Genomic DNA, 72,089 nt, shown 5'->3' with positions numbered 1-72,089 from the left:
TCAGCCAGCTGCTTCAGTTTGAAGATACTGCAGAAAATACTGAAGAAAATGCCTAAAAAGCAGAAAATAGATCCAGAACAAATTTAAGTTTTGTGCCCTAAAACTGCTGCTTGTATCTTACTGGTCAGGTATGTAATTGTGACAAGATTTGTCATAATGAAAAGCTTTCATGGCAATGACATGGAGGTTCAGCAGCACAGCAGCAATCCGGACCATAACTATTTTTATAGCACAAAGTATTGATGTTTTAGGCAGCTGGTGGTGCAGATGAACAACTTTAAATAACTAATCTGTGATGACAGCGAGAAATACAATAATCCCTGTACTGTTCAGTGGCAACATGAATAGACTAAAACTGCGAGAAGTTCTTTGGAAATCCGATATTCTCTTTTCAGGTTGTACTGCATATGAAATGACAAACTAGTCAGCAGTAAGAAATCAGCAACAAATATGCTGAATAGATAAATGGTGCTTGGTCTCCAGGTATTCCTATAAAAGCTCAAAAGATGCTCAAAGCAATTCTACTGCCAAGCACAGGGTCAAGAATTATCAAAACTGTATAACGTCCACTTGTCATTTTAATCATTGCTGCAGTTCTATAACTTATCCTGGCTTCATCATCATCATTGTTGTTGTTGCTCAAAGCCTGCTGCCCACAGTCAATTGGTAAATTGAGCTGTTTTCTAGCCAAGACTCCATGAAGTGAGCTGCAGTGAAGTACAGTGAAGTTTCAAAATGTTGTATATTTATATGCAAATTATGAGTCATAGTGAGTATGATGGACTCTTTCAAACTGTTGAAAGAGGTGAGTAGTGAAATATTTGCTCAGATAAAGTATTGCCATAGCATGCAAAACCTTTCTGTACAGGTTTTAGGTCTCCAGCAAAACCATATGTACACTAAAACTATTGATTTTTGTTCTTGCTTTCATTCAGTCTCATTCTGTGAGAACTGGTCCAACACCAACAAGTGATTTCCTTTATTTGGGTTACTAAATCTGTAGATCAGTGTTCATTAGTCAACAAATACAGTGTAATCACCAGAGTCACATCCGTTCAGTTCTTTCTTTCTGCAAGTGTCATCAACAGCCATCAACATCAGCACAAGGAAGGAACTCTGTAGCTAAGAAGCCAGGTAAGAGGGAAAGACTCCTTGTGCTCCCTCATCAGATGTATCAGACTGTTCACTGAAACAAAATGTTTAATGATGTAAAGTCTTTTAAAATTTTAAACTGTCATTAAACTTTTTTCTTTCCTTTTGCCCATTAAAATATTACATTCCCAGGTAATCTTTCTAAACCATTCACTTTATTCTTTTTGTTCTGTTGGATAGTAGGCACCATTTGCCTTGATATGGTCTTATCTCCAAACAGTTCAATTCAGGTATGAACGGGGACATGGACTTAAGGTTTATATGAAGTCTAGAGATAGCTGAAGCTAACTAGTAGAAATGAGTTTTACAGGCATGTCTGTACCTTGTAAAATAATGTATTCTTATGCATTAATTTCAGGTATGTTATCTTCTGGAATATCCCCTTTTTCTTGAGTTGTCAGAGGAAATAAGTAAGAAAAAGCTTATTTTCAAAGCATTTATCACAGTACTACTTATTTCATCTGTGATATGAAGAATTATGGGTTTTATGATTAAATCACAGCTGTCAGAAAACTAGAAGGAATTCTTAATTAGAAACAAATAATTTTTAAAAAGGAAAAATATTTTTCATGTTGATTTTTGTTATATAATGTGAATGAAGACCTCTGTTTTGAAGAAGAGAATAAGAAAATCATAATTTCACCCTTACAAAACATTTCTACACTTCACTAGGATGTTTGGAACCCCCAAAGTCTGGCAGTTTGGTACCTTAACAGCTGTGAAAGCTGGGGATGGAGGTTCTTAGGCTTCTTCATCATGGGGAGTACCCCCCTTCCTGCTGCCCACTCTGGAGGGCTTGTATTGGCAAAGACCCATGAAGCCACGCATGAGATGAGCAAGCAACGTTCAAGCCATCGACCAGATATAAAGAGCGCTACACCCACATCACTTGGCTGTTGACCTCTGAACCACCCTTCATGTGGGAAAGCAGAATTTAGAAGACAACAATTTGCCTGCCCTTTCTTCCTAGAGCTACATTTCTATTTGTGCTCTGGTGCCTTTCATTTTGCATCTTTCAACTAATTAAGGATCATGGCATGGTTTTATGAGGATCCTTCATTGGAACCTTTATAAATTACAGTCTTTTTCCAGTGTCTCACCTGTGATGCTTTGAAGGTGGGGAATTTGCTCTGTGTTATCTTTGTTATGCAGTGTTATGCATGCAGGGTCCATGCTGTGCCCCTGTGGTAGTTGCTCAGTGCTTCTGTATGGATTTAATTCTTGAAACATGTTTTAGATTTGACAAAAGGAAATTGCTCAGAAAATTTCATCTAACAATAGCATATTTGACATAACAGCATAGAAAGATTAGACTGCATGGTTTCTTACCATAACTCGTGACTAAAATGTAAGGCAGCATTTGTCTTTCATGGCACATCTCAGAACTGTTACAGAAGTTGTTTGCTAATAGTCTGCATCATCCTGCAAAGGTTTACCAACTTTAACAGGATGGTTTTACGTGCAGCAGTTCTGACCATCTGTGAACTATTGTTGTCTCATTATATTTTAGATATAATGTGATATGGTAATTCTTGATGCTACTTCCACACATGCAAGAAAGTTACAGCTTAGACAAGATTTCTCAAAGATGTAAAAAACCCCACTTTTTCTATTTACTCACAGCTATCTTTGGATACTATCAGGCCAAATGAAACTCGTTTACAATTCAACTGAAATGTGTGATTGGCAGACCAAGATCCTAGATGTAAAAATGCAACAATAACTTCAAAACTAGCTCAGCATATATTTGGTTTTATTGCTCAACCATTTAAAATTAATCTGGGGAAGAGTTTAGATGCTAAATGCCATTCTTACTGGTTTTGGTCAGTCACTGCAGAAGCATGCACATTTGTGTTTATAGAATATATAAAAAAATCTAAGGGATGGTACCTAGAACATTTTGTAACATTTGTGCTCTTCTATATTCCTAGTATTATTCTTTATTCTCCCAATATTGCTGACTTAGAAGTAGTTGTGAAGATATATACTACCCTGGAGAGTTAGGAAGAGCAAATATTAAAATGTGTAAAAACCAGCTTATTTTGTCATGTGCCTACTTCCCTTCTTCCAGTACTGACAATAAAAGCGTCACCCTAATTCACACAGGAAGTTGCAGAAGGGCCTGCATGGCACCGATCAATAAAATTAATTTTGTGCACATAAATCCCAGTGAAAGATTTTGAATGTCAAACGGTCCTCCTAATTGAAATGTGTTTGGTTGTGACATGGGGTGACAGTGACCCAAGTGATTTCTGTTGGTTTAAGTTTCATCATATGGGTTTCATAGTTGCAATGCATGAGGAAATTAAATTATAACAATATAAATACCATAGGAAGCACTTGATAATCCAGTGGGTTTGGGCTCGCTCTTAAGCCTTTTTTCCTTCTTGGTAGGTTCCTGGATGTAGGGGAGGACAGATGGACAACCTTTCCTACCCCGGGAACCCTCTGAAGCAGTACGCACGGTTTTGGGGCTTTAGTAAGGTTGCCTCCCACAGGCCCTAAATAAGTTGTGGTAACTTCCTGAGCTCTGGAAAGCACACCAATGCTGAGCAATATGAAATTCACCCTGATGTGCTGGAGACTCTTTCTGCAGAACTGCCAGTGGAGACATGGGGACACTTTGCCTCATGAGCCTGTTTGGACTCTAAATTAGCTAAGTGAGCTTAAACTTCAATTTGATTGAAGTATTTATTAATCCTATGAGAGATACTGTAACTCTGTTTTTTGAGTTAAAGGAGCTAGTGAATAGGGGCAGAAGCCATAGTGAGAAGTAGAAATAATATTCAAGTCTTGCACTTCTGTGGCATGGCTGATTTCTTGGTGTGTTTTCTCTTGAATACTTTATTTTGGGCCACACAGAAATTGAGCAATGCTGTTCCCACTTGTGTGAGCTTTATGATTTGTTACACTCTTTTAATAACAAGATTATTGGTTTTTTTCCTTCAACCATACCAACATAAGCCCATGTAAACTTAACTCCAAACCACATTGAGGGCTGTGAACACAAAGAACATTGTTTTATTTTTGCATTTTAATTGCTTCTCTGCCTTGAATTAGTTTGTTCAGATGATAAATTGGAAAGAGAAAGGCCTATTTGTTTTCGACAACTATGCATAGAACCAACTAATATTTTTATATTTTTTAAAAAATATGTATATCTTGAAATCTTCACAGATTTTACTTCAATTTAGAAACCTCTTGCACTGTTCTGATCACTTTCTACTGCTGGACATTGCGATATGCTGTCTGACATGTCTAGTTGGTTAGCTAGGTTGTGTCTGGTACATTCCTCTTCCTGTGCTAACGCACAGAGAAAACGGGTTATGTTTCAATTGATGTATTCTGTGAAAGAGAGGGCAAAGAGCTTATGTTTTCCTTGGAGTTTTAGGGAGCTGTAGAGATTTTTTTTTTTTTTTTAATCTCTAGTTCTTTAGTCTTGTGACATAGTTTCCTCTGTGATGTTTGTGTCTCCCCTGACATCCCATTTCAGGGCTCGATCTGCAAGAGACCACAAAATAAGAGGTCACTGCAGGAAGATCTCTCAGCTGAATATCTCTAGAGAAGGAGGAAAATTCATGAATGTGTATGAATGTAGAGAAGCAATGCCTGCCTCTCCCGTTTAAGGCCTTCCAGAAGAGGTTGGACCCTTGCTGCAGTCTAAGACATCTGTACCTACCTGCTGCCAAAATGCACTGAATACTTGTGGCAACTAGATATGCGAGAGTACAGGACACACAACTGTGCTCAACTGCATTTCAACCACAATTGCCTCAGAGTGAAAGGTGGCTTTTTGTTCCTATGTGTGTCATTGGACTATGGATTTGGAGGCTGTGCTTTCCAAATGCAGTGGCCAAGCACTTGCACGTCCTGTCTCGCTTTGCTACACCCTGAGCTCTTCCCATCCAAGCAGACACTCTTGAGTACTTTGTTGTTTTTATTGGGCTTCTGCTTGAGAAAGGAAACTGAATTATTGGGCTGTGGCTTGGCTGTACATAACCACTGCTTAGCTTTTGTTCCATTATTACAACTGTTTATATTAATTGAATTTTTAATAAAAGCCCAAGCAATTCACACAGCAGGTGTTCTCTAAGGCTAGTCATAGTCTGAGGTCATCACAGCTTTCACTGATAATTTTGCATCTTTTTTATTTGTTCCCTGCTGTTTTGTTTTGTTTTCTATAGGTGCCCAAGAGAGAAATAATTGTGTGTTTTCTTCCTCATTTACTTTGTTTGTGGATGGATCATACACCCTTCTGATCATGCCAATACTTCATCAGTGAGTCCCTCCTCAGATCATTGTGGTGGAAGTAGTATAATGTACTTGTCTAACTGCTGGCTCACTGTTTGCTTGTTGTAGTCTATTTTCTATTTTCTGCTATTCATTCCACCCATAATTCCACTGATTTTTCTAGCTCCCCTTTCCAAATTAGACTTTGGCTAATGCAGACTTCTCAAGCCTCTTCTACCCTGTGAGACTCTGAGCGTTAATCAGTGTAAGAGACTTGACAGGTTCTTATTTCTTTTAAGTACTCCTTCCTCCCAGAGAATCACACAAAAGCTATTGGACAAAATGCTACATTCCTTTTTCCCCCCTGTTTTTAGGGGGAGAAATAAGAGTGAGGCATGGGCAAGTATTTGAAATTCCCAGAATGCAAAGTGGTCCCTAGGGCACAGGACCCTTGCCAACGTTTTGCTTTGTGGGTTTGTGCTCTACTGAGCAGTGAGCATTGTGCACATCTCAGGGCTGTGGCATGTGCACTCCCATGTTTGTTCCTCTGCACAGAAACTCCCAGAGGATCTCTGGAAGTTCACCTTGATTCTTCTGAGGCCTTCAGCTGGTCTGGATCTGTCTGTGAGATTCTTGGCCCTGTATATTGCAGCAAGCTATAGGGTGTCCCTGAGTTTGCTTTCCCATTATTTATTAGATGGTTAGTTTTTAGTTATCCCTACGTCAGTTTCAGAAAGCTCAGTGTTACTACTTCAGTCTCCCTAAATATTTATATATTTAGCTGTGCCATGCTGTCTCTCGAGATACCAGCAGACTCCAAATCATGTGCTTCAGCATTTAAGCTGCCAAATACTGATAGATGATAGGGAGGAAAATATTAAAGCACGATCTTGAAACAGTGCTTCTGATACTGACGGTATATAACTGCTTACTGTAAATCATTGTCTTCCTGTAATAGTAGCCTTACATACCAGTGAGACCTGAAGATGGCTTTCTCAAAGATGAGGGTGACTTCTAGGACCAAGATCTTCATGTAGATGCATTTAATTCAATTTATTTTTTTCTAAAAAGAAGTTAAATAACCACTGATGAGACTTCATAGGTATTGTTTACTGGATGTTTGGTCTACACACAGTTTTTCTCCTGGCACAAACATTTTTCCCAGGCATGACTTTTTTGATATTCTCTTCCAAACGATTCTACAAAAGTGCTGTGATTGCATCAATACTAACAGATGTGAATAAAGCAATTTTTCTATGCACAGACAAGTCCTAAAATATATTTCTCCTAACATTTAACATCATTGAAGAACCATATAGAGTTTCGATAACATTAAAGGAAGCTAAATTAATAATTTTATCTTTAAAAATGTCCTACTGTCTTTCCTTGTGTGCCATGAAAAAGGCCAGCTGTTGTTAATAAAATATTTCTATCTAAGCTTTTGAAATTACTTTTGTTTTCACTTTTTAAGTCCTGAATATGTGAAAAACTTTTAGCCCTCCAAAACCAAATTCCAATTATTTCCACTCTAAAGGAGCTGAACTTCTTCAGTACTATAAAATAAAAAAGAATATTATAGGGTAGATGTGAGTGAAATAATCTGGATTTTAGAAATATCCTCCAAACTCTCTATTTTCTGATAAAAATATACTGGGTTTAGTCATGTCTTTACTTAGTGGGCTGTACGCAGACAGAAGGGCTCATTAGAAATATATTTTCTGCACATCAAGGTTATGCCTGAACTACCTTTTGCACATTCAAGGAGAATGTAAAAGCTGAATTATGACCTCGGTGTAATCCTTTGACAACAGCATTTTTTAAACAACTGACCATGGACTTCATTTATTCTTTTTTAAAGAATAATTGAGGCCTTTGGCTCTTGTCTCTTTTTGAACAAACTAATTTGCATTCCTAGCTCTTCTTCCAGGATTTATGCTTCACAGAGCTCTTGCTTAATAGATACTCAATATTGTCTTCACAGTGTAAGTGTGAGAGTGGTACTCTTTAGCAGCTGACAAGACTGGGTAATATTTAGCTCATCACAAGATGTCTGTACTGAAGATAGGAAAGGAAGTGGGCACTTCTGATCTCTCTGAGCATCATATTCTTACTCAAAAGAACCTTCTTTCCAAGGGACACTGGCATCTGTGATATGGTTTAACATGTCTGAATATCCAATACAATACTAGACATTTGAATGTTAGTATTAAGTATAACCATCCTGATAACAAATCTGTGCAGAATTCTGAAAAAATATATTCTAATATACCACAGAGTAGGCAACTAGATAAGTCCGTGGAAGGTCCTCATAGTTTGATGAAGATTCTTCCAAATGTTTCCTTATTATCATTTATAATTATATGGGCCTGAATTTTCTTTGCTTCTAATGTATGACTGATAGTGGTATGGTTTCAGCTGCTGTTTGAGGCAGCATGTAGATTTGTAGGTCTTACAATGCTTGCTGCAGCTTTGCTTTCCATTTCTGGTGAATCAAGCACTTTAAGGGGCCTGTGGTTCACAAAAACACTGCGCAGCCAAAAAAGAACTATAGCGTAGGCTGGTCTTTTTTTGTTTAATTACTTTGTTTTTCTTTTTCAAATGCGGCTTTCAGCCATGTGCCTAATCTGTGTCCTCATGTTGCACCTCGTGAGCTGGTAACTCACCCCTGCACCCTTTCCCCTCCTACATACCTTTGCACTCCAGTTCCTTCATTGCCCCATCTGGCAATATTCCCTGTAACAAAACCTGATTAACTACCTAATACAACTGAGAAGGGGAAAATATACTTCAGTGGAGATAGGCTATTGAATGTATAATGGTGTCATGAACTTTCGGTCTCTGATGTTGGATATTTTTGCCATATGGGAAAAGCAGCATAGCAACTTAACCGCTACTCCTAATTATATAATATAAATGTCAGGCTTGTTCAAAATTCAAGGATTACACACTGCCAGAAGAAACTCTCTCTTCTGTAGTCTGAAGCTATTTATCAACAGGGTCTGAAGGAAGAAACACTTACTGTCTGTGATCTCATCAGCCTATTTCTTAAACAGTGGGGAGATGGACAGAAAAAGGGATTTTTACAATGTCTCTGCCAAGGGACGAGATAATTTCTTGCTTTCAGCTCTGAAAAACTCCCAAAATACACAAAATTTCAAGTATACGCAAATATAAATATTAAGTTTAGAAAGGTTAACAAATATTGACTGGATATTTAAGCATTAACAATGTTATAAAGCACATTCATGGAAAATTCACAGATGGGTATAACCAGCTGACTTTTAGGTTGCAGAAATGTAAAAAAAGACTTAGAAAATATTTGCTGAGCATTTAGCAAATGGTTATAAATTATTGCTGAGAAGATCTAATAGGTATTATTTTTATATTTTTACTATCATTCCTACTGGAAGAGATAAGAAATACTATACAATGCCTATAGTAGAAAGCTATCACAGTCTAAGGATCTTACAAGCTTAAAAGCACACAGAACAGTTAGAAAGGAAGTAGTTTTGTCTTTATTGCATGGCAAGAACTGAAAATGAGGTTTATGGCAATGCTATAATGAAAAGCTTTGGCAAAGCTGATCATCTGTTAAGTGAGGACTTGGAGAACTTCAGAATGGCTTCTTGTAGAATAGACCATACATGGAAAGCCAGTTAGGTGTTTGTCTTGATTCATATTGACTCTGAACAGCTTTTAATCAACTCAATAACTTCCAAAGTGATTGTTTCATAAATACTGACAAATCATCTGGCTGTGTTAAGAAACCTGTTTTTTTAATGAGACTGCAGATCAAAGCATTATATTTTAAAAGGCTATTTCATGCAATTATGCCTAGTAAAATTACCTGCAAAAACACTTTACAGAAAAAACAGAATTTAAAGTGACTTAAATTATAGTTATTCTTTATAAATGAATGGTTAAGGAAATTCCTACAGGACCTTTTTATTTATTATCTAATATGGCTTGATTTAAAGCTAGTGAAGCATATAAGTCAAATTTCTAATTTGACCAAGTGGTAGAGAACACATATATGATGTATTTAGAACTGGCAAAGGCTCATCCTGAAGAGTGCTGTAAATTACTTTTGATTAAAAAATCAGCAGAGGAAGTGAAAAATCATTACTACCAGAACAAGAACAATAAAACATTAATGCTCTGTGTAAAGATTGATGGGTGGTTGAGAAGTTGATTTGTAAAAGTCACCTGTACCACAGGGCATGAGTTTATTAAGAGTATGACAGAGGCAGAGTGAAAAATTACCTCATACTTTAATCAACAGGAATGGAAAATAAACAGCTCAATATTTGTAGGCTTCTTTCAGTGGAATTTTAGTTTGAGGGTAATTGACTTCACAGAACCCCCCACTGTCCACTCCTGTGTTATATAAACTCTTAATAGCTTTATCTGATCAGGAAAGAAGTAGAAGGCCCAACAACTTCAGTGAAAATGATTGGCTAAAAGTTAGCGATCAGTTGACCAGACCTTCATGGTCTCAGAAACAGCCGTCACACATTTGACACTAATTGTATTTGGCAACCTAGCGAAAAATCAGAGTAGAAAGTCCGAGGATCTCACAGGCATAAAATATCTTCTATTTTGAGAGATGACTCACACAGATAAGAAAGTACAGAGATGCTGGTGACTACATGTGTTTCTGTGTACTGTTTGCACTGTTGATGTAGAATAGGAAACTTTCTTGCTAAAAGTCCATGTACAAAATTATAGTCTTGGAAGCTGCCAAACCGACAGTCTTCGTACCACTGGCAGAGGTAACATACGTTTCTTATTCTATCTAGCCACTCTGCCTATATTTAACTCTGATCTAAAAGCACTGAAATACAGCGTAAAGAAGATATTTTATCCTCTTGCTCATTTATGGTTTACTGCAAGATGCTGAGCTTTTCTAGGAGCTGGTGGGAGTCTTTAACTCCCACTAGTTTTGCTGAAAATTTGATGTAAATATTTCACAAGAATGCCTGCCATTTTATGGAGACAATCTCTGAGTGAGTCCTTCACCTCTCCTCTGAGGTTTTATGAAACACTTCAAGATGATATAACTATCAAGCAAAGGTTTCCAGGTATCTAATTGTTTAGATAACTTCCCTCACAGTAAGCTTATTTCTGTGCCTGTGTGTTTGTGTGATTGGATTTCATCTAGAAGTAGGGCTAAATCTAAAAAAGACTTTCAGTGCCTGATAGGGAAAAAAAAAAAATCACTTAGCCTTGGAAAAGCCTCAAACTCAGATACCAGTTCCCTCTTTGGCCTGAGAACAAGTAGAAATTATCACTCTTCTCATGCATGACATAACGGTCTCTGCCTGTCATATATACGGTAATTATGTATGACTACTTCAGTTCATACTTCAAGACCATTTACACTTCTTAGTAGTGGAGTTTTTTGTGTTTATATTATTGTAATTTCTCTCCCAAGAGTCTTTATATTCACTATGAATCAAGCTTTTACAGCTCATGGATTATATGCTTCTCTTTCTAAAAAAACGAAGTATTTTAAAAATGTAAATGTGTAGTAAATGGCTCCACTTGAAGAATAATGTAATAATCATGTTTATTAGGCAGTAAACTAAATAAAATGAGACTTGGGAAGAAGGGGTACAGTGTTTTCCTAGATTAGGGGTGCTCTTATGGGCTCTAAACAGTAGAAGTATAAGGAACAAATCAGCGGTAACAAGAACAAATCAATGGTGTTAGCTCTCCAGAAATCAGCTTTCTCTGTGTGTAGTAAATGAAACTTTGGTACCATGGAGAACACAACTACCATGAGTATAAAGTTTTCAAACCCTTTAAATAGTAGGAAAAATGTATAAGGAGTTAACTTGGCTCAATACAGTGTTTTTGCATAATAAAAATATTAACACACACCACTTTGTTGCTTACAACAGTAGCTGTTAGATAGAGATAGTTGCATTGCTGTTGTAAACACGCTTGTCTGAAGATCCAGGACATACAGAGCTTGTAAGGAAGATGATATCTCTTCTTGGAACTGTACACCAGGTGAGCGGGCAATAAAATAGATAAGGACCCAGACTGTTCTGGTTATACACTGGTATAGTGCCAGATTAAATAAAACAATGTGAATTGCATAGGAGATTAATAATTTCATGTAACTTGCTTGATGGTTCCTCATTCTTCAGCTCCCACCATGTTTGGGTCCAGCCACAATTTTTACTGTGATTTTGCTTGCAATTGACAATATTAATAACATACAACTAACAGATTTTAAACGCTCTTCTCATGGAAGGAGGTAAGGCAAACTGGTTTTTGTCTACTTTTAACTTTTTTTTCCTAAGCAGTCCCACATCTGTAATGCCTCACTCCTCCTTTCCTCCAGTATCACTTGTGCCCTTGTATCCTATCCATAGGAATCAGAGGTCTGACTAAATTTTTATGTCTCTTTTATTGATGGAGGAGGAGTACATAAGAAAGAAAAAGAAAGAATGTGGTACATTGCCTCTTCTTTTAAACCAATGGTGTTACCAACAGCTGTAAGTTGCTGTTTCCTTACAGGACCAGTGGGTATCATTGCAAAAAGAGATGATGAAGGGTGCATCTATGCTGTTGTGTAACACAGCTTCTTGATGTGGTTCCTGGTTCCCTGATTATACACACTTGTGGATATGTTGGTTCACTCCCCAGCTCTCTTCTGGAGGGAACTAATTAGTTCCCTGGGGCTCTGTCTACATTTGTAATTCAGCACACAGGAGTGGAACAGTAGATCAAAACAGATGGAGCTGAGGATCCTCATCTCTCTCATAGTTGTGTGCCGCCAGTGTTGTGAGGGATGTCATGGGCTGCTGCCCTCCTGTGATCTGCTAGCTTGGATTCCCGCTGACATGAAAGTCTGCCTGTCTCGCATCTTGCATGAGGTTATGTTATGTGTGCTCTGCCTCTGATGTGCCATTAGAAGCAATGGCATACCGGCACGGCCTCCACTGTTGCCCCCAGTAAAATGATGTTCTAGGGTCACAGGCATATGACATGGGCCCCATGTGATGTCAGGTTCAGAGGGAGAGGAATGTGGGCAGGATTAGTCCTGGCAAATTAGGCACTACATTTAGTTTGAGGACAGGAAGTAACTACCTTGAGTGTGAGACTTTGAAGAGTAAGCAGAATTTATCTGTGTTGCTCTAATAAAAGGTATGCTCTCTTCCTATAAACCACTTCTCACTGAAAGGAAGGACATCTTTTATGTGACACTGTAAAACTTGCATTGTAGGTAAGTCTGAAGATTTATTTTTAAAGTCCTATTCTCGAGGTCCCTGGATTTTTTTGAAATCTGGCTGTTTAAGAAGTCAGTCTTTTGCAAGTTTGGCAGTCTTATCTGTGGTGTACCACAGCTCCTCTCAGCTGGTTTTTCTCACTTAGGAGAGAACTCTTCCCACTCAGGAAGTATAGAGTGTCTTTACAGGACAGTGTAGGAAATCCACTGCATGGCAATCCACTTGTATGGCAAGTTAAAGTCCACATGTAGTAATTCTTGCTGAAGGAACAGCTACTGTGTGCTTGGAATCCAGAACAGTAACTTCAAACACCTACAAAATATGCCCCACAGGCTGAGACCATTTATTGTCTGTGATGAGGGGAAGGAGTGCAGTGGTAAAATTGTTAATATTTCAGATAGAGAGGTTAAGATAGTTGTTAAGAATCAAATTTTACTTAAAGAACATTCATTTCAACAAAAAGCTAACGGTCTGTGATTGTTTTCAACTCCTCACTTCTGAGCTAGGATAATACTGAGTGTGCCACTCCTGTAGGCTCCACCAAGAGACATCTCTCCATATTGTCATGTTATTTACTGTTTGATTCCTTAGAAACATAGCAATTAGCAAGCAGCTCAAGGAGTTCATCCCTCCCAGGGATGGATACCTTGCTTTGTTAACATTGAAATGATTGGTTTTCCTCATCTCTTTCATTTTTTTTCTGAAACAGTATATAGGTTGGGTCTCTGCAAACATTTGACAGAGAACCAGGGAACAGAGAGAGAGATGCTGTCCCAGTGTTCATAGTTAATAAAGCTTCCCTCTGACCTGTCCTAAATTGTACCTGCGTTATTATGCACTTGGAGTCCCCAGATTCTCTAACAGGAGTTAACTGTCACATTCCTGGGTGGCAAATTTTGAGTCAGGTAGGTTGACTAAGATATAAGGTAGGGACTCTACACACACACATTTATGCAGGCACACTCTAGTGAGTGCTGCAGACATACAGTGCTTTCATGCAGAAGCATTTTCAGAAATGATGTGGCCAGATATCTAGAACGTTGATTTAATTTATTTTCAGACATCAGCAGGAAGAAAAAGGCTGGAAGGATTCAGGAAAGGAACTTGTAGAGCAGACAGGGATTCTTTCAGGAGCATGCTATTCTTCAAGGAGACACTACAGAAGTCCTGGCATACCTGCTCTTCCTTGGACATCAGCAATAATGAATGTCTTGCTATGAAAGCCAAAGAAAGCTGTGTCAGGTAGGACAATAGTACAAAATGTGAGCCCATCCATCTGTGTGATTAATGAAATGAGCCCCTTCCAGAAAACAAATGGAGTTGAGAGCTTTCCAGAGCTCATGGAATGTGCCTGGTTTAGCATTACACAGAGATGCAGATAGTCTAAGAATTCATGTAGCTGTTGATGTTACCTGGGAAATATCAATAGAAAGTTCTGGCTGACTGAACAGGAGATCTGATCCATGCACCTTTTTCATGAACAGAACTAAAAGACAAAGGATCCTCTAAGTCCACCCTTGTCAAATTCTTTGTAGAGGAATGGGGAGGGAAAAAAATTAGTGGTAAACTATATGATAAAATTTTCTCTATAAATATGAATCACTCAGTTTCAAGTTAGCTGATTTAATTACACAGAATAAAAAAAACCCAACTTGCCTGGTCATCCATGAGGAGGCAGATGAGTAATTTTGCAAATGGTCCGTGTCTCAAATGATACTTATATACAAATTGTACTCTGAAGCCAGAAACCCTGGCCCACAAACCCAATTATCTGCCATGACTGTTCAACAACAGTTTACCCTAAAAACTGTTCCCACTTAAAATATGGGAAAATTCTTAATCTGTTTTAATCTGATCTTTCTTCAATGATACTGAGATCCTTTCCACAAAAACCTCCATGGGAATTAAGTACCTAGCTTGTTTTGGCCTTTTCAGAAACTGTTTTGTTTTGTTATGGTGACAGAGACCACCACCAAAATGAAATCAGTGAGTCGTGTCTAATGACAGTATTGATAGCACTTGTATCTGGAGCTCTCTTTCAGTGTGTAGCACACATACTCTGGGGGCAAGCGCAGCCATCCCAGTCTCCTCCAGGCTGAACCACAAGTTCTCTTGCTTTACCATTCCTTGCTAAACACAAAACATATTATCAAAACCAAAATCCTTCCTCACTCAAATATGTGATCCTGAGCCACAGGTGAAATGCTGGATTTATTAGCATCTTTCTCTGGCACATGGTGTTGAACAACTGTTTCTATGACTTTAAGGAGACTCTTTAGTCAGACTATTTTAAAATAGCGGATATATTTGGCTGCATTTTGGTATCATATTGTCATCTCAGTTTCTGAAACTTCCCTAGAACACTGTAGAGGAAATGTGTTCTCTATGATGCTGTTAATTTGGGTACATGCTGAAAGTGGCTTCCAAAACAGCACTGTCACTTACCTGCTAGGATGCCACTAGGGCATCCCACGCTAGTGTCTGAGACTTGGAAACTTACATCTCTCTTAAACATTTAGTTGCACTTTTCAAGTTACTGGAAAGGGAACATCTATTCATAGTTATAGCAGTATGATATTCTTCCATATTTACCAGTAATAATTGCTCTCTTCAGTGTTAACGCCTTTCAGCCCTGTAGGAACCTGTAGAAAAGCCTCTTCTGAGAGCTACTGTTATGGGGATGTAATTATTTTCAGTGGTAGTTTTTTGTCCCTCATTCTTCATCACTGTTACCTTTCTTTACTCCGTTCTTCACACATTATCTTCAGTCTGTGCTTGTTCTTTTTCTTCTGTTCAGCCTTGAGTATCATGAACTCACTGAAAATGTTTCACAGGACTGCTGGGTGTACTTCAGTGTCTTCAGTAGTCCCAGGAAAGGCAAGACTTGTCTCACACTGACCTCAGTGATCTCTTCTACTCTTCTGCCTGAGACTGAAGAGCATTTGCATGACTTGAAGAAGCAGGTATGTTGAGAGAAGGCAGAGTTATTTTATGTAATCAGGGGGTGGGGGGTGGCAGAGAAGAGTTTTGCCTTTAACCTAAACTTAGACTTGTTTTTAATTTCTTGGCTGGTTACAAATTTCTTATTTTGTTCCTTCCAGAGACTGAAGTATTTTCCTGCTGAAAATAAAAGCTAATTTGTGAAAGACAGGAGTAAAGTTGGAAAGCCTAACTCACCAGTGACAGCAAAAATGCTTTAAGATTTGGACAGCAGTGCTGGAAATCTGTTGTGTCTGTGATAGTTCATCATGACCGTACAAGAATTTTGGTCCAGCCTTGAAGGATGCCTAGTCACAATTACGTTGTCTTTTATCAATAGAGACTATGGTATACAGTTATTAATTTTTTTTTGAATGAGAGAGGAAAAAATTGTCCCTTTAGAAATCCTGAAGAAGGCCTATGTCATTTTGATGTCTTTTAAGCTTTAGTTTGAAAACTTCTGGCCCTCTACACAGTAATTGCCTCCAGTGAGGAAGTGCACACATTCTGCTATTTGTGCTAATTACTGATAAGGAAAGGGCAGGAGAGCTCAGTGATGAAACATGTTTCATTCTTTTACTAAGCCAAGTTCTGCAAAGCTGGCAGCAGTTACAAAGAGTGCCTTCTGTAATCATCTCCCCTCACTACAATTTGAAAATTCCTTCTCTTCTTTTCGTGAAAAATAACAAGGTAGTGGCTCATGTCTTGTCAAAATGGGCTTCACATGTTACATGTACTGGGTGGCAGGCAGGTAGGTAGGCAAGAGGCCATGCAGATGAGTAAAAAAAAAAAGGAAGAATTGCCTTATTTCTTCAACTTTGCTACTCACTATGAAGATTGAGGGAACAGATGCTGTTATAAATATGAGGAAAGGGGAAGGAGCAACAGCTTGGCTGGATTATGGTCTTGAACCCTAAACACCCAGTTTGAAATTTTAATGATGATAACCAGGATTGCCAGCTCTTTTTCAGTCATATAATACTTGGCAGTGAGACAGGGAGTGAGAGAGAGAGGGAGGGAGGGAGGGATAAATTCCAGCGTATTTCCTGCTTTCTAGATGTCTCTAGCTCTTGAGATGATGCTGGAAAGTTTATAAATGAGATGGGTTAAACCTGAAAGTAGATGGGTAAAAATGGAAATCTTAAATACTTTTTTTATCTTTACAAAATATGATTTTTAAATCAGTTTTGTGATTAGGATTTTTAATATCTAAAAGTAGCAATTTTGACTGTTGAGGGGTAAACTCATAAATTTCTGCAGAAGGCAACAAAACATTTGTAAATGTGTCCTTTGTTTAGGAAATGTATTCTGATACAACTTTCTGCTATTGAAATCAGTACCAATTCCCCTAAATTTACCTGATATTAGTTTAGATTTACTTTAATAAAAAGTTGGGCCAAATAGTGAGGCCAAAATTAGATAATTTACATCTTGCTGTATGTCAAATCGACATGCCTAAAAATATTTAAAAATCTAGGCACCCTTAATATCTGCAGAGCAGTGGCCAAATGTGAGGGTACTTTTCAGGAATTTACAATGTTTAGAATGTCTTTAAAAAGAAGGCTGATTTTCCCTCTGAGGAACGAAACAGTAATTTATGTCCTCTTGAGCTGCAATACCAAAAATAGAAAACTTTTATTGAGATTTTATTATAATTTATCATTAACACTGGCTGTCCCTTGGCCACTTTGAGGTAATTTTCATTTAAGATGCTTGTTTTTCTCTTGGTAGTGTTGGGTAGAAACAGCAATCTAATTGGCTGCTCTGACTTCCTTGGTAGCTCTATCAGGGGATGAACAGGTCAAGTCTGACAAGAACAGGTCAAGAATGACAAGAAGAATAAGCATCTAATAGAGAGACACTGCTTTACTAACCTCAGCCTTTCAGGTTTTATCAGCTATACTTAATATCAACATTCATGTGGAAAATTAGCCTGTGTTTAATTAATTTTTTTCCCCAAAAAACCTGATAAAGACAAGTTTTTAGAATCTACAAATAATTAAAAAAAAAAATAAAACAAAAACCACCAAACCCCTAAAATATTGTGGGAAACTTTGGAAGGTGTTTTGCTTTGAGAAGTCTACCACAAACTTTATATGAAGACTCATGACCAAGTATCTTTTCCATCTTGATGGAGAAATGTTCAGATTTTGCATATTAATCAAAAAACTTAGACTGACATTTTTGCAGCGTGGTTGCTTGAGGTGGGTGGGCGTAACTATGAATTGCCTACCTCCCTCCTGAAATGTGGTACTCACAACTGGAAGCAAGACTTTACCTGCAGCCTTATAAGTTCCCCATAGACTGAAAGCAATTCCTTTAGGAATTTGTACATCTCAGTACAGTTTGTTCTTTCCTTCCTAATGCCCTGCTGATGATCTGTTTTCATCTTGTGATTCACAATAACCTCCAAAGGTTTTCCAGTAGAACATTTGCATAACAAGTTGTTGCTCATGTTTTATGCAGTTGATTTTTTTGTGCTTATGTGTGTTCATTGTTGTTCAGTTGTCCTCCATGAACGCCACTCTGGGTTTTTTTTGAACTTTCCACAAATGTATCAAGAAAGTTTTGAATTCTAATTCTGACCTCTAGGATACTGGAATTCTACCTGGTTTGGGATTATATGTGTTTTAAATTCATATGCTGTCTATTGCATCATCCAGATTACTGTGATTTATACAGCATTGAATGCAAGACCATTTTGCCAGTCAAGGGCTAACAATTCTCTCCAGTATTTTATTCAGCTAGTTTTAAGTATTGCTTGAAGTTCAGCTGTGAGTATTTTTACCTAGACAATACTTCTGTGATTTGCTTTTCTCCTATGTGAACCAGTGTCTAGGGTCTTAGTGCGGTCAGAATATGACCGTTACTATTTCTCCGTTATCTCCCTTGTTTCTAGAGGGAAATTAGATTGTCTTGACCCGATGTTAGTTGTTGTTAACCCATACAAGCTATTGTAGGCTTATACAGTATAAGTATTTTTGTAGAAAAATTACTGGTTTGGTACACTGTTCTATGCTGGGTAATGAGACTAATAAGATATAAAAAGATTCTTTAAGAAAAACAGAGATTTCCATATGCCATATATAGTATCAGTAAGACCCAAAGATCAAAAAAGGTAGACTGTTTCTGGTCAAACTAGAGGGAAGTCAAAGATATTTATTAAAAATATAAAACACCTGGATAATTTTCATTGCTTCTACTGAAATATTCTTTTAAATAGTTCATGAGATATAACAGGAATTGGAAAGATGATACCTTCAGGAAGCTCAGCAGAGGTCTTTCAAAATCACATAACATCTGGAAGTGGCAAATTTATATTGCGGTGAAACAGTCCCATATTTATTTAAGTGGATTCAGTAGCCAAGACTGGACTACAGAAGTGTTTTGATATAGTGTGATGTGAGTGGGAGACTTATAGACACTTATTTTCTGATTCTTATGTTTATATGGTTTATTAATTCTAGGAAAAAATAATATACAGTACAGCTGAAAAAATGCACAGAAAAAAAGTGGGACAGCTAGTCATCCCTGGAGAAGACAGTAAGGTAAAATGATGTCACTGTGCAACTGCAGTTCTTCACTGTAGAAAAACTGAAGTATCAACAGGTTTTCAGGAAGACTTTATAGTATAGCCATTTCTGTCAGATCTTAAAACAGGTAGCGTTTTTCTGAATTCTGTCAGAAATTAACTGCTTAAAGAAATCAAAGCTTTTATTAAAAGGGTGGGGGGAAGAATTACTCTAGTTCTTGTCATTGTTGAGAAAATTGAAATTTAACCTTACTTCACAGTAAGGCCTGAGAACTCAGAATAATAAAATGGAACTCTAAAAAATTGGCCTAAAAATCAAGATGGTGCTTGACCTACTAGTCTTTGAATGTGTAGGGGATTATGATACTGAAATTTATTGCTAAACCTAAACATATCATGTTAGGTTAGCAGTGCAAAGAAAGACCAGACCACAGAGAGCCATACAGCGAACAAATGGTATGTATAGAATGATTGAAGAGAAGGTAATGTGGTATTGATCATTAAAATGCTGTCCAATAAATCTAACTCAATCTCTCTTAAGGTAAAGGCATAAATATTAAGGGGAATAAAAGTCTAATGTATAAGGGTGACAGACCAAGAAGCAATAAGCAGCATGAGCTGATGATGGAGGAAAAATCATGTCAGATAAACTTGATTAATATTATGGAGATTGAATTACAGATGGCTGCAATGGAACAGATGTGATTTGTATGGCTGTCAGATCCTGCTCCTATTTATACAGATCAAAATCCCGACTGACTTCGTTGACATCCATTGCCTTTTTGCTGATTGAACTCAGAGAACATGGAACACATCCCTAGCATTCACGGAAACAACATTTTCATTGTAAATATTCATTAAATGTGGCCATGTGTATTAGCATAGCCAGGTAAATTGATACGGCATAGAAAAATGACAAATGTATAGATCTGTGGTCTGGGGAAAGGAGGAAATGAGCGGTAGATGATAATAATACAAGCTTGTTTTGACTTGAAAACAAGATGGTCTAAATGAGAAGTTCCTAAAACATAGTGTGTTCATTGAGAGGACATGGTGCACTTGAGGAGCTTACGCCACATGTTTTATGGTCTGGGATGTGGTATTGAGGGTATGTGGGGAGTGATAGAGAATTCAAACCATGGTGACGTAATGCCAGAGGATTGCAAAGGCTGGAGGGAGACAAACCTGTAACCTCATTCATCCTGCAGTGAGTGGTCCTTAGGAGTGCTCTTCCCTCAAAGCACTCCCCAATTTTGAAGGGCACTAGGTGGAACACCCCAGAACAGAGCTGCTGGCTGAGACTGGGAACAGGTCTTAGTCTCGCTTCCAGCACTTGCCTGTTCAGGAACAAAGATGCTGAATCACAGGGTAATCAAAGACTGAATGAACTTGTGCCATGTGACAGTAGTTTCCTTTTTGCAACGGGAATTAAGATCACTTAGACAATGTCTAAACTGTTGATAGATTATGTACTCAGATTACAAAGGATATTAGGGTGTGAGGTAGTGATAGGACAGTAAAATTTCAGAAACTGATCTGATTAAAGTAGAACTGTGGTTAAAAAAAGAAAATAACATAAAAGTTATTTTTTATGCTAAGAAATATTAGGATTATTTTGAAATGGGTTTCGACACTGCTGGATTTCAAATTACCTGTACCATATTCCAGTGGAATATGTGGGAGAGTCATCAGTATATAACCACAGGTCTTGAAGTAACATTTTGGCTCACTGATTCCCATGTTACTGCTGCCAACCACAGCATACAGTTCTCTGTAAAATGGAAACACAAGGGCTGATAAGCTTCAAAGTTGTGAAGTTAGTACAAAGGGCTGAAATATTTGGAATTTAATACTGTCTACAGAGCAGGGATGTTTTTAAGTATACTCAATGCGCAGTGTGCCTAACACGGAGGGAAAAACAGTGGGACAGAAGAGCACATAGTTGTTGCTATATAGCTAGAAGGAATTATTTGATTGCTGTACTACTGCTCACCCTGAGAATATTGCTAATTTGATGTTAACACATCAAGAGGTAATACCTCAGTACAAAAGCAATTAAAGTGGCAGGAATCTTTTTCTCAGTCATCTCTGTTCTACTCTAGATGTCTTCTCAGTCGGGCACTTGAATTTTCACATCGAGTGATTAGAGAAGCAAAATTTTAACACAATAACTCTTTAACTCAGAAGACTAGGCAGTCTTTGTTTCTCACTGCTGGATAATTAGGATAAGTACTGAGCATACAGACCTTCAGAAACACCAGCTCTGAGAAGAAACAAACATATGTTGTGGGTGAAGGAAATGGAGGGCTAATGAAGCTTTTGTCAGATGCCTTTCTCTGCTTGTTTAGCTCCCTTTCTCTAGCTTGCTATTTAGCCTACAAGCCTCAGGGAAACAGATTGTCTCAATCTAAGTTTTTACAGTGCCTTGCTGAGCATGGGAGCCTTCCATCATAGAGTATTTGCTTTACTGATCACTCAAATATACTGGGATTTGCCTTTTGTACAGCTTTTATTTTCCTTCCTAGTCTACAGCAATAGACAAGCCTAAGCAGAGAGAGGGTTAGCTTTCTCCAAGAGGATAAGGAATCATAAAGAAAAACTCCCCTGAGCATTCTGCAATAGCAAGGTCTATCCAAGCCACATGGGACCACACTATGTCTTAGCCACAGGCTTTGTGGCTGTATGTGGTAGTGAATGCAATAAAAAACCTACACATAGCATGTTCAGGAACTCAATATTTTAATCCCTAGTGAAGAAAAGCATTTAATGAACTCCTTGGGAACAAATAAAGACAAGGAGGATATGCCATTCTCCAGTGCCAGATTGACAGGCAGTGACATTAGCTGTTGAGGGCCAGTGAGAATAAATATCCCCTCCCCACTCACCTCTGGCAGTAGAGTTGATTCTGTGCCCAGTCCTTGCTTTCAGGACACACTGATGAGCAGGTATAGGAACTTGTTCATTAACTCTGCCTTTGTTCTTCTGTAGCTCAGCTCATCCTTTCCTTCATCCCATTTGAAGGGCACCCATAGCAATGTCTCTGCTGCCTATCACTGCAGTCCCAGGACAAGTCCCTTTAAACCTTGCCATATTCCTTTTTCCCCAGAATATTTTTCAGTGCTAAAAATAGGCAGAGTAGAATTGTTCAGGGAGTTCATGTGCAGCCTGGATGTATGTGGCTTCCTCCAGCTAACGTGGCTGCCGACTGTCTGACTCATTGCTCTTTCTGGATACGTTTCTCCACCACTATTATGTCTTTCATGAAGGAGTCCTTAAATGTCCTTTAAAATGAACAATAGGGTTTTGCCATTGTTTGACCAGTCAGAGGATAAGATGAAATGGTATATCACAGAGAACATTTATTTCCAGGCACTTTTATTATAAGAAACTATCTCTGCAAGCATAGTTCTGAATAAAAACCCTTATAGGAAAAAAAGGACATCTGTTCAGGCCTTCCATGAAGCGACAGTAATACCAACTTAATGGAGAAAACTTCCAACAGGAGACTCTTAAGCTTTCCTTAATAAATTAATGTTATGCAGTTTTAATGGGGGTCTGAAATAGATGTGAAAATTAAAGAGAATAAAAAACCTAGGTATTCTGTGGAATTTTACTTGAGTTGATATAAAATTCTCTCAGACAACTGTATAAAAGTAAACTGTATTTTTCAAGCTGGCTTTAATGATCTATATCAACTGCACTATATTGCAGAAGGAGAGCTTTTAAAGCATGACTGGCTGATGTGTAAAGTTATCTGTGAGATACTATTCTCTGTGAGATTAATACATCCAGCTGGATCAAGCAATCACCATGAAGACCAGGGCTGAGAACATTTAGTTGGGACCAAGTGGTTTTAGGACTTGTTCCCTATCAGACCGATCCCATTATAAATTAATCTTGGATTGCATCTATGCTGGCTGGTTGTGACCTGTAAAGAGCCTGCAGGTTAGGATTGGCTGAGTGTGTTTAATTGCTGCCCCTAACTCGTGCCTGGTAAAATCAAGGCCACACCTGGAGGGAAGGGAAATGGGTGTTAAGGATCTAGCTGCTCCATTTTGTTTGCTAAGGCAGGCATCAGATTATTATTTTCTTCTTCACTCTGGAGCAATGTTTATTAATTTAGGTCTCCCTTTTTACTTCTGTACTATACCAGAACTTCAATTTGTTACAGCAGTTTCAATACTCTGGTGAGTACCTGTTTTATAAATATTATAATGACTATTGAGCACTTGTCATCTCTTTGGAATCTCTCTGCAGGTGAATTTCAATAGACTTGGAAATGTTCTATAAAATCTGGTTTTGTGCCTCTTTGGACTGACCCTGATATAATCTCCTTCATGTAGACTTTCTACAGGCTACCTAATGTACTGTATACTAGGTAATTTAAGGAACTTGTGTTTTCAGCGATATGTGTATATGTAAATTCATTACTGCTTCTTGTAAAAAAAAATTGATAGAAAACATATGGGTTTTTTAATGTAGTGAATGATTCTGAAGTTGATTCCCATAGAGAAAAAGGAAAACAAGTTTACTTGGCCCTGAACAAAAGATCTCTGTTTAGGTAGTTTATGTGGTATTATTACTGGAGCTAATCATGTCCCTGGGCTCTCAATTTCAAAAACGAACACTTATGTCACTTTAAGTAGTTGCCATGGAAATCCTCACAGCATGAACCTCTTCAGTGAAGACCTTATGGCAGATAACTTAAATTATGTCTATTATTTCCTTAAACACATCAGTCACTAGAGTGAAAGGGTTTTGCGTGCCTTTAAAACACATGCACAAGAACTACTATTTGCTTGTTCTAGTATACATTTCCTAACCTGCTTCAAAACTGATACGTGAATGTCAGATTCCAGTAGTGTGCATTTATTTGGGAAAGCAATACTATGAATTAAAGAAATCTTTTTTAGCTTCTAGTCCCCTAAAATATTTTCAGATGAACCTTATGTATGCTGAGCTTTTAGGAATACAGATATGGGAGATGTTATTGGCATCTGAATGCTTTCCATTGCTGTACTGTAGAGTCTACTCTGAGCAGGTATAATCTTTGCTAGGGCAGGGTCAAATCTGAAAAATGGAATATGCAAGTGGTCTTTCAGTTTCAATGTATAACTCTTTTGTTTGGATGATTAACAAGCTTATTTTAGAGATTGCTTTGGACTACACTTAATGTTTAGTTGTTTTTTTTTTTTTTTTTTTTTTTTGAAGTTGCTTTCATTGCTCTCCAGTGCTGTCTTCTCTATGTATCTGTTATCAATGGCATCTGGAAGCTGTTCCTTTTTAACAGAATGCAACTAATAATTTCTGGTTTTCTAGCATTTCTGTGAAGACTAACTCAGCTGTAGTAAGGGTGTTAGAGCACCAAAAGTTTTGTTCTATTACCTTGAATAAGGCACATTACAGCAAAAAGTTATAACCTGCAGATTAGAAGTGTCATGTTGGAGCGTGTCATGTGTTAAGCTTCATGTGTTGATGCAGTTCCATCTTTGTGTCAGCCTTTAGCTATAACACCAGTTGTCCTGTGTTGCAGTGCTTTGAGATCAGGGTAATTCCATTAGCTACAATTTTACACATACAGCTGAGAATAGCATTTGTCCCAATATAGGCATATGAAAAAATTAATAAAATGGGTTCAATGAAAAATGTTAAGAAATAAATATAGAAAATAGCAGTTTAATGAGAAAACACACAGACTGTATAAAATAGTCAGTAACACAGGTTTTCAAAATATTTTCTACTGTTCCTACGTGGCTTGTTTTTAAGCAAGATGAATATTAGTGCCTTTCACAAACAATATTTTTATTAGTCCTGCAGGGCAAAGAACTTGAAGATGACTGTTCATGTAATCATACAAATTATATTTATCTGTGGCCAGCTCCTACTGCACTGATGTTGATGTCCTGGAAATAGCATCTGTGACGAACTTGGTGCCAGCTGCAGCAAAAGCCAGTCTCAAATGCGAGTGGAAATGGCACTCATGGTGGGTTAAAGCACACAGATGAGCAAGAACAGAAAAGAAGCTTGCTTTGCCACCTAACAGCTCCCCCCATAGTAGATAAAAGGAGTACTTCATTCTCCTGAGCTTTCAGTCTGTCTCTCCATTCACTATGTTCCCTTTTAAAACTGAGTCTGTTTAGCTTCCCCTGCCAGACACTCTGGCACAGTTCCTCAGGCACTTAAATATCATTGCAGATTTGGGCTTCCGAGCCTACATCTTATTTCCCTCTGAGGGGGAGGAAGCTTTGCAAGTAGAGTTAATTTTGCTATAGAGGAAATAAATGCCATGAAACCTTTCTATTAGATTAAACCTGATAATAAAAAACAACTTTTGGCCCTCCATGAGGAACATCTGTGAGCTGCACAGCTGCCTGGGATGTTGTGAAAAGGCTGGGTTAGGTAGAGCATTTAGTGTAGTCAGCTTCCAGTGAAGCCCAGGATAGTGCTTCCCTCTTGTACGATCTGCTTTTTCTGTCCTCCAGCAGTATGTATGGAGTGGATCCAACCAACAGAGAGCACAGATGTAGCTGCTCCATAAAAGCTTCTGAAACATCCTGTGTCTGACATAAATAAAAATGACCTTTAGTATCAATCTCTGTCTCTCTGACTGCCAGTAATGGGCTAGTCATGTTACAAAATGCCAAGCACACATGGTATGCTTGGCATGAATTTCACCAGTATGGGCAAGATTCAACTAATTGCTGCATGAAAATACTCAGAAGGTGCATATAGGTATGTATGTGTATATATACAATAAAAATCTATTACAACTATGCAGTGGTTTTGGGGGGATGCAGGACACTGCAAAGCAAAATTTGCATCATTGTAGTTTCGTAAAATTCTCACCAACCTGATTCTGTTAACATACTGGCATAAATCGGGGCAGCTGCATATAAATGGCAAAGAGGTAGGTAGTGGCAAATTGCTTTCAGTGAAGAACTGGGTGTAAATTGCCTAGCTTATATACGAAAGATGAAAGAAATAGCTTTAGACAACTGAACATTGTCATCTGTATTGGAAATAGAAGCCAGAGTTGGTTAATTTTAATTTTACACTCTAAGTCTGATGGGATAAAGGAATCTGATTCCTGATTCCAGTGCTGGCATACAGTTTCCTATCTTGGTTTAAAAGTAAAGCTAATCCAGTAGGTTTTGGTTGATAAAAAAAAAAATGAAATAAATTCTTGTCACTCTGAAGCTTTTTTACTGAGTTTCATTCATTGTTTACCATTCTCTTCCTGAAGAGAATATTGTCTGATGAGGGGACCTGTGCATTGAATGTTTATTTGACATTCAGTAATAAAGCATATAGGGTTTGAACCACGTGGGTTGCTAGTCACCAATATCAGGAAGCAATCAGTAACTGTTCACATTTTTCTCAGGCTGTCATAAACAAAGCTGGTCTATTTGTCGTTTGACAATCTGCTGATGATTTTTTCCCAAGTCAAAATGTGGTGTTCACCTTCTTTTTGTAATGTATGCAAAGATGTTCTAGACAGCCCAGCTCACAAATGTGTTCAGGAAAATAATTGCCACTGGAACAATGGCTTCATAGTGGTATGTGAATTCTGTCAATACTTGCTTCTGTTTTATCGAGTAATATATTCTGTAACTGTATTTGGGGAATATGAATTATCCTCTAGCTCGCTGGCAACACTGTGGTACTTCCTGCATGGCTCAGCTGATCTTGCTGCAATACTGTGGAGCTGTACCAAGAGGGGGCAGAAATGACTCTAGGAACAGTCCCTGTGACTGGGATGTTCCTGAAGGACAGTAAAGATTTGAGTTTGACATCCTTCTCCTGTGCAGAGATGGGAGCTGTTCTAGGGGTGGCTTCTTGGGAAACTGCTCTTTTCTTGGGACTGTCGGGTGAAATGAGGTCTTAGATCTTGCTGTGATTTGCAAGAAGAGAATGAGCTTTGCTTGGCTCTTGAAAAGTAAAGTACAGGGCCCGGTGGCTCTGCAGCCCCTGAGAGCAGAGGTGCAGGGTGGCATTTAAATGACCCTCCCGGCATTTCCTTGTGGTTCAGCCGTGGACAGCTGTGTGTTGTGTCTGCAGTTCTCTGCTCAGCACAGCAGTTACTGCTGAGCCCATCTGGAGGTGCCCAAATCTGCCTTCTGCACAGAGTCCAGAGGCTGCCCTGGGGTTTTTGGAGGAAGGGAGAGGTACCAAAAAGCTACGTTGAGGTGCGATGACTGTATTTCAGGATCAAACCCCAGTAGTGTTTGGAAACTGTATGCTGAAGCTTTCAAGCTTCAGTTCTGCACGTGTGGTTCTGATGCAACTTATAATAAATTACCAGGCCAGAGATTTTGGAGATGTATTTAACCTACAGCAACACCAATTTAGAAAGAATTGTTCTATGATTTGTAGACCCCAAATAGGAGAGCTGTCTGCAGAAGGGAATCTGATGTGTGCATTGCATTGATTCGCCAAATGACTTTGTCATTTCAGGGTTTGTTTCTGAAAAGGTGCTAAATACAAACTGTCTGACTTCAGGTGTGTGTGTATCTATTACTGTAGCTCTCAAGCTTCAATCAAAATTTCAGTAATGTTAAAAGAGAGAGTTTTTATGCACATCCCCACTTTCTGGACAATCACTGAAAATACTGCTGACTGGATCCAGCATAAGATACGTCTGTACCAGATAGTGCTATGACCTCTAGGTCAGGTATTGACCCTGAGCTGCAGGGTGGGTATTGTCTTCTTCATTATTATTTTAAAATCAACAATTTTACTTTGGGTTCAACCAGCTATTATTCTGCATACTTTGATGCTGAAGAGTAGCTCTCCAAGTACTTGTGCCTTCAATCAGAAACAGACCAGGAGGTGATGACCTTCATTAGCCTGAAGTGTTCATTCAAGTGCACTCCTGGATTATTAACTGAAAATAAAATAAATAAAAAGAAAGCCCAAAGCCCTGAACTGTCTGCATTATGAACACAAGCTGGTTTTGTAGGAATTTGTTAAATAGCTTAAGTAATTTTTCTTCCTTTACTTATATGCAGTGATGGTGGGAGGGTTGCTTTCTGTGCATCTGTTCTATAAAATAAATGTGGCTGGAGAGCTGAAATCAGAGTACAATGAATGTTTTTAACAACAGAATGAAAGCATTATTATCTTCCTGCAACATTTACAGGTGTGAGTAAATGCTGTGTGGATTTCAGGAAAGAGTTTACCATAACACACCTGATTTTACCAGTTTAGTGATCTACCTAGTCTAGTTTCTGCCTCTGGTAGGTTTTGTTACTTCAAAGGAACAAGCAAGATCTAAAAATAAAGCAGTCACGGAGGAAGAAGAGTTCCTCTCTTGACTTTTACAAGCTGTCAATTTATGCACTGCAAGATGAAATGTAGTTAGCATTAGATCATTATTTTGCCTTAACCGTTCTGTGTTGGTTTGGGGTTTTTGTTGTTGTTGGTTTTTGGTTGGTTGTTTTGTTGGTTTTGGTTTGTTTGGTTTTTTTTTTAACTGAACAATCTTGAGCTCTGCTGTTGATCTCTGATATGTTTACTACATGATCTGTGAAGGTCATTATTTTCTCTTGTAGTTCTCTCAGAACCACAAACATAACATGTTTTGCATAAAGTTGCTTTTTGTAGATCTTATTTCAATATTATAGAAACAGCTGGTGAAGACTTAAGCTTTATTTACTGTACTGGGATTATTTCTTTTTGTAAGTATTATGATTACTTCAAGCAATATTAGTTGTGGTGTTGATGTATTATGTAATCTTGCCAATCAACATATTCATGGTCTCATATTTCAACACTTACTATATTCCTCCTTATTGAGAGACTATCAATTTATTTTCATAATTCATGTAAATCAGCATAACTCAAGAACATGAGTACCCTATCAGATCAGACCTGCCTAGCCTAGTGGCAATAGGAGACACTAATTACTTGAAATTTTTTTTAATCTATATTGTGAATTTACATGAACCAAAAAGACTGACTGTAAGATGGAAGTTACTTGCTCAATTTGAAGTACTGTAATAGTGCTTATATCACTCATTATACCATTTAAATGCTATAGTAATAGAAATCAAAATATATCAATAGCTAGAAAGGAGTGTTTTATCTTTCTTTACCAAATGTACCAGTTTTCTCATTGGGATTAAACATTTTAAAGGCACTGAACAACCACAACCTCTCTTGATATTTTACTTAGCTGACAGGATTCGGCTGCATCAGTTTTTCCCATTTGAAGTGAAGGGAAAAGCTCCTGCTGACTTCCACGATAGGAGAGACTCAGGCTTGGAATAACTCTCTGTGAATGCTTGTATGTAGAATCAAACTCCTTTGTGTGTGTTTCTAAGCTTACAAGTCAGCTCCAGTGTGTGATTCCAGACAATCCTGCATGTGTTTTAAGGTAATAATTAATTGATGAAGCATGGTGCAGGTATGGCTTCTGGTCTGCTTAGGCTTTATTGTAATACTGCTTAGAATATGTGTTTGTATAAAGGTTTTGCTTTTGAGTCCCGGAGAAACTGAGCAACAGATGGACTGTCTATGCAATACTGTACTAATGAGGTTAGCACAATCCTGCTAAAATGTAATAAGTTTATTAAATATGAAGTGACACAATATCTGTATGATTCAGACAGAAAATGGGTGCCCAAATCAGGGTGCAGGTGCATCTTGTATAAAAAGATGTAAAGAAAAACAGTTGTGTCTATGCATAGGTTTTGTGCTGGTGTGTTGTCATGGATGTACATGAGCAAGCACTTTGTAAGCAGGTGTGCATTAGGGTGCTTTGTGAACAATATGCCTAACTAAGCCTTTGCCACTGACCTAAGCCTGAAATCCTTCTTTATGAGGCAAGATTAGCATTGGAGTCCCCAGACTGTAATCCCAACAACTCTGATGCCAAAGTATCGCTGAGCTGACAGAAACAGCACCTAGGAGCTAAAAGGACTCCAGGAACCAAACTTGCATCTGGCTAACTTCATCCTAAGCAAAAGGAGCATGGGTGCATCTAATTATAAATGTACCACTGTTGGGGCAGTTTACAATATATCTATATAATATGGAGGAAGAATAAAGCACCTGAAAAAGATTCACTCACTGATAAGGAGCCCCCTGGAATTATTTGAAGACTTGGAAAGAGAGAAGTTTCAGGTTTCTAAACCACAGGGGTTAAACAGGAGGAGTAAATGACAAGTTCTCTTTGTGCTCTCACTTGTGCTCTGGCTACCAACTAATTATTGAATTGTGGGGGGACTGGGGCTGTGGGTACAGGGGGTGATGGCAGCAGTGAGGAGAAACAGAGAAACTGAAGTAATTCTCAAGAGAGACTAGAACACAAAATTATCTTCTCCCAGTACTTGGTAGTTAAGCCTTTTTATAAATCTTCTCATGCTGGTTTGAACCTGATTCTTAGCACTTACAGGACTAGACACCTTACCTAGTTTTTAATTTACAGAAGCTCGTCAAAAGTTAATTGATGACCTGCTCAGTCCTGATTTCTGAGCACAGGCAGTGTCAGAACTGTGGGTGATGGAGCTCTGGATTAATGCACCTGATTGCGTTCTTGCTCTGATGCGAGGCACCTAGCATGGGACTTGGGTAGAATTCAGGTGTTCAAGCACACATCATAAAATTACTTCATCACAAATATAGTTGGAGTGGAGCCTTAATTTTCAGATCCTGGGAGATATCTAATCCAGAGGACCTTAACTTTTATTCTTAAATTTCCATGGCGCTCAGTGCCTCTGGATAGGTGAAGAGCTCTTGATTATTCTGGACATTGTTGTATGTGTTGCTGTGTTTCATTCACTTATCATTCAGTGTGAAATATAGAAATATTTCTGTGGTTACCAGTAGACTAAAAAAAATATAACACTTTGGTTGAGGGATCTAGGGCACCATAGATGTTCACTCAAGGAGTAGGCAATTCTACAGACACACCAATAATCAGACAAATGACTCCCTTGTTCAAAGGGAGTGTTATATCTCCTTTTCATGTATAATAGCTCACACCCATAATAACCTTAAGGACTAGGCTCAATTTCCCAAATTAGGTTCCTTGTTATTAGGAGGATGCAGTGAAATTCTGCTGTATGCTTTACTAGAAAACCTAGTGAACTAAACCTTAACATGTTTAAGATACAGTTTAAAGCCAAGCTATTTGAGTCTTTCTCATCATAAGAATGAACACTTGAATATAACACACATGACAGTTAAACTCAGTTTAATGAGCTTTGTAGGTGATAGATATATTAAAGAAATGTTTCTGAACTTAATTAGATGACAACAAGATCAAGAAATGGTAACTTTTTGCTTTTTCAAACATGTAATTGATAATGCCTGCAGACATTTAAGCAACCTGTTTTCTGATGTTAATAATGCAAAGGGGAATTTAAAAAAACCAACTGAAACAACAACAAAAACCCAATCAAACAAACAAAAAAAAACCCTCAACCAACCAACCAAACAAAACAAAACCCCCTCCAGAGACTTCCTGGAATAAACACAGGAAAAGATGATTTGACACCTGTTATTTCTGCAAGAAACCTTACTGTTCAAAAAGAAGCAGCACTTAGTAGAAACTGATTATAATATTTTTCTGCTCCCTTCTCCCCCAACACACTTCTTGGGCTACTTTGTCTTGAGATTTGTGCTGCACAGGAAAACCCATGATTGGGCTGCTGCTCTGTTAGTCATACTGCAGGGCTGTGTTCTTGATAGTGTAGAGTATAGACAGCACCCAGCACGGAGTGTGGGGCGAGCTACTGATAGCTGTGATTGATACTGCATTGCTGGATTTGGTAAACTGATAATAAGTTGCCTAAAGCAAGTACAGTGGTCATCTAAGTAATGCTCAATGTTGTCGCAAGTACTGCTTCCCCTTTTAGTTAATGGACTTTCCTCTCTTTCACAAAGCACTGAGATCCTCCAGCAGTGCAGCAGATTGTTTTGCTTTTTAAAAGGCCTTTTAGCCAAAGATCTCAGACAATCTGTGAGCTACTGCCAATTAAAGCTCCCCTGCTGTGGGCTGGGCAACTACTGTTATAGCCAATTCATTACAATCGACAAAACTGAGACAAAAAAATCAAGACTGTTACTGAAGTAGACATAACAGTATCTGTCCTATCTCCTTTTCTACCTTTTGTGGCAGAGACCTGCATTTGAAAAGCCTTTAATTTATTCTAGATAGTATCATATATATTATTATACAAGTAATCCTGTTACTTGGATCTGTTTTCATTTCCTTTCAGATAAGAACTCTTGTTTGGTTTGGTTGGTTGATTTTTGTTTGGTTGTTTTTTTAAATACCAGTTGTAGATTTAGCTGAAACTTTAACTACATAGGGAAAAATTTTTAACTGGGCACAGCACTTAACTGCATTTAATTCAGTGCAATCATTGTGTTAGACTATTCAAATTTCCAAGCATTCTGACTAAAAGATCGTTAAGGTAGGACAAGTAAGTTAAAACTTAGTTATCATCAAAGTCAACTGACACAGGAGCTAGGTATAAGGCTGCTTGCGTTTTGGATCCTGAGCAATGTAGAGCGCAACACATTCTTCTGTTCTCTTCCAGCAGTACCTGGAAAAATAGAGAGATGATCCAATGTAGCGGAGGGGGTAGAACCACATACTCAAAGCAAGAACTTAAAAACACTGAAACCAAGAACTAAACCACTGTTGCTACTCAAAAGTAGGGGAAAGCAAACAGCTTCTGTTTTGATTACACTTGTTCTCTTTCCATACTGCTATGTCTTGTGATATTCCAGGGAATGATTCTTTGCCATCACTAATATATGCCAAACATCATTACATGGGGGAGATGAATTATGTCTACTTATGGATGAACCAAGGGGAAGGCATCTATTCTGATCTCAGTGACATGAGCACTGGAACAGAATCACCTCAGTACAGATATTATTTTAATCAAATACGAATCTACGAAATCAATAGATTTTTTTCTTGTAGTCATCACTTTTGAATTAGCTGTTTTTGTGCCATTCACAGAGGTGGCCAGAGATCAATCAGTGTGCAATAGTGATGTATACAATAAAAGGTACCGGCTGTACAGATCTGATAAACATCTTAATGCAATATAAACTGTGCTGGCACATCTCTGCACGTGCATCATACCATGATGTTCAAAACACATGCTCACTGATTGGCCTGCAGGACTGGGAATTAGTTTAAGATAAGTGATTTCAGAAGTGATGGAAGTAATGGTGAAGGGAGGAGGTGGCTACATGCTGGAATCACAGGTGCAGAGAACAGTTCTGTGCACAGCTGGATGGTTTCAGCTCTATCAGCAAATGTTTTCAGTGTAAATGTCAGCACTACTACTTATTAGATGTTTCCTGTAGGAAAGAAGGCCGGTTTTATCATTTGGCTATAATCTGCTGCATTGCATTACCAGTGAGTATACATCATGCTTCATTTCTTCATGGTGAGCACTTTATCTACTTATGCCACTCTTCATAATTGGGAAGTACTCCCCCTTTCCATTCTCTCTGGAAACTGTTTCCACTGGGCTTTTTCCCTTTACATGTATCACCTGTCATGATTATGAAACAGACATATGCATCCTACTCTGGGAAGAGAGCTGTGTTCTTAGTCTGAACCCCGAATCTTGCTGCACCGATGTTGATTAAACCTGGTCTGGAGCTTAGAGGATCTGCTGTGATTGCCAACTGGTGCATTCATGCTGTCTAGATTTATTCATGGTCTTTTGCATGCTGCCTTTTCTTGGTAGTGCTTATCTTTTTTATTTTCCCCAGCTTTAATCATAAGAGCTGAAGTAGAATGAATGTCTGGCTTGTTTCCCCCTGAAGACACTTCTGCCTTGAGGAATAATGGAGGCTATTGCAAATCCTGCATTCACAGACGCTGTGTTTCTACACCAGCTGATGCCCAGGCTGGTGAGGACCAAATACACAGAATTTATGTTCCTGGAAACTGGGAAATCATGCACTGAACCGCTGTTCATTTCTACTCACGGAGACTGGGCACAGACAAGCAGGCTGTCACCAGCAGATAGAGGCAGGGTTTTACCATCCATGGTAACAGTCGATGTGCCCTCCTGAAGGGAAAGAATAGATAACTGGCTTTTAATTCTGTGTCCTGTCTCTAGCAGAAAGAAAATCCTGCAGGTAAGTATGGAAATCTTTCCCCCTGAAAGAGCACTTCAAGCCTGCTCTGCTTCATGAGGCCTAGCTAAATAATCAGCTGATTTTCCCTGTCCAACATTATTAGCATCAATAAAAATATGCTTCATGGTTCATTGTTCCTCATCATAAAGCAGCAGCCCATTGCCTGACTCTTGGGGGTACACTGCTACCAATCTAACCTAGCAGCCTGCAAGCTGGTACAGCTCCGGAAATTACAGAGATAACCTCCTGGAGTACTTCAAGCTCCTCTTCTATTTTTCTGATTCCCAGTATCTTTTCAAGTCTTGAAAAGCAGTTCACAAGTCAGCAGGGAGCTGACAGAAATCACTAATAGGAGTCCATCCACACTGGAATGGACTCATCATTATCTTGTCAAGCAGAGAAGCCGAGTTCTTGCCAGCTACAAGGTCTTGATTGCACAGGCTGCTGTAAGCTGCAGTGTAAACAAATGTCTTTCAAGATTATTATTTCTTTAATTAGTGTTTGATAGTCCCTGTGAATTTCAACAGAACAGGAACTGACAGAAATATCTGCCTCCCAAGCTAGTCTGACTTGTGTAAACGAAACTAGCTTTTCTCTGTTTTTTCCTTGGGCTGCAAATGTTTCCCAGAAGCCAGCTGAATGAAGGGCATCTGGATCACCTCCCACTGTACTTTTGTACAAGTTTTCAGTTACCTTATTAGCTTATTGTAACTGATTCCAGTTTGACTTCAGTATAAGGACAAATACTTCAAGGCAGAAGTAGTAACAGGTGATTTTTTTTTTTTTTAAATCACTTGGAGGCATTTGGATATATTTACAGGGCATATTCTTGGTCGGGTGTATTAAAAACCCTACCAAGACCTGATGGAGGATGCCAGTATCTCTGTCCTCAACATACAAGATGAGAAAGAGGGACTATTTTTATGGTGGCAGTAGTTTACAGTTATTTTTCATGATAGTTTAAAGCTGAAGGGTGGGGCCTGTTGATGATCTTTTCTGTGAGAAGGAAGGTAATCATTTTAATTTCTGTTGCTGGTGCTAGAAGGCTTTGCTGTCTGAACTGAAAGATGAACTCATCAGTTAACAAGTGTGAATTGCCACGTACCAGCTGCCATATCCAGATATCTGAATTCTTTCTACTTTTCTCAGTTGTTCCTGGTCCAAAAGCTATAACCTTAAAAGAAAAAAAAAAAAAAAAAAGGAAACAGGGAAGAAAAGTAACAGTGACCAAAAGTGTACATATTCATCTTCCAACAGCATTTAAAACATTCTATTTTTACAGAAAATATTCATAGAAGATGACGTTATTTTTACAGACATTAAAATTCACATTACGTTTGGTATTCTCATATTGATTCCTACTGTTAAAAAGGGAACTGATCACACCTGCCACTCCTTATGCTCCTCTGCATCCTCACTTATCTATTCCTTCTGCCTCCTCCCACTCTCAGCTTTGCATCTATATATCCTTCCTGCTTCTGTTCTTGGAACAGGCACTTCCTCCTCATGAACTCTGAGCCCTGTCAAGAGCCTGTTGAAGTAGAAAAGATTCTTCCATTACTATTAAAAAAGATGCAGACTGGACCTTATTTTTCTCATCTGCCCTTTCTGTGTTCTTCCTGACAGTCCCACACTCTCTGTCACTTTGCTGTCAGATGTATTGGATTCTGCGGAGTGTGACTTCAAGCAACCCAGAGAAAGAATATGTTTTGTAAACGATTGTGCATACAGCAGATATCAAATGGTGACAGCTTCATTTACACCCAAACTAGACTGTGTTTGACTAAACTGAAAAGGGCAGTGCTTCATCACAGCCCAAACTCCCTGGTGCTGTCCAGTTTTCCTTGTTTCCACTTTATGTATATTGAGGGGAAGGGAAAAAAAGTGTGTTTACACACCCTGATTAGACTTGGCACCAAGAATGCTGTTCAAACATACAGGGAAGCTGAACACACTTATGAGTAGTATTTGCATTACGCTGGTGTTTCTGGTTTGGGAAATGGTTGGGGGGGCAGGGACTGGGAGAGAGAGAGCGCAAGCTGTTTTAATCCCAAAGTAAATGGATGGAAATAAGGTTCAGGTTGATTCCATGAACCGAAGTACTTGAGCTAGGCAGCCGCTGCCCAAAGCTAGTCAAATCAATGGATGAAGACAATCACTTGCAAAGGACAGGGCAGGCTAAGACTGAGTTTTTCTGTTGGGGTGCATGACTTTCTCTGCTGCCTACATACTATTCTCAGGCCTGGATTCATTCAGTCTGAACAGTAGGCACCTATTATCTGTACTTTTAAAAATAGCCCTCTCTTTCAGAGAAATTAAACCTCCTTACCTCTGTTTCAAAGTTATCTCCAAACATACTCAGGGAGTTCTTCTGTTTCATTTCACCACGATGATCATTTAACCAGCCTTGGAAGGAAAATGGCTCCATAACAGAAGTGGAATTTAGTGGGAAAGGTGTTTCTTTCAGGAGTTCATCTGTAAGCAAGTTAGAGGGCTATCAGTGATGCTTGCTTCCCTTGATCTTGGCAAACATTTTACTGTTGTTTACAGCTTGAAGGGTTCCATTTATAGATATTAGCTAGGCAAAAGTCAGTTGTAACAGCAAACAGTGCTATGGTCATTATCAGGACTTCTTACCTGAGGTTGTAAGATGCATGTATTTCTATATCTTTATGGAGATGCTTCTTTGAAGCTGTTGTCAGAACTGTTGTCCATCCACACTTGTTAGAAATACATTCAAACAGTATGCAATAGACTACCTAGTTTTTGCTGGCATATTCTTCATTGCCTTTCAGACCAGTTTTGGACTGGTATAATCTGATATATTGTCTCTGAGTCTTTGCTGAGTCACCCTTACATACCCCCATATAAGTGGAAGTAGGGCCACAGAACCAGCTTACTCCACATCTTTCATGTAGTTAATACTGGCTTTTTGTTTCTTCTCCCCCATGTACTTTTAAATACACCAACCACAGTGGAGCAAACTAGTTACCACAACCCTAAATCTAATAAAATGCCTCTTTTGTAGTGTTCCTGGAGTTGTAACTGGGTTTAATTTCCAGTAATTCTTCATAACTGATTTGATTTAAAATAGCTGGAGGACTGAATGCAGTTTCAGCGTAGCTGGTGAAAATCAAGATTTGTGCTGTTACTGGTATATGAAATTAGCTTTAGTTATTTACCAGCTCACAGTGAAGTGCAGAGACAGTGCAATTGCCTTGGTGTTCTTAAGTAGTTTCTTCTGAGATGCCATTGCAAACTCCCGTAGAATAATTTCAAGTAATAATGCCAACTGGATGCAGGGAAAACTCACTAGATGGCTGTCTCGGAAATGCATTGAGGTAATAAACTCACAGCCATGTCTTACTATTGGTACTAGTAATACAGTAGGTCTTTTTAAATTATTAGTGAATTCATTATGCAATGTTCTTCTGGTTCTTTTCTAAAGCTGTATTCCACTGCTCTGTAGTGTTTTGAATGTACCGTTTCAGTTTGTCATGGAAGGCCATTTCATATGCAGTCTTTGAACAGCATGTGAGAAGGTCAGTGCATCCAAGGGATAGCAGTGTACTGAAAAAGCTACTGCTGTTTAATGGATCATAATGAGCACTGAGTACCTACATTCATCTCCAGACAACCTGGACGGGATTCTAATCCTTTTATTGTAGAAACGGGTTTTTTGCCATTCATATTTCTTCTCCATTATATTAAATTAAATGGAAGAAGTCTCCATGTTTCTGCAAATGATTTGTCGTGGCCAATGCCTGTTTCAGGAAATATTGAAAGCAATCTGAAGAAATTTGCAGCAAAAGAAGGAATTTTTTGTTTGAAAGCTTTTTGCCTTCAAGTTTTTTTTTTTTTTTTTTTTTTTTTTTTAAAAAAAGCATCCTACTTTTGCATTACTTAAGTCAAATATTTAACACCCTTTTATTGGAAAGCAAACTTCTCCAGAGAAATTAAGAAGCACCAGAAGAAAAAATCTTTACATTAGATTTATTCTGACCTGGGCCTGGAAATATTAACAGAATCTAGTCTGAACATTTTTTATTTTATTTCCTGACAACACTAAAAAGTAGTGTTAAGGTCACTAGTGATTTATTTTCACAGTGCAATATGTCTGACTTTTTTTTCCTTAATTTTCACAGGTTCAACAAACTTGCTTTAGAGATAATTAGGAACACTTATACACTTTGTCCTTAAATTATGGATATATTCAGCTATAGCTGTATTGGAAAGTTGTTTTTTGGATAGATAGAAAATAAAGGTCTAAAATATTATTATATATATTTGCACACAGCAGAGGAGAAGAAAGACATTTTATCCAAAGGCACTCAGTGCAATTAGTATCGCAACAGATTTTTAAATATTTTCTTTTATTAATAGTAGAAATCTTTACCTTCTAAAGTAATGCAAAGACGATAAAGCTTTTTTTTTTTTTGCTTTTTTTTTTTTTTTCTGTTACCAGAACAAAACACGTCACTCCTGAATTTAAAAAAGCCTTTTGGAATACAAGAATGTTACCTGTTGGTAGGGCTTTCTACTAAAATACAGGTTCTAGACGAGATAGTTTAAAAAGACAACCTCCCAAAAAACCCCCAACAAAACACCAAACAACAAAATAAACAAACCACCACCGCTCCCCCCAAATGGTATATAGTACCCAGTAGGGTAAGAGACTCATACCGAGAAGCCGTGGTTATCCTGCTCAGCTCAAGGGGATATATCATCCAGAATTCCAGAATCAAGCTAACAGGTGAGTTCAGACTTCAGATGCTGGAGAATGGATAGCAAAAAGCTGAGTCTCTATGTCGGGCACTGTGATGTTTTAGGCAGGCAGAACTATGAGTGCTCCCCGTGAGTTGCAAAGAATTCGGGGTACAACAAAGCCAAAGTTGTTGTTTGTGTTCTGACCAAGAAGCATGCAAATCTAACAATGAAAAGTTACTATAAACTTCTAAGTTTGTAACTTAACTTCTGTCACTTATTCTCCACAAACATAATTTTGCTACTTTTCCCTCTGTCGTGATCTCTGACTCCAGCTGTCCTGATCAGCAGGGATAACACACACAGGACAACAGTAAACAGTGACCTGGGCGTATGTAGGGCCTATGCTTACTATGGAGCACTTTCTTGCTTGGGATGTACAGGCACTTTCTAACAGTTTCATTTACTTCCGAGTAAAGGTGGACTCTTTTCTATTTAGACTTTAAGTTCTTCAGGACAAGGGCTGTCTTTTGACACTTGTCAGCAGGCCTTGATTTTATCTTATTGCTAATTTTGATGTTAATGACACTTGCCTGGTGATAGCATAATGGCCTTTGAAAACAGACTGCATGAAACAAACCTTTAGTGTGATCCAGTATGATGATTTGATTGTTACCGCAGAACAAGTAAGAGAGCACTGTGACGATGAAATACATGACGTGTGTGCATATTATTAATAGCCTACTTGACTGAGTCGTCATTTAACCCTGATACTTATCCCTTGCATGACGCTGAAAGCTGCAGGTGCTCTAGTGCTTTGAACTTGAGCTAATGAGCTACAATGAGGAGGATCCAGTATTTTGCGATCCCACGTATATCACAGTTGAAGCCTGGTACTTCCAAAGGAACTGAATGTTTCTTTTCAGGCTAATGGCATATATTTAGATGTTGTTGAATATATTTCTGCTTAGCCTGTACATTAGCCTGCAACAATATCTCAGAGAGTGTGAGTTGGTGTGTTTCCGGAGTTCTTATGTTCTAGTAATACTGTGAGACAAGGAGACAACATGTTTAATGATGGTAAAGGTAAAAATATGCCAGAAAAATGCAAGAAGATGACAATGCTAAGCTAGTCAACTAAAATTCTTGTGTATGTATCTCCAAGTAATATATCACCAAGTGGAACATCAAATCAAGTATTCTCTTACATGTTCAGGAGATCCATTTAAATAGTTCAGTAGTAAAATATTCATATCACAGCAATATGGTCTTTATGGCGTTTATAGCTCTTTTCAGGTTTAAATTAGAATATGATATCATGTTAAGCTGAAAAATACATCACATTTACCGAATGAGTTTGTAAATATTTTAAAAAGATTTTAGAGGAAGCTGGTTTCAGTTAACCAATAGAGACTGTACTGAGACTGAGAATGTGAAGCTGTGCAAAAATGGAGAGAACAGCTTCTAAGAAAACAGCCAGTGAATGTACAGGTAGTTACAGCCTCAACAGAGATGATCTAAGGAAGAGCTTAAAATTGCTGGGAGTACTGTACTTCTGATAAGAATAAAGAGGACAGGTAAAAGAGCACTGCCACTGGCCTATCAGGTATATGTGGGTTTATTTGCTTACCCCAAACTCACTTGTTATATGGAAGCTCCCCCTCCTTACCCCAGTGATGTGCCTAAGCTTTCTTGTTAAGAAATCAGACCCTCTCATTCTCCCAGAGTGTTTCTTGAGCCCTACTTTACCCAGGTCTTTCCATAGCTATCTTGCAAACCTTATTTCATTGAGATTTGTTGCAAAGGAAGAGAGCAATAAAGCACATGAAATACAATATATTGAAATAGTGTCAACTATCAAACTGAATACATATTGGCTTTATGAAAAACTGTATTTTTCAGTGACATGCTATCCTTCACTTCTAGTCAGCACATTCTAGATGGAACAATCTTCAAGTCACCTTATATGTTCTGACTAATTATGAAAGCCCCTCCATTGTAAGTCACTGTGCTGCCTCAGAAACAGTCTATCTCTGCATGCTGTGGCCCCCTCTCCATGCAAGGATGTGAGAAAGTCCCTCACAAATGGTACCTCCCTCTGTAAAAGCAGAAGACATCCTTATCCAAAATGGAGCAGTTAGATCCTCTTAGTTTTGTTATCCTTTAGCTGAGTGTAAAATGGTTCAGACTAGGGATAAGGAGCCAATGCCAGCAATAATATATACTCTGGATGTTTTTCACGTATGTGCCTACCTAATTCCTATGAGAAGTCTGCTCTATTCTCAATGTTAACAAAAATGTTAGTGAGACTAGTAGGAGTTTAGTACCTCTGCAGATAAAACCTGTGGACTGAGGGATGTAATTTCAGGCATCTAAGTTTGAAAAAACAAGTAGTTACCTCATTCCATATAAAAATCCAGAGTAAAATCACTGAAGGTGACTGATTACTTTGGGGGTAGTTGGTTCATTTCACTGTTGTTGAGTATAGATGCAGAAACATTTAGCTGAAAATAGAGCACTCACTTGGTGTAATCATACATTTCCTTGTGTAACTGTATTTGTTTTTGTCGCATGCCCTGAGAATTGGCATGACTGCTAATTTATGACTTGTCCCTGTAATTATTTCTAGGCACATTTTTCTTTGTGTCACTAAATCTATGCTGGAAACTAAACAACAATTATTTTTTTCCTAATTGAAACAAAGAAGTTTGATGATGAAAGCTTTGAAAAATATTTTCATAATAAATATAGCCTCCTGAAAAGGAGGTATCACCAGCCAGAAGGAAGGGAATAAATTAGAACAAAAAAATTGCAAGATTTACACAATAATTGTGTTTTAAAGGCTTTTCATGATATAGTTAGGTCATTGTAATTAAGAAGGATAAATTTTATTGAGAAATACTGACCAATCCTAAGATCAGAAAGCTTAATTTTAATTTCTGAATCTGCCTTTTATATGACCGTGGGCATTTCATTAATCATCTTTGTGCATAACTTCTGCTTCTATAGAAGACAAATAGGATATTTCATAACAAGTGTTAAGACCTCACTACATTTTTGAGACAGGGATTTGCACAGCATGTATGAGCTATTACTACTAAATAGAAACACTAGTGAAAATGTCAGTGACTCCATTAGTGAGTTTTTTGTTTCAGATGTTGCTGTCTGGGGAGCATTTAAGAGCATAAGGAAGAAAGAATCTACCCTATTAGAGAAGACATACCTGTTATGAAACTGCTCTGAGCTTTAGAGCTCTTAAAAATATTAGATTTTTTTTCACTAAAGTCTGAACAGAATGGAAAATAACTTTGTAAGGCGTTTCTTCCAATTTCCCCAATAAGTTTATTATATGCATTATGTACTAAAGGTCAGAAGTGGCTTGGTTCCCATGGTGAAGCATTAGGAGAGCTCCTGGAGATTACCATTTACGTTCTGCCTCTCTTTGAGGATGCTCAGCTGAGAATATTGTGGGAGAAGCAGACAGCTTCCTGGAGACTGTTTTTTGGCTTTTGTTTGGTGACTGTTGTCACAAGCAGATCTAGGCTCTAGAGAGCCTAACAAACTTCTCAGACCACTCCTGGCTCCAGAGAACGTTCAGCCTGCAGTCCTGGGTTTTGGATGATGTGTAGTAGTTTGGGATTAAAAAGTTTAGTAGAATTTTCCATATGGCAAATTATAGCAGCCATACTCCAGACATTGTAAATCCACTTTATTTGTGTATTAAATGTTGCTGACTTAGGTTGATTTGTCCGAGCCATTACTGGAGATGAAGAGCTATATACTCACTGGAGACCGGTGTGGTGTGGGAAGTTGTTAAATATGAAGGGAGGGGAAATGGATGAAACCAGTGAGAGGTTGCATGGTCATACAGGACTCTAATTCTATTCCCTTCTTCCACATATGTACCCTTTGCAGGTGGGCTTCAGGAGAGATATGAGCATGACTTGGAAGTTACTTAAAGGATTTATTATCACAGGATAAAGATGAACAGTGTATTTATGTGAGCATCTTTGCCAGAATAGAGACAGTGAGGATGATATGATTGAGGAGTAGATTCAAGTTGTTGATAAAATTTATGGAGACATTGTCTCAGAGAATTGTACAATTATGGTGAGTGTAGACAGTTTAAAATTATTGACTCTTCATATTGGTTTGAATACTGTTCTGTCCTGGAGACTTCCTGGTGGTTGTTTGCAAAGTAAATTCCCTAGAGGAACACTCCTTAATATCTAAATGCTCATATGCTGTTTCTTTTAATACAAGTGCTCAAAGCAGAAAGAAGTAACATATCATAGAAGAGAACTAGGTAAGTGGGAAGTCATGAAAAGCTTCATAGCAAATAAAACCTATTTCCAAAATCACCATTCTTACTTACAAAAAAAAAAAAAAAAAAAAAAAAAAAAAAAAAGTTATAGTATCTTTAGAATTATTTCAATGTACCTACAACAGAAAGGTGCAAATATTTGTATAAGTTCAAAAGAATGGCCCTACATTTGCTCTAGTGTAAATGAAGACAGAATTTCTTTCTCTCCTTATTTTTATTTTTCAGAGGTAGTTTTAATTGAATTAATATTGCCCACTAGCCAGTTATCTTTATTCTTTAGCTTTCTCTTATTTTCAGTTACTAATACTTCTCTTTTGACTTGCTTCATTATACATCAGTGAAACAAGCTTGAACAGTACATACTGCCTACAGAAGTTGCCCTGGATTAGCTACAGAGGGTGACAGTACAGAAGCTGGTTTTTATAGTGATGAGCTCACCCTTATAACTTGTAATAGCACTACTGAAACCAGAAAACATTTGTTTATAGACCATGCCCTAGGCTGTATGGTATTCCTATTCCAACTGACTGAAGAAAGCACCCAATTTTTTAGACTCATTCAGTTCCTTAAGTTTTGGCTGCCGTGAATCCCAGGCATAGAACTGTGCTGTATTCTAACAACACCAATCAGATTTTAAGTTCAGACTGTAAATTAGACTAGATATGCCTAGAATCAATGAAAGTTTTGCTAGTGAAGTTACTACAGGACTGAGTTTTGTGTTATGTACCTGTATGTCCACTGACAGTAAAGCTTTTATGGACATTAAAATTTCATTGATAATTAGAAGTAGATTAATTAATTTGGATAAACAAAAACCTGACATTCTATCTACACCATTAATGTTCTCAAAGATCATTTTTACACAAGCCTATCTTAGGAAGTCTTTTCTTGCAATTTTCCCTATCAAATTCCACATAAAAGAAGCCCTGATCATTTCAGTGAGCACGGTAAGATAAACTTTTGAACTTCTGGATAATTTTGCAAACAATATTCAGACATCACTGTTTATTAGAACTGGGGTTTGTCCATCTGAACTGTCTCTTGTCCTCTTGACTGTAACATTGAGATGAAATAGCAACCTTGAGAGAATCTTGCTTCCAGTGTGATTCAACTGAAATTAGCAAGAGTTGTTTTGATAACTGTGATTCCTCATGTCAGAAATTGTGTAAAGTAAACCAAACCAACCTATCTTGAGTGTTCCATGTTTAGATTATATCCTAAATATATTCACCACTATTGATAAAAGGGAGAATGTTCTCAGCCTTTATTTCTGCATGTGGTAACAAAATAAACTACTAATTAGTACAAAACAGTTCCAGGGAAGATTGCATGCAATACAAGTTTCTGATTGTATTTCACCTGATGGTACTTGAGTCCTTTTTCTAAAAATGTATCTTTTTAATAGCTACTTCTGTATATTCATATATTCAGAGTACCCTGCTTTCAGAGGGACTTGCCCTACTGTTGGCTGAGCCAGAAACCATAAATAAATCAAGAAAAAGTCTGGACTTAGGTTGAGGTTTTTTTGTGTGGTATGTTTTTAAAGCAATTGGAGCTTGATTGATTCCAATTATAGCTTTCCTCTATGAGTGAGCTGCAATCAAGGGTTTCTTTCAAGATGTTTTTCTTCAATTTTATTCCATTTTTCTCTAAAAAGGTGAGTTCAGGCTTGTGTAGAGATGAACCCAAGAGCGCTTCATCTGGCACTTTTAAATTGATGGGATTCTGGATTTTCAGAAGAGAAACTGAAAGAGGCTGAAACCCAGCCCTCTGCATAGGCTAGCTACTGGTAGCTTGTTATATGCTACAAGTGTCATCTGGTTGTTGATTTCTACTTAAGAAAAAAAAGAGAGCTACTGAGGGAATAAATCCAAATCATTATTTCTCTGTCAGTTGGGTATGCCTCCAGAAGGAACATATTACCAGCTTACTCATATCTTGTTTTTTTTTTTTTTTTTTTTTTTTTTTTTTTTTGGTAAACCCAACTCTCACAGTTACAGGAGCTGCTAGCTAAAACTTCTGTAACTAAAAACCTGGGGTATTTTACTCATGTATAAAACATCACTGAGACTTTAAGCTTCTTATTGTCCATGAGAACTGAAAACTGGAAAAATTAAGCTGTTCCTCAGACTGAAAGCCTGCTATGTAACTTTGTTGACTGCTTTTTGCTTACAGCAAGAGTTAAACCAAGAGCATTTCAAGTATTTGTTGTCTTGGCTTAGTGACTAATCCAAAAGGAGAATCCGTTCAGGGTAAAAAGATGTATTGAGCTCTCAACAAAATAACTACGTTTACTTGCTTTATTTTCTTTGGTCTCGAAAAAAACTTTTCAGCTTTAATGAAAGTCTCTCATGCCTTTTGGCCTTTTTACAGCTTTTGAATAAATTACAAGGAAAGAGCTTCTGTACTGGATTTATCAATAACAATTTCTAAGAGTTCTGTGTTTAAAAAGTGTCAAGATGTAACATAGCTTCTGACTGATTGTCAGGCTTGTTCTTTAGCTCTAATCTTCTGCAAAAGTATTAACAATATAAACCTTTTTTTTCCTGCACTGGTATAATTAATTTGTTACCGACATATGAGCTCTCAGCTCAGACTGGTGAGGGATGCTTAATCACTGTATTGAACAGGAATAGTATGTGCGAAATTATTTTTTTTTTATTACAGCAGCATCTAGAGGCTCTATCTGAAATTGTATTTCCTCTGCTAGACACTGAACACACAGTCAGAGACAATACCTGCCCTACTACACCTTCAGCCTCCTGTAAAAAAACCCATAACAAAACAACAAGGACAAACCACCAACACTCAAACATGTCACATGGGTGATGTTCTCAAATTAAAATAAGCTCAAATAAAAATAAACACATTTTGATGTTAAGAAAAGTATGATCTTGGAGGCAGCAACATTTTGATTGCGAGAAACACAGACCTTTTTTCTGAGACATGTATTTCCTAGTCAGTCAAAGAGCCAATGCCAAAAGCTGGTTCAGCTGCAAATTCTTTTGTGCAGGGTTTCTGACTGGCTTACCAGTTCCTAATTGCAAAGGCTTATAAGGTTGCTATCTCATGCATAGGACTCTTCTGTGAACTTTTCATTTTGGTGACAGTGATTTAGTCAACTATTTTTAAGTAAGGTGATGTTCATACAAAAAACATCTTTCCCCGATTTTAGGATTTGAGTAAGAACTTTGTTCCATTATTAAAACGGCAGGCAGTGACATTTTTATGGTGACTATCAAGCTGAGAAATGGGATAGATGTGGAAATAATGTTTCAATAGAACTTTTGTCTCTAATAGAGTAATTCATAAAAATTGTCTTACTTAAGACATTTGGGAATGAATATGGAGATTAAGGATAACTGGTTCCAAAAACTTCTTAGAGAGGGGAACTAAAATTTAACTTGTGGCAAGAGCTATGGAATTTAAGTTATGAGTGTGACCAAAGGATGACATTCAAGTTTGTCATGTAGTTGTAAGAGCAGCATAGCTGGGTATTACGGCTGTGCATGTGTGCACATGCAGTGCACCTGAGACATAAACTTCCTGCTTTCCTTTGATTCCAGGTGCAGGATGTCCCCCAGTTAATCATCTGCATAAGTGAGACAATAAACTGATTTGAAACAACAGATCTACTTGAGCAATGGGATCAACTGAACTGGTGGCTTTCACAACAGCATTGGGCTAACTGGTGCAGGAATTCTCCAGTTGGGAATCTCAGGTTGTCCTGGAGATCCCACAGGCAGCTTCTGCTGTGTTTATGTTGATTTGTAGTTTTACATGTGTTGATTAAGAACCTGGCTTTGTCATGGAGACTCTGCAGGTAGTTCCTGCAGCAGAACTGGCCAGGTTGCACCTAACTAAACCACTTGCAAATGGTCCATAGAAACTGTTCCTGCAGGTGCAGAAATGGTCACATAGTGTAGTGTTTTGTACATAGTTAAGACAGGTGGGTGCTATTTTCCACATTAATCAGTAGCAATGGATCATGCACATGCTGGGTGTTCATGTAGAACTGACAACAGGATTGTCAGATTTCTGCAAAACCAGTTTCCCACTGAAGGTGCTGTTGCAAGTGTCCTTGCAATAGAAACTTCGCTTGCCGTACAGAAAGCAACCATCATGTTTGGGAGATCTGATTCCTAAAGATACTAATAAGTTAGTTTTCTTTAACAGTCACTCTGTCCTATGTCTTTGTCCAACAGACTCAAGAGTGGGGTTAAGACTGGAGTATCTACTCCAGTGTGGAAGTTGTAATCACTACCCACAAAGAGAGGCAAAATGGAAGATAGGGCAAGGCAGCATGGAAAAAAAATGTTAAATGGATCAGACTCTACATGAACTAAAAGTATCTATCCTTCTCTAGGTGTTCTTATTTCTCAAGAGGAGATCACAGTGTATAGTTATAGGTAAAGGAATATAAGTAGGTATAAAGTATGTAGATTCAACTAACAAAAATCTCATTCTGCAGAGTCAGAAATGAAATTTTATTAGTACAAGACTTGAATGGCATGCAAGGATAGAGATACTGGATTTCACACTGTACAGTTACTTGATAGGTCATGATGATGGCATCACATGAACAGCCAATATGCTGTTTGGTAATCATGATTTCACTTGTGGTTGGGGTAATGAGAGGAATTACTTCCCAAAGTAACTTTAATTTACATAATCAGAAAGAAACCGAGAAACTTAGTCATTTTATGTGGAGAGAATCATTACTGTTCGGATACAATAATTCTTCTAATTCTGAAATTAATTTGCATTACCTGGATTTGGTTTTCCGGTTTGATATTGTCTTGAATTGAAAAACCTGGAATAATAAACACCAGTAAAAAGCCATGTTCATGTTCTATAGGTTAACAAAGACTAGGCAGTAATATTGGACTTTAAGCTTTGTGCTGAGAATGGATGTGACAGATCCTCAGCTACTATCACATGTATTCAACAGGGCTATACCTATTTTACTGATAGAGGGTTTGTCTGGAAGTCCGCCAAAATTCTTGTCACTAAACAATTTCCTTGTTCACATTTAGCAACTGTTTAACAAATTGATTAGTTAATTGATGGCATTCATATATTTCCTAGAAAGCAGCTCTCTACCAAATTTGCCACAGTCCTGATTATTCATTAATAATATAATTAAAAGTACTTATATTAAAGCAAGAGTGAAAGAGGCCCTATGGCAATGTAGTGTTTTACCTAGTTAACTTAGCACCGATTCAGTGTTATTTTTTTCATTCAATTCTTCTTGGCCTTAGCAACAGTGTGCTTTTACTTGTTCAGAAAGTATCTACCAGATAGATGTGAGGCGCACTTGATTTTCATATTTTTTTAAATCTGATTTAATGAGTTTGGGGTATACAAGATGGGATTAAAGATTTGTAGAGCAGCAGTTAACTTTTAACAAGTCTATGTAAAATGCAGCATAAATAGAAAATTAACTATATTAGTCACAGACTGATAGAGACCTATTAGATCATTTTAACTGTTCTTTTAAAATTTACACAGAAAAAAGCTTACTCTTGAATTATTGGTATAAGTTGAGTGCCGAGATCTTCACAGTGAAACCATTTTTCAAAGAGGACATTAGTTGATTCTCCAACATAGTATCTGAGAAAGTAAAAACATTAGACAATCATTTTATTAACTAATTGACCAGGCAGTGTCAGTCTTTTCAAGAAGATAGCTACTTGAAGTTGTGTAAGAGCATGTTATTCTCAAGCTTGGTGTACTTTATTCTGAAGAATGGTTATTTAGGGAAGATTTCTGTTTCCCTGGTTAGCTGACTTGGTGGGTGGGGTGCTCAACCTTCTGTGGAGGGCCTTGTAGTTCTGCTGATCAACCACAGAGAAGCCATCAAATCCCTTTAGCAAACTTTCCAGATTTAATCCTGGAAATGATTGGTGCCATAGTTCCTTGGGACCAATAACTCTCACTTTGCATGTAGTTACTGCAAAAATAACTGGCCCCAAATACCGTTTCCAGTAACTGCTTCCGTGCAGCTGTGAGATAAATGTTCATATTCGAGAGAGTCGGCTTACTTATTGCCCGTGCATGGACTGATAAGAAAACAAGATAGCTTAAGGACTTGTTTGCAAAACATAGACAGTTTTCAGTTGTATGAATTTGGGAACTTAGCTCACCACTCTGAAAAGGAACTTAGTGCTTCACTTGCATTATTTTATGTTTTAACAAATAAATTAATTGTGCTGAGATCAGCAGGTCAAGGTTGCTGTAATTTATGGAATGGCAAACACAGAATTTACCTACAGATTTAAAAAAGACTGCACGGACTGGCAAAGGAGTGATGCTCCAGTACAGTCACTCATACTGTGACTGATTGTAAATAAGTCCTAATGTGTCCTTTGAGTTAAAGTCACTGCAATGTGTACTTGAAGAGAGAAACAAGGCTTATGTAATTATATAATGGATATCTGTGTATTCACGTCTGTCTTATGTATCTATACCCATATTGTCCAGAAACTTTCTAAGAGCTCCCCAGCCCCTTAAGTTTTGCAAAAACAGAGTACACAGAATAACGTTATTAATGCCTCCAATATGGAAAAAGCTGTGCTACAAGCACAGATTTTGAACACAGAGAATCTACAGAGAAGGAAAATGTTACAAATGTCTTGGCTGGGAGAAGCCTTTGCACTTGGGAAGGACTTTGCACCTTACTAGGTGTTAAAGAATCCAACCACACAGCCAACATCAAACTTTGTTTCTGTACTCATTTGCCATAAGATTAAGGTTAGCTAGTGCATTTTTCTTATGGTACAAAGCACGAAATCACTACTTAGGCTGAAACACTAGGGCAGGCTACTTATTCTTTACCTGTACAATAACTGGCATGTCAGGGGCTCTGATTTATGACTGAGGCTTGTAGGCATGATAAATAATGGAACAGTAATATAATATTAGACCTTTGAGTCACCATACTTCCAAGTTCATTACAACTTCCTCTTGTGGCTGGGAGTGAAAACACTGAGAAGATGAGGGGTTCTGGTTGTAAATCCCCATCTTTCTCAGGAGAACAGAGAGAGGCAATGTATGTTCAAAAGTATGACATGATTGTTCACTTCCAAAACTTCAGGTGCCTTTTTTCATCATGTCAGTGTGAAAACAAGGGCACTATAAACCTCTCAGTGATTTGTTTCCAGGCACTTGATTAGATCTTTTAAATTTGCTTTGTTAGTCCAATCATTTTTTTCCACCTGCAAACCATATGTTAGCTTTTGGTTTAATTTCTCCACAAGAGCATGACTATATTGGAGTGCAAATCTCTAGATCTACCTGGGATCCCTAAAAAGGCATTCAGCATCTCTCTAGCTCATACCATTCCCTAGCTTCATGTACAAGGTAGGTTATTTTCCTTAAAGTTACCTAGACCTACTTATGTTCCTTTATTACAAATAAATATTGTTATCTGAATCACTGGCCCATTGTTTCTAGCTCAAAATATCTTTCTACTAATGCAACGGCTCATGATCCACAGACCTGCAATGAAAGGAAAGAAAAAGGACAAGTGCATAGATGAACAATGTTTTCAATTAACTGGATTTGTCTTTAGTTTGGAAGCCAAGCAGGCGTTTGTTTTTTTTTTCAATGGTCCATTTCTTAGTTTTTTATATCTTTCTTTAGTTTGTTGTTTGTTTTGTTTGGGTTTTTTAATGAAAAAGCATATACTTCTACCTCTACACATTCACAATCTTCCTGCTGTGACACTACCCATGCAACAATCAAAGCCATAGGCAAAAGGACAGAAACAGTACATTGCAGATATTGCCCCAATTTTAAATCTTTGTAAATTACATGAATAGCTGTAAACTCTCTTTGGTCAGTTGTATCTAGTTAATATCAAAACAGCTTTTCCAGCTTGGCTTAATGTTACTGCTGTAACTTGCCTTCTTAGACTTATGAATTCTGTATGACCATAGGACAAGGCTTAGCCTGTCTCCCAGTAGAATACAGTATAAACCTCTCATTTCTCTGAAGATGTTGTTCTCACAAGGCAATAAAAGCTAGGCAGAGGTGTGTGCAATGTAGAGGGGTTAGTGTTAAGAAAATTGACTTCTGTTTCCAGCTTCCCACACACTTGCCAAGAAAGCTGCTCTTCGTGTTTTGGTTTCAGTGCTTACAAAGGAATTGATGTTCTGCTTGCCAGAACTGGTTTAAAAAAAAAATTCTGGTTTGTGTTGTTACTGAGCTCTGTGATTTTAAAACTTAAGACGATAGTAGTAAGCAATACATAAGTAGATAGCAATAACCACATCATGCATTTAAGACATTTCAAGCTGTTCCTTATTTAACTAGATCAAATGCTAAATGAGATTTCTGTTTATGTGCGTATAGATTAATAGATGCGTGGATAAAATTAGTGCAAATTTGCCAGGGTGAATCTGATAAATTATCAGGAAAATAAAATACAGTATTGTATTGACATGAGAAATTAGTTTCTGATATGAATCAACAGATCAGCCAGCAGTTTATACTTCACCTGAGCCCGTCAATTTCTGTCTTTAATCTTTCCCTCTCAATCACAAGACCCACAGTGTCTGCGTATCTCTGAGGAGAATGAGGTATCCTAGCAGGTAGGAGGAACATCTATTCAAAGAAATGGGAAAGCATCAGTGTCAGGAAGGCTTTATTCTTTGTGTTGTCCTTCCTCTGCCCCCCAACCTGCAAAATCCTCTGCTCCTTGCCCCACTTTTCCCCTACTCTTTGTTGATCCTGTATTGATCCTTTGCAGCTGTACCCACTTTGGTACCAACAACCCAGAAGATATTGCTTCTTCCATTCTGAGTGAATGATGACCATTGACTCCACAATCAGCACTGCCTTTATGGCAGTCACATGACCTCCTCCAAGTTTGATCATCATTGCTAGACACAAATGAAAAAAAAATCTAACCAGTTACTCATCTGGAATTTATAAATTTACTGCAATTTCCGAGTAGCAGAAATGGAAATAAAAAGCAAGTTTGTTGTCAGCTCAAGAAAAATGTCTAAACTAATCAACCACATGTACCCTTCCAAACACAGTGAGCACCTGTGATTGCATGATGAGGAGTGTTATTCTCTCCAGAAATAATTAACAAATATGAGGGGCTGCTTACTCATGCAAGTGACAAAGTAAATAGGCAACATTTGGGTGAGACAAGTCTATTACTGAGGTTTGAGAATAAACCTTTTTCTAGCAGCTATCTGACTATGTAGGAAGGTGGTAATCCTGTAGTGTTCTTCAGCACTACAGATTTCTTAGCCAAGCTTGGGCGAGTCATTACAATTGCTCTGACTGCAAAACAGACCTAATGATAGTGCCTCACCAGGACTAGTGTCAGTCTTCACACTAAGGATAACGTGTGTACCTTTTCATTAATGCTTTTGGTACATGCCAAGATCTCAGCTAGATGTATTTCTCCAGTATGAAGTGTATTACCAGATTTTCACCATCTATAGGTTTGAAAACACAGATCTGTATCTTCATTGAAAATGTCATAATACTTTCAGTGACATCAAGCTATTGGGGCTAATATGTCTTTCATTTTAAAGGCTGCCCCCACTAGATCCTTTCAAAGTCTGAGTGCAGTTCAAGCTTGTGACAATAATAATGAATGGCAGTTGTAGTACATCTAATAACTTGTAGTAACACTAAGTAAAATATCTACTCATGCTTTCATTAAGAGCACTGCAATCTATGCTTTAGCAAGTCCACTACTATAAGGAAAAATAACTGACTGCAGCTGGATACGTTTTATCCATATATTCTCTTTTAAAACTGTTCTCCTATTGTGATGGTTGCCAACGCTAGATGTGTGAGGACTAAAAAAGGCTGAAAGTAGCTGAAACTCTTTCGAAGTTCTAGGCAGTTCGCTTAATGGCATGTTTGAGTGGGTGGGCAGTATCTACTTGACAATGTGTAAATAAATGATTGATCCACTTGAATGCACGGGGCAGATTCCATGCCATGCAGAGGAATAAGAATTTTTCTCAATATGTTTTTGACTACCTGAATGGGTATCCCCAATGCTTAGAAAGATTTTTATTTGTTATTGAAATAATCAAATGTTGAATACAGTGTATTGTAGTTTGCTGTTAATTACATGGAATTTGCTATACTGCATTCAAGACTTTTAAAATGTTTCTTATCCTGATGCATCTCTTGCACAGCAAGGATAAATTGATTTTTAAATGATTAATTAAATATTCATTTAACATGTACAATAATAACAGGAAAACAACCCTGTTTTACCTCCCCTTCTCGGATGACAATGTCTTTTTGTTTCCCATTTTCAATTATCTTCAAACACATATCCCCTTTAACCTGGTAAAAAAGCTGAAGGAATAGGAAAGTAACATTAAAGCAACTACTCCAAAACATTCTGTACTTCATATTCTGTACATAAATGATACATGTATAAATACATTCAATCTGTAATTGCAAATACTTACTTTTTTTTTCTAACCATAAATAGCAGACTTCCAACTTTTGTTGTTTTGAAAATGTTACTAAATACATATTATTTCCATTATCTTACATACACTTGACAATCTAAGAGGTCTGTAACTGCTTATAGAGCTATTCTGTGAACCCAATGGAATTCCGTTGCACTGTCTTTACTCCTGAGGATTACTCTGTGGGGCTGGGACATTATGGTTCAGACATCCGTTAATTACCCTGTATATAAAGCTTATTTTCAGATGTAGCAGGGTCTTCACTACTGCATTCAGTCAAATTAAATGTCACTTTTCCAAATAAGCTCCCAATATGCATGCACAGGTTTTTTGGGTTTGTTGTTTAATTTTTAATGGGGCTTTCTCATTTGGGAATAATTGCCCATTTGGAAGCTGTTCTGCTTTATTTCTGTGGATACCCTCAAAGCCCAGCAACAGCTGCTTCTCTTCCTACTGTGTATGTAAAAGGATTACATTCGAAGCATATGTAAGGACAGAACCACTGAACCCATAATTCTGTCTTCAATGACCTTTCCACAGCTCTGTTTTCAGAGTAGTTTTGTGGGGGCTCTGAGGGGCTCTGACCTAGCCTCATGCTTCATGGCAGAACTGTGCTATGAACTGTAAGCAGGTCGGTCTTTGACCTGGAATAATGAGCACATTTTTCCTCATGTTATATAATACAGAGCAATAATACTTTAAAAAGTCAACTTTTCTGCCACTCTCTGCCAAGCTTCTATATGCTTTCCATGCATATCTAGTTGTCTGACATATCTAGAAACTAAATTCATATAACTGCTAGTACAGCTGAAACTGTCTGAAACATGATTACAAGTTAGAACTATAATGAAAATAATTTTATTTATAGTAATTCACCACAATTTTGGCAAAATGGAAAATAAATAAGGGAAAAAAGAAATGACCAAAGTATATAAAAATCCCAGACTAAACCTTGTCCAACATTAGAAACGCTTAATCAATTTTTTGAATCAGGATTATTCCAAAAGAGTTTTGAAATACTATTACATGTCCCTGTACTAGTATTCAAGAAACACCTCTATGAACATAAGAAATAATAAATGTGCTGTCAAGGGAATGAAATATTAGAGAATTGAAGATGTACTGGAAAAAAGCTGATGCTGAGAGCTCTTACATGACTGAAAAGTTCACCTTGTGCCAGGGACATCACCATGGATAAATTTTAACTCTTATCAAGACGGCCATGGTGCCAGGCTACTTATCCTCCTTGCATTCCATTTCCCATGTTCTTTTCCTGTCATTTTCTTTGGTGTTACTGAATAACCATACAAAATGCTACAGCAGCCCTCGTTACAGAGCACATCGGGCAGGGCTAACTGCTCGTTGTATGACATAAAGTGATTTGAGTGGGGAAATGATCTCTCCTTCATTTCAGAAGACTCATCTAAGACCGTAAGGTCCTGATGGATTATCACACAGGCCACTGGTAATATGGCACTGGTAATGCTGAAATTGAAAGGTCCTTTTTGAAATGTTGAGCTTTGGAGTATTATCTTCCCTATAACTACTGAGGGAGCTATTACTGAGCACATGCACAGGACGTGTAGGTGAGGGAAAGGACAACAGAGGCAGAGTTTTATTCTGCTTGCAACTGTGAATCATGCAGCTAAGCAAACCTTCTGGTAATGGAAGAGGGGAGAGGGGCAATACAGTTCAGTATTCGAGCATCAGAGTCATAAGTAAAGATTCTGAAGACTAAGTTTTGAATTAAAAGAACTGTTTTGCAATGGGAAAGGAGGAATGAGGTGGGCTACACATTGTCGTGTTTATCTGAGTGATTTTAAATAGTGCCTTTCACTGTAAATTATGGTCTGTTCTTCAAAACTTTTTTTTTTTTTAATGTCTGAGTGTTTCAGTCATCCATAAATCATCTGATGTAACTGTGAATAATACAAGTGGCAGTAGTTACTGAATCTATTGCTATGCTTATATTATACCTTGAACTTTTATCAAGAAAACTGTCAACTGTTTAATGTCTCACTAAGTTACAGTCCATGCCCATTTCACAGGACACACTGGCAATACAGTACTGCTGCAATGTTACTTTTTTCTAAATGCTGACTGAGATTTGCCTTCTGGGCACATCTAACCCTTTCCTAAATATCTCCTGGAAAAATCAAGGCCTGAGTAAGGAAGTACTGGTGTGTGGGTGGTGCATGCACACATGTATGTATATACACAAATATGTATGTGTATATAGGTAGTAAGTCAGCAGAGTTCATGCCACCTGAAAATATAATCTCTCCTAATTGGTCTGGTTTTACTGGGATAATATGGTATCCATTCTCCACAGCAGAACTGAAAACCGAGGAAATATGCAACATTTTCAGTCTATTAACATCTTACTAATGATGAGGTCTCTTGTTATGTGTAATATGTATATATGTGTGTGTGTGTATCTATCCTTGCAGAAAAGCCTAGATTTGTACATTGCTACTGCATAATGGGTCAAAATTGGAATGGATTTGTCTTTCTGAGTGAAAAATATGGCTCAAGGAAGAAACAAACGTTGTTCACCAGTCTTTTTTTGCTTTCTGTTACTGAATGTGCTTATCTGTTTATTATACTTCCTTCTTTTTTTCCTTTCATTCTCCAGACTTTTGCCTTTTGTTTAGCTTTCCACCTTATTATGTGGCATCTTTGCATTATGATTACTCTAAAAACACCTCCTCGTATTACTTCTCAACCTACCTCTAGAAGTTATGAGCCACCTAGAAGTCATTCTTTACACTAAGGATAACATTTTTTCATAATGTTGCTCAATATGATCATTAAAACTTCAGTTATACCTATGAAAACTACACTGAAAGTCCCTTAAGACTGAGTTTGTTTTCTGACTCATTTAATTTTCCTTGAATTCTCTTTACTGTAGGATAATTACATCCTACTTCCTTAGTCTGCTTCAACCTTCTTGATTATGCTTCAAATATGATAGTATTGTGTTAAGGTGCAGTGAAAGGCAGCATGACCAGAGCTGAATCATTGTCAAGTCTGTAAAGGGGTACTTCACCCAATTATGAAGACTCATAAAATAAATAATGCAGGCATTTTTGGAAAGGATAGGTGGAGATGCAGAGAATTGGGAATTCACTATTCCCTTCAGTGAAGCTGCTTGTCTTGATAGAAACTCATTTCATCAGGGTAAATGAAAGTGTGGACACTACCTTAAAAAGAGCACTACCACCCCTGCCGTATTAACGTGGTGAGAACTATATTGCTCCTTTGTCTAGGTATGTGTATCCTAGCAGATTAAAGAAGGAAGCATGCAGGAGGGGAAGAACACAGTATTTTTAATTGGTTTGTATAGGCCAATTAAAAAACAAGTCTGTTTTACTTTATGTATAGTAATGTATGTAATTTATTTTAGATCCACCTTTGATATCAAAATCTGCCTAGATGTAGGAGCCCAGAGCACTGAGGGCTTTTGTAGCTGGGAGCTTATTCACAGACCTCTAAATATACCTGCAATTTGCAGTGTACTTTGAATACTGACTGCTTCTGAAACTGGAATTTGGGATTAGGCATATCTGGCTTGTATTGCTTGTCAAAATGCTAAATACTAAATTAATTTGCAGAGCAACTCAAATTCTGCTGTGGGAGTAGATCCTGGGTGTTCTCCAGACTTCAGTGGCGACTGATCTATTTGAGGACAGAAAAACAATTTTCTTCTTCTTTCATCACAAGGTTTTTCAGCTATCAGAAGTATAGAAGCCAAACAGATGAGAAAGGTAGAGAAAACAATGTTGTGGGTTTTTTTCCCCTCTGCTCATTTACATGTCATCTGTGAAACCTAAATACTAGCCCAAACTCATCCCAACGGTTTTATGCAGCAAACCCATTTCTGAAAACACAATCTCTTTCTGATGAAAAAAAGATCATCACCCTTATTACTTTGTAATAGAAGCTTTTTTTCTTATTAAAATATTCAGAGTTTTCACCAGATAAATAAAGGGGGGGGGTAAATGTAAAGAAGCAGAAAAGTTTCTCTTGTTTTGCTGTGATTCATGTTCTCAGTTTTATTTAGGAGATAAGCACCACAAAAACTACCTACTGGGAATGCTTACTTAGCCCTTCTTTAGGCATCCATTATTGCCATACAATGCAAAGGGAGAACTGAGTTGCTAGGGAAGAGTTTCTCAAAAGCATGCTGACTAGAGTGCAACATATGCTAGAAGAAGGGGTCAGGCTTCATTTAAGCAGGTAATTTGTCAGCAACTGGAGCCAAGTCTTACTTGTGATGTGTGTGTGAGGGGGAGCAAAAGAGAAATCAAAACTCAGGTTAGAAAACTCAGACAAGCTGCGGCAGATATGACCTCAAATCTGTACCACGTTTCAGAGCAAGATGTTACTTTTTTCACAGAAAGAGTGGTCAGACAGTGGAATAGGCTGCCCAGGGAGGTGGTGGAGTCACCATCCCTGCATGTGTTTAAGGGTCGTTTAGATGAGATGCTGGGGGATATGGTGTAGGGGAGAACTTTGCAGAGTAGGGCTGATGATTGGACTCGATGATCCCAAGGGTCTTTTCCAGCCTAAATGATTCTGTGATTCTATGATTCTATATCTCAATCAGACCATGTAAATAAGCTAGAAGAAGCTGAAGAGATTGGCCAAGATAATTAAAGGAGAGGGAGTATTTGTTCTGAAAATCCTCTTTAGGACTGCAGTGTAAGGTCTCTGATCTGTGGGGCTCCATCAGTATTTAGGTGGCTGTATCCATAGGAAACGATCTAGATGCTGAGTGTAGAAATTCAGAGTAAAATACACACGGCACAATGAGAAGCAGAGATTTTAAAACCAAGCAAAATATTGTGCCAATGCAAATATGTTGCAGGTGATAGATGAAAGGCTGATTTGAATTTCTCTGCATGGAACTGCACTGTTTTATGTAGACTCAACATCAGAATATAAATTGTTAAATTAAAGTCAGCTAGTTGAGATTCATTGTGTTTAAGTGGTGGACTGAAGTATGTAAAGAGACAGGACCAAAACCACTTTTCTGATCCTCGGTTTAGCTGTTAGCATATATATTGCTTTCCCCCAAAGCAGCCCGCATGACGCAGTAAATAAAATCTGAAATTCTTTTACTACAGATAAGCTTTGTTATGATTGTGGAGTTTGTCTATCATTAACTTCCTCCCAAATATACCATTCCCTTCAGTTTTCAGTTACCTTATTTCCTTGGAAGTTATATAATGAATTTATAAGATAAGATTAGAAGGTTTCCTCCCCTCCCTCAGGCTTTGCAAGTGAGCAAAAAGGCAGTAAATACACCATGAAGTCTCTGAGGTGTGTAAGCGCCAAAACTCTTCTTGTCACAAATGCTACTGAAAAGTTCAAGAGACAAAAGTATGTTGAGGACCGTTCCCTGGTACCTGGAATGCACCTGCTACCCCATAGACATGTGGGCTTGAGCATCATGTCAGGACTGCCACAGAAGCTTTAACTGATCTCATCAAGTTGCACAAGAATTGTAGTCACTAGTCCATATAATGCAAAGCTCTCTTGACAAATGAGGTATGTTGGAATAATGATTCATTTGAAAACCTCACCAGACTGGCTATATAGCACTAACACTTTACTGTTAGTGCATAAAGTTTTGTTTGTATAGATATATAGGTCTATTCTCACAGCAGGTTTTTTGCCATGTTTCAACAGAAGATGCATTTCTCAAAGCAATTCAGTTTCATTTTAAGAATGAGTCTGATTTAGAGTCAGAGAATGTTCAAGTTGACTCTGTTCTGATGGAGAAGGGAGCAAGGGGCAACTTAACATTTTCAAATAGGAAAAAGACTGAATATGACACAGTGCTAAAGTCAGGCCAAAGAATACGAATGGTTTATCTCTTGTAAGGTGCAGCTTGATTTGGTTCCTTATAAAACCTGTCCAGTGGAAAACAATGTCTCAGGTGTGAGGCAGGACTTCTGTGAAGAAGGACAGCAAATAAATACTGCACAGAAAATTAAGAAGGAAGTGAGGTAGTACACAGAAAACTAAGAGGGAAGAAAATGTGGAGTTACATATTTAGGAAACTTCTGCTTGTTGAGAGGAGAAAAAAAAAATGTGCGAGACTCGTTGTCGTTTTAGCCTAAATGACTGTTCAGGAGATAATCCTAAAAGGCTTTGAAGAGAGTCCAAATCAAGCTTCCATTTTTTCTCATAATTAGCCAGTCAGAACTGATCTTCCTGATACATCTGCACATCAACTGAACCAGCAACGAACAGCTCAGGAGCAGGAGGATGCTCCTAAGCCCTTGTCTCTGCATGTGAACCCCTTGCTGCTATGAACTGCTGGCTGACAAGTGCAAGTTGTGCCACAGGACACACTACAAACTGTGTGATAACAGGCATAAAATAACGACTGAACAGGTATAAAAATTTCTAAATTTAACTTTCTTTTCTAAACTAACACCTCTTTACTATAGGAATACTAGTAGAACAGCATCAGCTAAATATGCATAAAGAATTTGTGGGTTTTCGCATTCATGATCTGGCCTGCTATCAGAATGCTTATATAGTTTGTCTTTCAAATTGTCACTCAGAACTATAAACGACCTTTTACCTGACAAAGTAATGAGCTGAATATGGTTTTGAATGGGTGTTTTTAATCCAAAATTTAATTTAGAATGCCCTTTTATTAGGATATTCTCTGCCTCACGATTCTTCTCTAATGAAAAACATGGATCTAAATTAGATCACAGGAAGGTGCAAATGTGTCTGATAAACAGCTATGGTAAAATTCAGTGCATGACTATTGTGCCTCCATAAAAATGGACAAAATTGGCCCATACATTAAACTGATACGTAACTGATGACGTTTCTGATGTGTATATTGCCAATTTTTCTATCTGATAGGAATTTTCTGTTTTCAATTTTGGTTGCTGAGTAACTGTGGGAAATTTTCTATGTAAATAAGGATGTATTGATACTTTAAAAATCTTGTATCCACTTGAATTAACAATAATTTACTATACTGTTGCATACTGATATACATTATGCCTTCACAGATGTTGCCAACTTCTTATACTGTTAGAAGGTCATATAATGGGTTTAGACTTATTAAAGTAGGCCAAATTCTTTTTAAACACGGGAACATCTTGCAAAATATAAAAAATATGTGGTAAATTATATTAAACTAACTTTAAAGGAAGGGGAGGAGGAGATAAGGTTTTTTTTAAAAAAAAAAAGAAACAGCACAGGAATGGGTTGGGGACCAGGGATAATCCAGTATGAACTGGGAAATGGAGGGAGAGACAAGATTGTAAAGAAAAGAAAAGAATAAATAATATTGTAGTGCAAGCTATCATGCCAGTTAAACCTCAGCTCATTTCTCATTTTTGTGTGTTCCTCTCTTAGTGTATAACTCTAATGTATTCTCCAGAGCAAGAAAATAAATTAAGTGTATAAAAATAAAAAGGTTAAGTTATAGAAAAAATTGTTTGGAATCACTAACTTCCATATGTACCTTCACGTACCTTCATTTTATGCTTTGCCAAACCTTGATGGCCTTGACCTTGATTATAAAATTAACTCACTCTTTTTTAACTTAACATATAATACTTTACAATATACCATAATAGCAGCATACAGATTAGATGTTCTTCTCAGTGCCTTCTGAGCAGTCATACTACAGATGTGATTGCTTCTCTCCCAGGGATGTAATCAAGTTGACAAAACCACATTTTGTTTTACCCAGCTAAGTATCTCTGGAATTTCCTAGTAAATATACAATGGATGCTAAACTCTTCTAGTTAGCAATAGTCACTTCACATGCACTGCCCTGAGACCTGGCTTTGCCTCCTTCTCAGCCCAAGCAACCTGATGACATGATTCCGGGTGTTGCCAGAGCTCCTCCTGTGTGGCCGATGAGAAGAGACATAATAGAGAGTGGTGGGTAACCTATGGTACATGATGGACATGCCTGTGCCCACAGCCATAGGTGGGCTGTGAGAGCGTGGTGGCAATCTAAAGCAGACAGAATCACAGTGATAAGATAGCATCCACTCTTGCAGAGTGGTATGGTTATCATGACCACAAACACCTGCACAGCACAATTATAACAGAAAATTGATAAAGGCTGTTGTGAAATGGTTGGCTTGGTTTTGTGAGAAATGATTCAATAAGTAAACCGAATTTCTGTTTCATTTTAAAACGATTTGTTGAACTTGACTCTCTTCTGCCTTGAACTATGTAGATGCTTAGGCTTGGGTTTTCAAAGGTACTTAAAATTAGGTGGCCAAATTTTATTGGGATTACATGAAATAAAATTACTCAGCTGGAAAGCAAGGTAAATTGTCTCACATCCTGAAATTCTTACTTCCAGGCCTCTAGTGTCCCCTTTCCCTTAGGGTTCCTTCAGAGCCAGTTGTGATACTTCAGACTCAGAAGAGTCCTTAGGCCAAGCAGACAATTCCAAGAAAAACACAATAAACAAAGTAGGTCCAAATTGTGATGATTTTGATAGGTTTCTACTATTTCTTCCCATATTGTGCATTTGGCAGAATGGCTACTGACAACTACAAGCAGTGGGATAGCTTTGTTTTGATAAAGATGTGCAGAGAAGGGGATTGATTTGAAAAATATTTAGACTATTCTTTAACCTCCCAAAAATGAATGAAAGCTGAAAATGCTGATATTTTTCACAAAATCCAGAAAAATATAATTTCAGGCCAATTAAAATGTTTCATTTTGATTTTTGAATTTCAAAGTTACTTTATAAATATAGATTGATCTTCTGCAACAAAATATCACTTTAAAAATATTGTTACCTTTCCAAAGTTTTGTTCCAAAACGTTGAAATGAGACATTTTGATCTGTCAGAATGCTTTTTCTAGTTTCCTGTTGGAAATGAATGATAGTAAAATAGATCTGATCTCATGTGCCTGCTTCAAAGGAAATGCACAGATGGTGTATGCTTCTTGTGAATGATTCCGTTTAAGTCTCTGAATAGATCTAATAAATACAACATCACTGAGCCTGGCATTGCTAATCTGTAGCTGTAACCAGATTAGCTGCATTTTAATCATTGCAGATCAATTAAACCAGCAAAATATAAATAGCCTATAGGTTACCTCTTCTCCTTCCTCAATATGATAATCCTTCCTTTCATTTGGTCCTCCAACAAACATCACATTTAATTGATGGCGATGCCTAGAAAAGAAAATGACATTTTAAAGCTACCTCCACTTGTGATGTTCTTTATTTCATGTAAGTTTTTTTCTCTTTCAATTCTTTGAGGACAGTGAGTCAATGAAACAATGCTGAGTGACAAGCGACATCCAGAATGAGCACTCAAAAGACCTCGGGTGCATCTCTCCGCTCTGCCACTGTCCTGCCAGGTGACCTCAGGCCAGCTGCCTCCTTCCTGGTTTTTCAGTGCCTCCAGCTCTGAAAAGGGGACAATGATAGTTACCAACTGTGGAAAGAGCTTTGAACTGTAGATAAAGAATGCTTCATAAGAGACAGGAACAAGAAGAAAATGTCTTTTCAACCTAAGCTGATTAGATCAGGATTTTGTAAAGGTGAAACACTTTTAAAGGTTAATAAAGGTAAAAACATACCTTTTTTTTTTCTGTATTGGGTTTGCATGGCAAGGTTGGGGGGCGTGGGGGTGGGGGGATGTGCTACATGGGCTTCTCCCATGTCTGAAAGAGCCAATGCCAGCTGGCTCCAAGATGGATCCACCACTGGCCAAGGCTGAGCCCATTGGTGAGGGTGGTAGCACCTCTGGGATAATGTATTTAAGAAGGGGGAAAAAATCCAATGGCAACAGCCACTTCAGATGGAGAAAGGAGTGAGAGTATATGAGAGAAACAACCGTGCAGACCCCAAGGTCAGTGAAGGAGGGGGAGGAGGTGCTCCAGGAGCTGTCACAGATTCCCCTGCAGCCCGTGGTGCAGCCCATGGTGGGGCAGGCTGTGCCCCTGCAGCCCATGGGGGTTAACGGGGGAGCAGATCTCCACCTGCAACCTAGGGAGGACCCCACGACAGAGGAGGTGGATGCCTGAAGAAGGCTGTGACCCCCTGGGAAGCCCATGCACCTGGCAGGACCTGTGGCCCCGTGGAGAGAGGAGCCCACATGGATCAGGTTTGCTGGCAGGACTTGTGACTGAAGGACTGCACCCTGTGGGAAGGACTCACATTGGAGAAGTTCATGGAGGCCTGTTTCCCATGGGAGGCACTCCGCACAGGAGCAGGGGAAGAGTGTGAGGAGTCCTCACCCTGAAGAGGGAGTGGCAGAGACAACATGTGATGAACTGACTCATTCAAAACTCAAAACTCCTATTCCTCATCCCCCTGTGCTGCTTGGGGGAAGGAAGTAGAGAAATGGGGAGTAAAGTTAAGCACAGGAAGAAGGGAGGGGTGGGGGGGAAGGTTTTAAGATTTGGTTTTATTTCTCATTATCCTACTCTGATTCAACTGGTAATAAGTGAAATTAATTTTCCCCAAGTCGAGTCTGTTTTGCTGGTGATGGTAATTGCTGAGTGATCTCTCCCTGTTCTTGACTCATGAGCCTTTGGTTATATTTTCTCTCCCCTGTCCAGCTGATGAGGGGAGTGATAGAGTGGCTTTGGTGGGCATCTGGCATCCTGCCAGGGTCAACCCACCACACTTTCCCATGGGTAGCATTACCAGAGGTACTCATAGTAGGAATTAGCAGCTAATTTCTCTTCTATTTATACTAATTTTGCTAAGGTGGAACAACATTACAATGGTTTCATTGGGGTTGTGGCTGATTCAGGCCCTTTATCATAACTCCACCCCTTTTAAGAGCCCAAATGAGCACTTCTCTTGGCTGTCATGAAGAAAGATATCACCCCAATTATCAATCAGTCCACTGACACTAATAAAGGGGTAAGGTAGCAGGTTTTCATTTGCTAAAAAATGCCCTATAAATCAGACCTGTTAGCTGTGATTCAAAATTTGTTCTTAAACTCTTTTTGACATCTGCTTTTCAGTGAGGAGATTCTGGGCAATATTTGGGCTAACAGGAGATCTTATTAACACAGAACCAGCAGAGCCACACTCCCCTGCAACACCCGGAAGAACAATGTGTCTCTGTCTCAGCACCTTGCAAGCCTTAATTGAGAGAAGCTATTTTGAATGGCTGAACATATGCATTTGATCTGCTATCATCACGTTTACTTTGAAGAGTATTTAAACGATAATGAACAACACAGTAGGGACTAGTAAAGCAGAAACAACAAGTAACAGTGACAAATTAGTTTGTCAAATAAAAGTCTAGAGAATTAAATTAGATTGCAATTCTTAAATTGACTCTTTTCACCATAGGAAGCTGTATACATTATAGCACTTGACTTCATGCCCATATCCTAAAATAAGGAACCAAAAGGGCTGACTTTGATTTATTTAGGCACCTGCTTGAAAGGATCCCTTGGGAGACGATCCTGAAGGGTATAGGGTCTAGTAAGGCTGGGCACTCTTTAAGAAGGAAGTGTTAATGGCTCAGGAGCAGGTGGTCCCCAGGTGCTGTATGAGAAGCCAGCAACAGAGAAGACCACCCTGGCTGAACAGGGAGCTTTGGCTGGAACTCAGGGAGTAAAGGAGAGTTTACAGCCTTTAGAAGAAGGGGCTAGCCACTCACAGTGATTACAAAGATGCTGTGAGGCTATGCAGGGTGGAAATCAGGAGGTCTAAAGCCCAACTGGAAATTAATCTGACTTCAGCAATCAAGGACAAGAAATGTTTCTATGTCAGTCACAAAAGAAAGACCAGGGAGAGCCTCCATCCCCTGCTAGACGCAGGAGGAAACATGGTAACAAGTGATGAGGAGAAGGCTGAGGTGCTTAATGCCTTCTTTGCCTCAGTCTTTAATAATAAGACTAGCTGTACTGAGGGAATCCAGCCTCCTCAGCCAGAAGACAGAGACTGGGAGAACGACCCCCTGCAATCCAGGAGGAGACTGTCAGTGACCTGCTGCAACACAGACACAGACAGGTCTGTGGGACCAGATGGGATACACCCGAGGGTGCTGAAGGAGTTGGCTGGGTGCTCGCCAAGCTGCTTTCCATCATTTACCAGCAGTCCTGGCTGACTGGGGAGGTCCCAGAAATTGGCCAAAGTGACGCCCATCTATAACAAGGGTTGGAAGGATGATCCAGGAAATTACAGGCCTGTCAGCTTGGCTTCAGTGCCCGGGAAGCTGATAGAGCAGCTCATCCTGAGTACCATCACACAACACGTGTGGGACAACCAGATGCTCAGGCCCAGTCAGCACGGGTTTATGAAAGGCAGGTCCTGCCTGACAAACCTGATCTCCTTCTATGACAGGGCAAGCTGCTTATTGATTGACAGAAAGGTTGTGGATGTTGTCTACCTTGACTTCAGTAAGGCCTTTGACACCGTTTCCCACAGCATTCTCCTGGCAACACTGGCTGCTCGTGCCTTAGATGGGCACACGCTTTGCTGGGTAAAAAACTGTCTGGATGGCCGGGCCCAAAGAGTTGTGGTGAACGGAGTTAAATCCGGTTGGCAGCCAGTCACGAGTGGTGTCCCCCAGGGCTCGGTTTTGGGGCCACTCCTGTTTAACATCTTTATTGATGATCTGGACCGAGTGCACCCTCAGTCAGTTTGCAGATGATACCAAGTTGGGTGGGAGTGTTGATCTGCTCGAGGGTCGGGAGGCTCTGCAGAGAGACCTGGACAGGCTGGAGCCATGGGCTGAGGCCAACTGTGTGAGTTTCCATAAGGCCAAATGCCGGAGGCTGCCCTTGGGCCACAACAACCCCCAGCAGCGCTACAGGCTTGGGGAGGAGTGGCTGGAGAGTTGCCAGTCAGAGAGGGACCTGAGGGGGTTGATTGACAAGCAGCTGAACATGAGCCAGCAGTGTGCCCAGGTGGCCAAGAAGGCCAATGGCATCCTGGCTTGTGTCAGCAATAGCGTGGCCAGCAGGGACAGGGAAGGGATCTGACCCCTGTACTCGGCACTGGTGAGGCCGCCCCTCGATTCCTGTGTTCAGTTTTGGGCCCCTCACTACAAAAAGGACATTGAATGACTCGAGCGTGTCCAGAGAAGGGCAACGGAGCTGGTGCAGGGTCTGGAGCACAGGTCGTACGGGGAGCGGCTGAGGGAACTGGGGGTGTTTAGTCTGGAGAAGAGGAGGCTGAGGGGAGACCTCATCGCCCTCTACAGCTACCTGAAAGGAGGCTGCAGAGAGCTGGGGATGAGCCTCTTTAACCAAGTAAGAAGCGATAAGACAATAGGGAATGGCCTCAAGTTGCACCAGGGAAGGTTTAGACTAGATATTAGGGAGCGCTTCTTTACAGAACGGGTTGTTGGGCATTGGAATGGGCTGCCCAGGGAGGTGGTGGAGTCCCCATCCCTGGAGGTGTTTAGGAGTCGGGTCGACATAGTGATGAGGAATCTGGTGTAGTTGGGAACTGTCAGTGCTTGGTTAATGGTTGGATTAGATGATCTTCAAGGTCCTTTCCAACCTAGCTGATTCTGTGAAAATCAGAACTGTTTGTACCACACAGATTTAATATCCATTTTCAAGAATGCACTGTAATACTTCTGCATTAATGAACAACTCTACTAAAGAAGGGCAGAAAGACAACCAGTAACACAGCTAATAATTAATTTTAAAAGTTAAAATTAACTCTGGAGAATAAGAGAAAGGCAATCTATGGGTAACTTGTAGTCTATTGTTGAGTTAATTTTTTTATAGAAACCCATACAGTTTCATTATTAGTTCAATAACTAAAAGTGAAAATATTGCTCTAAAAATCATTGTTGCTTAACTTTTTGTTTGGCATATCTACCATTAATTCTGTTACCCTATGGATTTAGCTGGGTTTTACATAATAAACAGGCAACTACAGGTTAATCATTCCTATCATTAACAATTATATAACACCACCATCAAAAAATTCCAGCTATGAAATACAAGCAGGAACTCAAACACGTTTGTCCATATCGCTAATTAAGTTGTCTGGCTAATATAGTTGCATTAAGTTAAGAAAAATCATAAAGAAGGAAAGAAGCCTCACTGAAGACTGCCAAAATGCAGTTAGAGTATCATAAAGGTTTCAAGGATGTGAAAAATTACTTGATTACACTACTTTTAGAATGAGGTGCTAATCAATGGCCTATAAGTTTTATATACTCTTATATTTCTCTTCTTAACCACATTAAAAAAATGGTACCAGCAGGCAACCTTTTAAAAATGTCTCAAGTCCATGAAGAATCAGAGAGTCAATGACTACAGTTAGGTCCCCTTATGGTAACTATCATATTCTGAACTAAAAGAAGAGCTTTAAAAGTGCCATAGCTACCTGTAAAAATCAGCTACATCAAGGGTTCTGATTTTGCACTAATTACTCATTGTTGAGGTTAAAAAGCATTTAAACTTGCAAGACAGTGTCATTAACATACATCTAATTAAATTGCAGCTCTTACATTGTATCTTTTTCTTGATTCTGGTAAAACCCTAGGTAAATGATAATTCAGGAATTGAGGTTTTGTTTTGAAACCTCAAATAGGTATTTAAAACTTTTGATCCTCTCAAATGTATGGAACACAACTGAATAAAAGCTTGAAAGCCATAATAAATTTAGACACCAAAAGTACTACTGATTTGCTGTAAGACCTAGATTTTAATCGTTAAATCTCTCTTGAAACATAGGATCATAATTACTAAATGTTTTCAGGTTGTGTCCTTTCAGTGATGTAGAAAGCAGTGAGAAGATTGCCTTATAAATCTCTACTCAGCATATAAAGGATCAAGCCTTTGAAAAAATGTTGGAAATCTATTAGTCACTTCTTGGAAAATCACTTAAAACCTTTTTTTGACAATCCTGAAAACATTTAGGTAGCACCAGGAGTAGGTGGTGATAAACTCAGAATCCATACAGTAGATGGCCTTCCTCTTTTTCTTCATAGGTTGAAGCTATATTGAAAAAATGGATTTTTTTTTTCTAATTATACAATTGCTATCACAAAAAAATGTTTCTTGTTTCACTGTGCCTTATTGAAATATTTATGGGGGACCTCTGCCAGAGGTCACAGAATCATCTAGGTTGTAAAGACCTTGAAGATCACCTAGTCCAATCATTAACCTAGCACTGACAGTTCCCAACTACACCATATCTCTCAGCACTGTGTCAACACATTTCAGAGTTACTTCAGGATTACACAGAACGGCTGGTAGGTGGTACAGAACAGTGCAGTAATAACAAAAGGGTTCATCTTACTGAAGAGGAAAGAAAACCACGAATATTCCATATACGTAAAATACCAAAATTCTACCACCATCACTGGTAAGCTTTAGAAATGGATATGCTTTACAAAATGCTTTCTAATTTTATTTTGAAAATGAAAGTAATGAAAACACTCATAAGGAGAAGACACTTTCCTCATTCTCTCCCTCTGTGAAACTATTGTAATGATTCAAGTTTCAGAATTTCTCGGTTAAACATACAGCTGTAGTTTCAACACAGACATCTCTGTAAGGATGTGCCTTTTGCTTTATCTCTGTCTTGCAACCATTACTTTGAAAAGTAACCCGTACACCTGTGAATGGAAATTAATATCACTGCTACAGTAGTGCCCATTCAGCTTTTGAGTAGAGGTAGCACTTCAGGATAGGGGAAGAGGAATGTTTTTTGATGCTTTTTTAATGATTAAAATTGTAAAGCAGTATTTTTTTTAATTAAAAGCAAGGAAAATGCTTTTTATTTTCTTTATAAAACCTGAGTTTCTATCACTGTTTAGAGATAATCCTTTCTTATGAAAGCCTTCTATATAGAGAGTTTTGGACAAAATGTATTGTCCTCAACTTCAGAGACAAAAGAAATCTTTGCTAACATTGTGACTAGAAGCTGCCACACATTGGACTATTTACACTGGAGCTTTGACACTGAGAACATGCATGCTGTACAACTGCATAATGCCTATACTTTTTACTTATATTGACCATCTCATTCAGAATACAGTTCATAGCTTTAAGCTGCCTCTTCAGCCTCCCCACCCTGCCTTGACAGCTCTGTAAATGCCCTGGAAACCTGTGTGTTCAGTGCCCTGCCTTTCCTTTCTCCTCATCTTTCCGTGATACATTACACTTGGTTTTGATTGCTCTTGAAACTTTCAGGTTGTGATCTGGTAGCACTAATCTGTTAACTAAATCTTCTCATTTGTGGATATGATGCCATCTCCTCAGATTTCTACAAGTTTTTTATCACAGGTCCTGACACAATTTCCCTTAACTCAGTCTAACTGCTTAAAAGAGATTCTGAGTTGAGGCAAGTATCATATTGAAGTTGATCTTTACAGCTTCTTCTGAGTTACTGCAGAACAGATTTCAGTCTCTTTCTGTTCTTTGAAACAGAACTCTGACTGCAGTCTGAGAGGAACTACAGTTCCTCTTTACCATAATCTTTATCATATATGCATTTCAGCAGCTTCCTCTTATAGCTAAGAATATTTATATAAATAACTGGGTAAAAAAAATTTTAAAAAACTTCATTTACTTACATGAGCTTATTGCACACAGGTGGCAAAAAGGCAGTTTTATTTTCTTCTATCCATTTTCTTACATTTACAAGAAGCTCCATGGTCCACCAGCTATGACACTTTTGACAGATACTAAGAGTTTGCAGGGTGCTCCTTCAGTGAGGAAACTGCACTTGATTCCATCCCTAGAGCTCAGGGGATTGGTTGGTATAATAGGTGTCTTCAGGCTTCAGTGTCAAAGGGACAGGTCCATCAGCCAAAGGTTACTTTGTAAAGAGTACTAATGCTCCAGAAGCTTAGCTAATAATTGACTAGTGTTTTTAAAATATATATTTTAATCAGAAACTGATTCTGCCCACAGTAAGTTTCTTAATTCTCTTTACTGCATCAACTGGTGTGTGTATTACCTCTCTACAAAAATTGCCTTGGTACATAGACAAACGGAGTTAGAAGAACAGGCAAGTCTTAGGCATCCAGACCCTTCAAGTCTAATACAGAAACTGGTTTCAAAGCTAAATGAAAGTTGAGAGCAGTTCCTCAAAGTTTAGTTACATATAAGAAGTATTTTTATACAGGCATAACCATACATAAGTATTTCAGGCCTGACAATAGAGCCCCATTTCCTTTTCACCACCTCCCCTCAATCTGAGGTTGAATGTTTGGGGGACGGTGTTTGAAAATATTCGGATCTTCTGCCAAATAACAAAAATAAAGATGTCTCTTGCATTTGTAAGACCAAAAGCAGCTGTCCATAAATGCTCATTTTAATTTGATCCACTCTTTGCCAGTGTTGTAGCAGGGCTTGTTGGAGAGCTGAACCTAGTTCTGTGATACCCTTTGGGAAAGTGCACCATATTGTTATCTAATTATCAGGCAAACATGAAACTGAGAACTACTAGGCATTTCAGATCTGTATTAGTCCTTATTGCCTCACTGGTTTCTGTTCAATGTCTACATAGTTCCTACAGGATTGCTCACTCTGTCACCCTCTTTTTTTTTAATAAGCAAATGTATAAACATTTATTTTCAGACTTAAAGTACATTAAATGGGTGGTAAACAAAAAATCCCTGAGGCTCAACAAAATTTTAGCACTTTTCAGTTCCTCTTGACATAGTTTAGTCTTCTGATTATATCTACACTGTGCTTAGTGGGTGAATGTGTATGGGTATAAGGTTATTATATGATTCGTTTAAAAGTGATCAGTGCATCTTCCATGGACTGCACTATGAGCAGTGCAGCTGATGGACTGAAGAGTACAGTTGCATGCTGGAACAGTACAAATTTGGGAGTTCTTTACCTTGTACCATTATAATTTTCCCATGGAAAAAAAGCAATGGAGTGAGAGTCTGAACTAATAACATGCTCTTATTCCAGTATGTGTAAGGCTGACTCTGTTTTACCTCCATCTGTATCACTTCTTTGAAGTTTAGTTTAAACTAATTACATAATTGATAAAAAAACCCTCCCCAAACATTTATTTTGGGATTAAAAAAATCCACATGTGGATTACAGTTCTGCTATATTAGTACAATCACAAAAGGACTGGGAATAATTTCCTCTGAAATAAGCCCAAAGGAACTATTTCACTCAATTAACACCACCACCCCCACCCCCAAACCCCAATATATTATTTATTTAGCACTTGAAATTTCTATCATCAGAATAGCTGTGGTGAGGCACCCATACATAGCAAAGTCATTAGGCCTGGTTTTGGACCCACAGACAGAAACTTTTCAGTGCTTTTTGTACTGTAGGCTGCTGGCACACTGTTTAGCTGTGAAGGAAAGACATCTTCTATTTAAAATGCATTTTCACTTAGGGGATTGTGACACAGCCTGGCGAGAC

General features: G+C 38.3%; 1 protein-coding gene across 2 annotated transcripts; it reads right to left on the bottom strand.

Annotated features, from left to right (window-relative positions):
* Positions 1-32,568: 32,568 nt before the first annotated feature.
* Positions 32,569-70,348, bottom strand: HAAO (3-hydroxyanthranilate 3,4-dioxygenase). Of its 2 annotated transcripts, none has more exons than XM_026845478.1 (10): positions 70,265-70,348; positions 62,844-62,922; positions 53,534-53,617; positions 51,780-51,886; positions 48,803-48,892; positions 48,049-48,092; positions 36,581-36,726; positions 35,357-35,425; positions 34,095-34,181; positions 32,569-32,687 (listed from the first exon to the last, which is right to left on the bottom strand). In XM_026845478.1, exons 1-9 carry the CDS (start codon positions 70,342-70,344, stop codon positions 34,095-34,097), a joined length of 786 nt encoding a protein of 261 aa, XP_026701279.1. In that variant the 5' UTR covers positions 70,345-70,348; the 3' UTR covers positions 32,569-32,687. The 2 variants fall into 2 exon arrangements, with proteins under 2 accessions (XP_026701279.1, XP_026701278.1); XM_026845477.1 differs by having other exon boundaries at positions 32,596-32,687; positions 34,099-34,181.
* Between the last annotated feature and the right edge of the window lie 1,741 nt (positions 70,349-72,089).

This window comes from Athene cunicularia, assembly GCF_003259725.1.
Source record: "Athene cunicularia isolate RWA chromosome 3 unlocalized genomic scaffold, athCun1 chr3_part1, whole genome shotgun sequence".
Lineage (NCBI taxonomy): Eukaryota > Metazoa > Chordata > Aves > Strigiformes > Strigidae > Athene > Athene cunicularia.
This window is presented reverse-complemented; position numbering and strand designations above follow the sequence as displayed.

Bases quoted from the DNA above. Each gene is read 5' to 3' on its own strand.
- HAAO (XM_026845477.1), bottom strand. From the start codon at position 70,344: ATGGAGCTTCTTGTAAATGTAAGAAAATGGATAGAAGAAAATAAAACT. The intron at 53,618-62,843 runs GTAACCTATAGG...CTATTCCTTCAG, and splicing joins ATATTGAGGAAGGAGAAGAG to CTTTTTTACCAGGTTAAAGG. The intron at 35,426-36,580 runs GTAAGGAGGTTT...TTTTCTTTTAAG, and splicing joins GAGATAACTTTGAAACAGAG to GTTATAGCTTTTGGACCAGG.